The sequence below is a fragment of the Panicum virgatum genome, chromosome 3N, assembly GCF_016808335.1.
Source record: "Panicum virgatum strain AP13 chromosome 3N, P.virgatum_v5, whole genome shotgun sequence".
Taxonomy (NCBI): Eukaryota; Viridiplantae; Streptophyta; class Magnoliopsida; order Poales; family Poaceae; genus Panicum; species Panicum virgatum.
In genome coordinates, this window is record NC_053147.1 from 44,721,961 (window position 1) to 44,794,049 (window position 72,089).

General features: G+C 45.5%; 2 protein-coding genes across 2 annotated transcripts; both read right to left on the reverse strand.

The window, feature by feature from the left end:
- Positions 1-16,401: 16,401 nt before the first annotated feature.
- LOC120665987 (isoflavone reductase homolog) lies at positions 16,402-18,432 on the reverse strand. Its single transcript, XM_039945753.1, has 4 exons — positions 17,985-18,432; positions 17,644-17,884; positions 17,215-17,418; positions 16,402-16,763 (listed from the first exon to the last, which is right to left on the reverse strand). Exons 1-4 carry the CDS (start codon positions 18,297-18,299, stop codon positions 16,600-16,602), a joined length of 924 nt encoding a protein of 307 aa, XP_039801687.1. The 5' UTR covers positions 18,300-18,432; the 3' UTR covers positions 16,402-16,599.
- Positions 18,433-21,217: 2,785 nt separating this feature from the next.
- Positions 21,218-27,982, reverse strand: LOC120665988 (isoflavone reductase homolog). Its single transcript, XM_039945754.1, has 4 exons — positions 27,602-27,982; positions 22,642-22,882; positions 21,989-22,192; positions 21,218-21,554 (listed from the first exon to the last, which is right to left on the reverse strand). Exons 1-4 carry the CDS (start codon positions 27,929-27,931, stop codon positions 21,391-21,393), a joined length of 939 nt encoding a protein of 312 aa, XP_039801688.1. The 5' UTR covers positions 27,932-27,982; the 3' UTR covers positions 21,218-21,390.
- Positions 27,983-72,089: the final 44,107 nt, after the last annotated feature.

Sequence of the window (72,089 nt, forward strand, 5' to 3'; positions counted from 1 at the left end):
CACTAGAACAACCTAGTTGCACATCTAGATAGCTTGTTTTAGTTTAAGCTTTGTGCAAACTAGTTGGAGCCATAGGTCTAAGTTTTTATTAGTGCCTAATTCACCCCCTCCCCCTCTTAGGCTAGAGCACCCGATCACTTTCACAGCCATAACCTTCGACGTGGTAGACATCAGCTACCTGTACAATGCCATCTTCAGCCGCAACACAATCATCATGTTCAGGGCTGTCATTCACCAAACATACCTCTGCATGAAGCTGCCAACCGTCGGAGGAGTCATCACGATCTTTGGAAACCAAGAGGAGGCATGCAGGTGCAAAGCCAACACGGCGTATGCCACAAAGAATGTCCATACCATTGACACCGCAGAAGCCAAAGAGGAGGACGATCTGAAGCCGGCGAAGCCCAACGAAGCTTACCAGCCAGAGGGTGTCACACCCGCAGAACACACGAAGAAGGTCCCGCTTTGCGAAGATGTTCCAGACCGAACGGTCATCATTGGCAAGGGGCTAGAAGCAGCCGAGGAAGCCAGATTAGTTCAATTCCTCAGGAACAACTAGGACGTCTTCGCTTGGTCCTCTTCAGACCTATGAGGTGTCAGCCAAAGCGTCATGGAGCACTCGCTATGAGTTGACCCGAAGATCAGGCCGTAGAAGCAGCGTCTCTGGACAATGTCCGACGAGTGGAAGAAAGTAGCTCAAACTGAAGTGCAGAAGCTACTCAAAGCGGGAGTCATCCACGAGGTGCAATTCCCGGAGTGGCTGGCAAATGTAGTCATGGTCCCAAAGAAGAATGGCAAGTGGAGGATGTGCATTGATTTCACCAACCTCAACAAAGCTTGCTTGAAGGATGATTACCCCTACCCTGCATTGACTCTCTAGTGGACGCGGCAGCGGGGTCAGAGATGTTGAGCATGCTGGATTGCTTCTCGGGATATCACTAGATCTTCATGAAGAAATCCAACGAAGAGAAAACTAGCTTCACAACACCCTTCGGCACATATTGCTACGTCAGAATGCCGGAGGGGCTCCGCAACGCGAGTAGTAACTGTCAAGGCAGTCCTGGGCACTCAGCAGGACAGGAACATCTCCACTTACATCGACGATGTCATCATTCGGAGCAAGAAGAGCAAAGACCATATTGAATACCTTCACGAGACCTTCGCAAACCTCGGCCAGCACAGGCTCAACTAAACTCGAAAAAATGCATCTTCAGTGTAAGGCACAGGAAGTTGTTGGGATTCATGATCACTGAGAGAGGGATCAAAGGCAACCACGAAAAGATCGAAGCCACAAGGAGGATGAAGCCTCCAATGACAAAGAGGGGGGGGTGCAAAAGTTGACAGGTAGGCTAGTCTCGCTAAAAGGCTCTGAAAATTTTCAATGGGACCAGAACAAGACAAGGACTTCGAAGACCTAAAAGTTTATTTGGAGAACCTGGCCGTAATGACCAGCCCATCGCCGAAGGCAGAATTACTACTGTACATCGCGTCTTTGGGGTCGGCAGTTAGCGCCGCGCTCATGGAAGAAAGATTTCTCTAAGGGCCACCCAAGTAGGTCCCAATTTATTTCATATCCGTAGCCCTTAGCAAATCAAAGTTGCTCTACTCAGAAATGGCGAAGATGGCCTACGCAGTGGTGATGGCAGCCCGGAAGCTTCGGCATTTTATCCAAAGCTTCAAGATAAAAGTCTCGACCTCTTATCCCCTTCAAGACATGTTTGAGAACAAGGAGGCCTCCGGCAGGATTTGGAAATATGCAACTCAGCTGGCAGCATACACAATAGACTTCATCTTGCAAAGTGCCATCAAGTCCCAGGTCCTTGCGGACTTCATCACTGATTGGACACCAGCAGTACCTTCGCAGGAGCCACCAAAGATCCAAGCTATCTGGAAGTTAGAGTGCGATGGGGCTTACTGCAAGTATGGTTCGGGGGCTTCGGCAGTTCTAACAGTGCCTTCGATCACCCATCTCAAATACAAGGCTGTCTCAACTTCGAGGGGTGCACCAACAACATGGCAAAATATGAGGGCTTGCTACTAGGTCTTCGCAAGGCATGAGCACTCGGGACTCGAAGGTTGTCCATCCGATCTGACTCGGAGCTCATTGCGAATCACATTGGCAAATCCTAAAGAGCGCTCAAGCCGGAGCTCTCATAGTACTTGGCAGCGATCAAAAGCATGGAGAAGTACTTCCTGGGCTTCAGCGTCTGAAGTTTCCCAAGAGCACAGAACAAGGAGGCTGACATCCTTGCGAAGGCAGCAGCAGAAACAGCCTCTGCTGCCTGACGTCTTCTTCGAGATACTCAAGCACGATTCTGTCAACTGTGCCGAAGAGACAGCTAAATTTGTCAACGCGATCACCGATGAAGATTGGAGAGCTACCATCATGGCATACCTTCGGGGGGCACTTCGTCTCGGAGGACGAGAAAGAAGAGAAGAAAATGCCTCCCCCGGGCGCGCAATTACACAATAATCAATGAAGAGTTGTATTGCGGGGGCGTCTACGTGCCGCTACTGAAATGCATATCGCAGGACGAAGGCAAACAACTGCTGCAAGAAATCCACGCCGGAATGTGCTCTTCGCACATCGGCACAAGGGCCCTAGTCGGCAAAGCTTTCCGTGAAGGCTTTTGCTGACCTTCGGTGGTGGCGGATACGCACAAAGTCGTCCGCACGTGCTCCAACTGTTAAAAGTACGCCCCCTATAGCAAGTTCCCCTGGACGAAGTCTAGCCCATACCTCCGGTGTGGCCACTCGCCCTATGGGGCATCGACATTCTTGGCACCCTTCCCACGACCCCGGGGAATTACAAGTACGCAGCCGTAGCGGTGGAGTATTTCTCGAAGTTGATCGAAGCAAAGACCCTCCAAGACATCACAACCGGAGCCTTGCAGAAGTATTTTTGGCAAAACATTGTGTGCCGCTTCAGCGTCCCAAAGAAATTCACGGTGGATAATGGCAAGCAGTTTGATTGCACCACTTTTAGAGAATTTTGCTCCTAGATGGGAACTCATCTATGCTTTGCCTTGGTCTATCATCCGCAATCCAACGACACCGTTGAAAGAGCCAACAGTATCATATTCGTGGGCATCAAGAAAACCATCACTGAATAGCCGAAGGTTAAATGGGTGAACGAGCTGCCGAAGGTGGTCTAGTCACACAATATGTCTGAGTCCAAGCCACAAAGTTCACTCCACTCAAGCTACTATACGGTGAAGAGGCCATGACACTGGAAGAGCTCAAGCACGGGTCATGCAGGGTGCACAGTCCAGAAGAGCTACACGAAGACATGAAAACAACCATTGATAGCATCAAAGTTGTCAAAATCCAGGCCGCCATCAACCTCGGAAAATATCAGGATGAAACCCGTAGATGGCGCAACAAGAAGGTTGTTGACGCTCACTAACGACCATTTCCAGGCGTCAACTTGATCAGAAAATCATGAGAGTTTGCATTTCTTACACGCATCCTTATCCAACAAAGTTCCTAAATCACACTTTACCTTTTAGAATATGCAAGTTTTGTTTTCAAGCTAATATGCAGGTTACAAGTACACTTTGGCCCGACACAAAATCACAGAAAATATCAGAGTACCAATTCAGGCTCAAATGGACCAAGTGAAGCCGAAGAACTGAAGCAAACCCAGCTGGGGCAGGCCGTGCCTCAACTTTAGGACAAGGGGAGACCAAGACAAGCCCACTCCAGGAAGTTGGGGGCGGTTGGCGGCCCGGGCAGGCCGACCGACCTACCTAGTCGGCCGGCCAGGCCCGTGGGCCCCACCGCCTCAACCAAGGCACGTGGCGCTTCCCTGTTGGCTCACAACATCGATTTGGAGTGCTGCGGCTGGTGGCTCCCTGCTATAAATAGAAGGGGGGAGGTAGAGAATAGAACACATGCACACACACACACACACACGCACACACACACACACACACACACACACACACACACACACACCTCTTCCCCTCTTGCATTCCTTGGATAGTCTTTAGGCTTAGTGGAGTTTAGGAGAAGTCTAGGAGTCTTCGAGTTGCCGGAGTTGCTCGAGAGTTTGGTATGGGTTCATCTCTAGCTCTCTCTTGTAATATTCGGTCGTTTGTAATAGAATTAGACTATGGTTACCGATATCTACTTGAAGTATATTCTGAGTTATCGAGTATATGCTTCTTGTCATGGTTGCGTTATTATTCAATGCTGGCATTGCATGATCGCCCTGTGCTGGAGATGGTTAGTCTTTTGTTCGTAGAACTCTATCAACTGCTCCAATATTCGTATGATTGCTCTAGTGTGATGTCTGTCCATCTGGAGGGTGTGGGCTCCGCGCGGGACACTAGAGTATCCCTTACTAGAGTAGACATGGTGTCTAGATTAGCTAAGAGTTGCTGGATGTCAACTATACCCACGAGTTGTAGAGGTAGCCGGCAGGTGGTGACAGCCCTGTCCGTGCCTTTTAGTAATCCTCCACGTACGGTATGGGGGGTAGGAGGTACATAAAGTCGCCAGGGTGTACGGGCTCCTCCCGTTACTTCGCTAGCGAACTCCCTACTGTGTAGTTTAATCTCTGACGAGCTAACTAATGAGAAAGTGTAGATATAGCTAGCCTAGCACAGCTGACTCGAGCTCTGACTTTTACCTTGCTCCCGGCCTAAAGTAACCTTTATTATTTTATCCAAGAGAGTAGTTTGTGTGTGTGTCACACTACCTCCTACCATGTTATTATCTTACCCTTATTTATGCATGAGAATATCCAATCTAGATAGAGCTCACCAACGGATCTATATATTCTCTCACTCATCGCCTTCCCTGCGGAAATATAAATGACACCTCGGTATACTCCCAGGTAAAATGCTACAGCAGTATTCCGTGCGCTTGCGGATCTATTCGTGGTTCATGAAATACTGCCGTCCCAAATTGGCGTCTGCGGGCGTCATCGCTAGGTGACGTTGGTAGTCGCCAACAAGCATTTTTGGCGCCGTTGCCGGGGAAGACACAGTGTGAAATATATAGACAGAGTTGTGAACAAAATTGAAATTGGTATTCGCTTGCTAAACAAGCTAACTTAGGTTTGTTTTCTTGTCTTCGTTGATATGAAAACAGGGTAGTGTATGACCGGTTTCGACTTGCCGCAAAACTTTCATTCCGATCCAAAGTCACTTTCGAGGAGGACACGAGCTCGTCTCGTATCACCTCGGAGATCACTCTCGGCAGTTGATCTAGTCATCGCATCGTCGTCAACTCCTAGAGCTATGACCCATAAGACACTCCGTGATTACTCTGCTCCATCTGCTAGCAAGGTCCCGACCAGACCCGAGGTTGACACCGGAGGAGAAAATTTCGAGATCAAGACAGGTCTCATTACGATGGTGCAGGCCAGCCCATTTTGTGGCAGGGCCAATGAGGATGCCAGCGCTCATCTCCAGCAGTTCCTAGAGCTCTGCAGTACTTTTGTTATCAAGGGTGTATCGTAAGATGCAATCCGGCTCTGTCTGTTTCCATTTTCTCTCTTGGGGAGAGCGAAGCAATGGTTTTATGCTAACAAGGCTGCTGTGGATACTTGGGATAAATGTGCCAAGGCGTTCTTCTTGAAGTTCTTCCCGACGGGCAAAACCAATGCTCTTCGTGGTCGGATTTTGAACTTCCAGCAGGCATCAAATGAGTCAATTCCAGAAGCTTGGGAGAGGCTTCAGGAGTACATTCTGGCGTGTCCGCACCATGGAATGGATAATTGGCTCATTCTACAGAACTTCTACAATGGGTTGACACAGTCATCCCATGATCATGTGGATGCCGCTGTGAGTGGAGCTTTCTTCTCGCTGGCCATTGAAAGAGCTACATCATTGATCGAGAAGATGGTTTCCAACCAAGAGTGGAGCGATGATCGCCTCCAACCGTGCCAGTGAGGTATGCACTCCGTCAAGGAGGCCGACATGCTCGCTATGAAGATTGATCTCCTCCTCAAGAAATTTGAGGATTATTCCCAAGATAAGACTCAGATGCAAACACTTCAAGCCTTGGAAACTCGCATGACGTGCGAGGTCTGCGGGAATGTTGGACATTTGGGCGACAATTGCCCAGAAACCCAAGAAGATGCTCTATTCCTCAATGGCAGCAATGGGTTTCGTCCACAAGGAGGTCAGGGATGGAATCAACCATGCCCATATTACCAAGGAGGTAATGGGAATTCGAATTCTTTTGGTCCTAACCAGCCTACCTTGAGAGATCTTGTCTATGGCCAAGCGAAGATCAATGAGTCCCTTCAGAAGAAGTTGGCTGCTACAGACAAATCTATGGAGACCATCCATGTCAAGATGGATGGATTCTCCACTGCTATGAAGAACCAGCTGAGTTTCAATAAGGCGCTAGAAACTCAATTGGCTTAACTAGCTGCTGCTACGCCTGCTGCTGAACTAGGGAAGATTCCAGGGCAAACCGAATCAACTCTAGAAAGCGTGAATGTCATCAATGCTATGTGGAAAGAGCCCCTTAGCAGGACATCCCTCAGCTATGCAAAGTAGCTCACACGCCCAAGAAGAGGTGCGTGGGGTGAGTTGGCAGCCACAATAAGAGAATATCTCGGAACCCCAGTGATCAGCTGCTCATTTTATTATTATGAATTTGATCACACTCTTTGTGACCTTGGAGCCAGCGTTAACATCATGCCCAAGGTGACTTTCGAGAAGCTAGGCTATCCATCAATTTCCCCTACCACTATGTGTGTTCAGCTGGCAGATTCCATAATAAGATATTCAGAAGGAGTTGTGGAAAGGTTAATGGTAAAAGTCAAGAATACCTACATATTGGTGGACTTCGTAGTCCTTGATATGGAAGGAGATCTTGGAATTCCGCTCAAACTTGGGCGACCATTCCTCAAGGATGCAAATGCCAGAATTGATGTGGGGAAAGGAAGAATCAGCCTATGTATCAGGGGAAGGACCATGAAATTCAAATTCCAAAACAAGAAAGAGGTATTCCTGATTCATGAGGATAGTGAGAAACAAGGGCTATGGGCAGAGCCCGGTTGGGATGATCAAGACTATCACCCCTCTTCCAAGCCAGCTTGGGAGGATTGGGAAATTCATACTCCACCAACCGAGCCAGTGGAAGATGATCAGAAGATCCCTGATTTCATCACCAATACAGTATGGGAAGATCTGGAAATCGTCTATCCAACATCCGAGGATCCTGTTCCTGCGCCGCCTATGCCACCAAAGAAGACCAAGAAGGTGTGGCACAAGAAGAACAAGACGTCATCGACCGCTACTACTTCTCCAGGTACGGACGAAACGACCTCAACCTGATTAGGTATGGAGAAAGGTCCTGCTTTTTGACCCTAAACTAAGAGCTAGCTTGGGGGAGGTTCCCTCCCCTAAGTCAACTGTATCCCTTTATTTGCTTTCAACAAAAAATTGATAAAAACTTCCAAAAACAAAATAAAAATTTACTGCTTTATTTCCCTTTTTCATGATGCGTGGTAAGAATGTTTTAACTCCCTTTTGATAAGTTGAAAGGATGAGTTTTGCTTTGCTCTATCATGTCTGTTGTGCCTAGTTTGAAAATAAGAGTTCTCTTGAGTTTATATTCGTTGGTTATACAAATATGTTGCCAATAAACCTGAAAGTTCCGTGGGTTGCATATGCTTGATCCGAGTCTAAGTTGTTGTGAGTTTAGATATGGTAAATAAGGTTATGCAAGCTTGTTCTAGTGATGCTTGAAGTCTGGAGTTGTTTACGAAAAAAAAGAAATTTGTTTTAAAAAAATTAAAGGCAAGTTTCCCAGCGATATGCAATGTCCTACCAGAGCCATATGTCATATTCCATGAAAAAACCCTTATACATATGCTGCTTGATATTTTGTTGAGTTTTGTAAAATTGGGTGACCCTAGTAAGATGCTCTTTATGCTTTCTCGATCATAAGCACGTACACGTCCCATCCATTTGTTATATTCCTACACTGGGAATTAGCACCACCATCCACTTCACATCTATAAATGCTCCATGTCTTGGTGATCTCTCTCGTAGAACATGCCTGAAATAAAATAAAGTTAGATTATGGTTGCCCTAAAAAGAAGAGAAAAGATGGCATGCCAAAGAAGCATGACCAAAAAAAAAGAGAGAAAAAGGGGGTAACCATGTCTAAAAAAAAGAAAGAAAAAGTGAGAGAGACAGGGATGATTCGAGAGAGAAAAGCCATTACCTCAAGGAGTAAGCCATATTCATCCATCTATCCATCCATTCATACACTTGCACCTTTTGATCGAGATTGCATGACTTGTTTCTCTATGGATCATCCCTTTGACTTTACAATAAATAGAATACAAGTGTGATCTGTTCTTATCCTACCTTGAGCTCCACAAAGGCTTGTAGTATTAGGGAAGATCAAAGGCAATCATTGCCCTAGTAAGGAAATACAAGATGAGTGCCTCGAGAGAGTTATCCTGGAGCTTTGCCATATTTTCAAAAATCTTTCAAAAAGGTGTCTCCAGATGGATTGAGGATCTATGAACAAGTAAGTACTGCTTTATGCACAATTCTAACTCTCAACAGCCCAAGACAAGGAGACAGCTAAAAAGCCCCATAAGGGAGTAAGGTAATTGAACAAAGGTATGCTGACCAACTTATTTAAGCTTATAGATGAATCTCTTTGCTTCAGACTATGACATGACAGGTAAGGTACGAGTCAAAGTGATTTTCTGATCAATAACCTGATTTGTCCTACTTTGCTCGGGACGAGCAAAGGACAGCTTGGGGGATCTTGTTGACGTGCACTAACGACCATTTCCAGGCGTCAACTTGATCAGAAAATCATGAGAGTTTGCATTTCTTATGCGCATCCTTATCCAATAAAGTTTCTAAATCACACTTTACCTTTTAGAATATGCAAGTTGTGTTTTCAAGCTAATATGCAGGTTACAAGTACACATTGGCCCGACACAAAATCACAGAAAATATCAGAGTACCGATTCAGGCTCAAATGGACCAAGTGAAGCCGAAGAACTGAAGCAAACTCAGCTGGGGCAGGCCGTGCCTCAACTTTAGGACAAGGGGAGACCAAGACAAGCCCACTCCAAGAAGTTTGGGGCGGTTGGCGGCCCGGGCAGGCCGACCGACCTACCTGGTCGGCCGGCCAGGCCCGTGGGCCCCACTGCCTCAACCAAGGCATGTGGCGCTTCCCTGTTGGCTCACAATGTTGGTTTGGGGTGCTACGGTTGGTGGCTCCCTGCTATAAATAGAAGGCGGGGTAGAGAATAGAACACACACAGACCACACACCTCTTCCTCTCTTGCATTCCTTGCATAGTCTTTAGGCTTAGTGGAGTTTCGGAGAAGTCTAGGAGTCATCGAGTCGTCGGAGTTGCTCGAGAGTCTGGTATAGGTTCATCTCTAGCTCTCTCTTGTAATATTCGGTCGTTTATAATAGAATTAGACTATGGTTACCGATATCTGCTTGAAGTATATTATGAGTTATTGAGTATATGATTCTTGTCATGGTTGCGTTATTATTCAATGCTCGCATTGCATGATTGCCCTATGCTGGAGATGATTAGTCTTTTGTTCTTAGAACTCTATCAACTACTCTAGTATTCATATGATTGCTCTAGTGTGATGTCTGTCGATCCGGAGGGTGGGGGCTCCGTACGGGAGACTAGAGTATCCCTTACTAGTGTAGACATGGTGTCTAGATTAGCTAAGAGTTGCTGGATGTCAACTATACCCACGGTTTGTAGAGGTAGCTAGTAGGTGGTGACAGCCCTGTCCGTGCCATTTAGTAATCCTCCACGTTCGGTATAGGGAGTAGGTGGTACATAAAGTCGCCGGGGTGTACGACTCCTCCCGTTACTTCGATAGTGATCTCCCTATTGTGTAGTTTAATCTCTGACGAGCTAACTAATGAGAAAGTGTAGATATAGCTAGCCTAGCACAGCTGACTCGAGCTCTGACTTTTACCTTGCTCCCAGCCTAAAGTAACCTTTATTCTTTTATCCAAGAGAGTAGTTTGTGTGTGCGTCGCACTACCTCCTACCATGTTATTATCTTACCCCTGTTTATGCATGAGAATATCCAATCTAGATAGATCTCACCAACTGATCTATATATTCTCTCACTCATCGCCTTCCCTGCAAAAATATAAATGACACCCCGGTATACTCCCGGGTAAAATGCTACAGCGGTATTCCGTGCGCTTGCGGATCTATTCGTGGTTCATGAAATACTATCGTCCCAAATTAGCGTCTGCGGGCGTCATCGCTAGGTGACGTTGGTAGGCGCCAACAAAGGTAAAGCCCAGACTAATCAGCGAAGGGGACCTAGTGCTTCGCCGAATCCTGGAGGGCAAACTAAAAGGAAAAATGCATAGCAAATGGGAAGGACCATTCCTGGTCACATCAATGGCAAGGCCCGAAGCATGTCGGCTTCACACTCTAGACGGCGTTGAAGACCCATACTCTTGGAACAAAGACATGCTCTAGTGTTGCTATGTATAAGACCTTGTAAGGGCCACCAGAGGAATGATAACCGAAGGTGCTTGTAGACCTTGTAATATTTTGTAAACATTTGTTTTTTCTACACGACAAAATCACACAATGTACAGAAGGGCCCGTACTCTTTTCCTCACGGGAGAAGCCTCGGCGTAGCCACTCTGGCGGCCGAAGGTGTGTGGTTTTTAATCCATGCTCCATATTTGAAGCAGGTTGACCAGAGACGAAGACCCAATGTAATTCTGAAACATAAACAAGGCCCCGAAAAATGAATATGTCCCAGGGCGAGGAGGCACCGAAGCGTCTAACCCTCTTCATTGCAGCGAAGAGGGGAGTCATCGGTGCACGGTAAGTGGTCAGCATTTAGAGAACCAAGCCCGGAGCGCGCAAGCTGAATGGCTCACTTGCCCCTTCGGCTTCACTTCAGATTTTTTTATAAGAAAAGTCCTTTCGTGCGAAATGCCGAAGGCATGAAAAGTCCTATTGTACGAAAGCCGAAGGCTAGGGCTTAACCTATGCGTGCTAAAGAGCCGAAGGTCCCCTAAGAGAAGTCCTTTCGTGCAAAGTGCCGAAGGCACAGAAAGTCCTATCATGCAAAAGCCGAAGGCTAGGGCTTAACCTGTTTGAGCTAAAGAGCCAAAGGTCCCCTAAGAAAACTCTTTCCGCATAATGCGTCGAAAGCACGAAGGCCCTACCATTTTAAAGCCAAAGGCAATAATGCGGTGGCTCCGGCTTCGGCTCAAAAAGCCCCTCGGTCGTCTTATACGGAACATTGGTATTCAAAATACATTTGATTTCGAGTCGAAGCATGCGATCAACTAGTATGTTCGCATGTTTCTCTAGGTCGTGCTGAAATTCTACAAAGAATTGCTTCGTCTGCGCGAAGATTATAAGCATGCTCCCTACGTGACCAGATGTCCTCGAAGGACGCCCAAGGATAGGCAAAATGAAACTTATACCACGAGTCACCAGAGACAAAGAAATTTTCGTGTTTCATCTGCAAAGGCACGGTACCTTCGATGAACCGTGCAGGTTCCAACGCAGGGCCCAGCACAGACATCGAAGGTGTTAGTTCTTACAAAAAATTTTCTGCTAAGTTGCAATACAAACAAAACCCTACTAACATCTCACACCTCGATATCTACATCTCCGCCATCCCCTCCAGCATCCGGGTTTCCGCAGTCGCCGCCCGGCCTCTCCCCTTCACTAGCAGCCTCGCCCTGAAGATTGCCTGCATCTGCTTGGCCAAGGAAGGCACGAACCCAAGCTTCAGCCTTGGCTTGTAGATGCACGAAACCAAAGTCAGCAACCGAAGAAGTAAAAAAAAGATTGATCAACCGCAACAACACACATGCTCCTTCAAGCGTTCTGCTTCGGTGCGAATGAGTTCTCGACCTTTCTCCCGGAAGAATGTCTCTATAAAATTCTTTGCAATGTTCTTCGGGAGAGGAGGCAGGGCATCAGGATGGACCACTTCCAGTGAAGGCCACTGAAATGACACCTTGCGCAGTGATCAGAGTTGGGCCTTCATTACAGCCACGTCCGCCCCAGTGCCAGAGGGAAGAAGCTTGCAAATTGTGGCACTCAGCGTCCGGGCAGCCACGACAACACTCAAATCGCTGAAGGGGCTATCGGAGTCTGCCATGGACACACATGCCCGAAGCCACTGAAACATCTCCGACACGCTAATGTTATCGGAGGACGGGGACAGCTCCGGAGCCTCCATGCCCAGCTTCGCCAGTAGCTTGGGGACATCCTCTTGGAGCGGCTCGGCCCCAGCGCAGATGGCTTCACGGTAGGTGGTGATGGTCTGGCGTGCTGCCTGCCGTTGGGCTTTGCTCTCCCGCATCTCCTCGTCATTCGCATTGGCTAGGCGGCGAGCCTCAACGGCCTTTGCCTTGGCTGGATCGGCTTCAGCGTGAGCAGATGAGAGGGTGGCCTTCGCACATTCGAGTTGGGTGACCCTCTCCCCCATCTCCACCACCCACGAGGCTTCGCCCCGCTCGATCTTCATCTGGCAGCGTGCGCACCACGCAGCGACGAAGGACTTCAGGGCGAGGTCCTCGGCGCACCGGAGAGCGTGGCCAGCCCTATCCTCATCAGCCTCCACTCCATCAGCGGGAAGCAAAAGACATCGCCAGCCTCGATTAAGAAGCACCGCTCATACTCCCTGCTCACGAAGCGAACAGTTCCGATGACCTGGCCACCGATCAATCTCGCCTTGGACACACCAAGAGTAGCCGCGACCTCCACGGGGTTCGAGGTGCTCACCAGGAAGCTACTGCTCTCCTCTAAAGAGCTCGAGCTGTTGCTGCTGGCTTCACCACCGGCACCGACGTCCGTCCGCGCCCCCGCTGCCGCACCGCCGGAAGGAGGCGGAGCTCTCCTAGGCCTCCCTCCCTCGTCATCACCTTCCTCCTCCGCCGATGACAAACCGGCAGACGAGGATCCAGCCCTCTTCGCAGCAGCCACCGCGTTGACCGGGGCCTTCGCCTATGGTGCCACCGACGTCGCAGCGGCATGAGGCTGCTTCCCCATTTCGTCGCTGCTCACCACCTCCATCTCGCTGAACTCCATCGAGAAGGCATGCTTCGCAGGAGTAGGAGCTGCGAATATGGGAACCACCAAAATTGGTGCAGCGGAGGTGGTCTTGGGGGTGGTGGGACCGTCGCTGGAATCGCCGACCTCTTCAGAGTCCTCCTTGCTATGAAGGTGGGAGCCGGTGATGAGCTTCTCCAGCATGCGGGGGCACTTCGTCGCACCCGCGCCACCACTGCCGCTGTTCCTCTTCTTCTTCTCGAGGGTGCTGGTGGTTCTAGCACCCCGACGTGCCGTGGAAACCTTGGCCTTGGTCTTGGCCTTCTTCTTCTTCTCGTCGGCCACGATGAGCCAAGCCTCGGAACCGTGATGGAGATCCTTAATATCAAAAAACGTGGACACCCTATTGTTCCGGGTGCCTCCCAGCTTCGCCACTAGGAGTTGGTCTTTGGTGTTGGCTTCGACGCCGATGACCTCGTCGGCCAGGCTCTCATCCTCCATTGGGTCCACATCTGTGAAGCCAAGACCCAGTCAGTAACAAAAACAACAACGAAGATCATACCTTCTCTCTTGATGCCAAAGGAGGTGCTAAAGTTGGGCATGGGGATGCCACCCACCCACTTCTCCTTGGCTGCCCACGAGGAGATGGACCACCCTTCATAGACGGGGAAGCATTGACACACCACGTACTCCTCGACTATGTCTCGGGTTCGGAAGACCTTCGACACTTCACGGAGCATCGCGATGAGGGCTTAGTGCTTCGGCTTTTCGTCCACCTCCAATCAGGCGTCTCCCCGAGGATGCCGATCTCCTTCAACACCAGCGGGTGGCACTTTGTCGAGGGGTCGAGGGGGGCCTTGCGGTAAAACCAGTACGAGGCCCAGTCCCCTGGCCACTTGTTCTTGTACGCGACGATGGGGCTCGGCATGGTGATGTAGAAGGCGAAGGTGTACACGCCGAATTGGGGCTCCACCTCCAAGCCTTGGCCATCGTCTGTCCACACGGACATAGTCTTCGTCTGGAAGTGGCAGAGGAAGGCGTGTGCAAACCCTTCAGCGCTGGGCATTAGGCGGCATGTCTTTGCGAGCCACATATAAAGGTTTAACTGAAGAAATGACGTCAGCATCATTTGATGGAGGAAGACATTGTACAATTTGAAGATCTCCACTACCACCGGGTCGAGGGAGAACCGAAGGCCGGTGGCAAAGAAGTCACGGAAGACGACCACCTCATCGGAATGCGGCCTCATCGTGGTCTAGCCCGCCGAAGGCGCGCGTGCGAAGCCCGCCTCGAGGACACCGCGGATCTCCATGTCGTGTATCATCACGTCCGTCATGCTGCTCTTCCCAAGCGAACAAGTCGGTGGAGTACGAGTACATTCGCACGGAGCCATATCTTTGAAGGACGCCATGAGGGAAGTGAAGCGGAGGCCAAAGCAAAGCAGAAGAAGAAGCAGGGCAAAGGTTGACAAAAGGCAAGGAGCTTGGAAGAAAGGCAGCTAGGCGGGGAGCCAAGTGAGCCTAAGGCTCAGGGGGCCTCCCTCCCCCAGCTTATATAGTGTCCCAGCGCGGCGATGCGAAGTGAAAAGTCCCGTGTGCCCCGGACCCGGCGCCCGAGCAAGCGCGGGGCTGCAGGGGCATAAATGTCCTTTTGGTCAGCAGTTGGAACGCCTCGTCCTCTTTAACTCTTTTGTTAAATTCTTCCCTCGACATTTAAAACAATATTGACAACGAAGAAGGCCACACAATACTTCCCTCATCTTCGAATGCAGGTGTTTTCAGACGGCCATGCGCGCGCGTCAATCCGAAGGGTGGTGCTTCGGGTAGCGTATCATGCACCATAATGTCGAGGCTCCGGATCCTCCAAGGAGCAACCGCAGCCTCGAGGGGCTACTGTTGGCGGAGCCACCTTCGGGCATGACAAAGGCCCGATGCCCGATGAACCACTTCGAGAGGGCAGGCTTTGGAAGGGTAGGCCCGGATGTAGACTGGGGACGATGACTTGGGCCGAAGTCTTCTTCCCGAAGACTTGGGAGTCCAAGGCTTCTTCCCGAAGACCAAGACCGAGAAGCGGACTCTCAGAGGGAGAGTGTGGGCCCAGACGAGAGAAGGTCTGGCGCCAAAGGCCCGAAGCCGAAGGCCTTCAAGGGACGGGTCAAGGGACAGTGCGAAGAGGGGCGACATTGAGCTAACGAAGGGCGTCTGGGCCTGCTATCGGCCCACCTGCAAACACTAGCTGTAACCCACTATCGTTGTAATATTACTTGTTTGCCCGCGAAATATTATGAGAATCTAGCAGTTGAGGGATATTACGGGGATTACAGGCTAAGAAATAGGTGAACCGCCACCTGTAAATACCCCTGCAATGGTTGTTGATAGAACATTGAATACAAGTGAGCAGTTATGCTTGCATTGGGCTCTGTGTTCTTATTTTCCGAGCCATATGCGAAGGGGGCTTCGACCTCCAATTCCAGGGCTGTTGTGATACCCCTTCGCTCCGAAGGGTATCTTCCACCAACAGTTAGGATATTAAATTTTTACATATTAAGTTTTGATACTTGAAAATGATTTTTTAATTAATTCCAAGAGTAGTTTTGTAAAATTATATGACATTATGTAAGAAAAATAACAAGTTAAAATTTGTATTGACCATCATAGTGATACCTCAACCTCATAGAAACAAGCATAAGGTCATTTAATAACTTGATTAAGTCCAAAAATGGTGCCTAAGACCACAAATTTCTTTGAAAAATAAGAAGATAAAATTTGGCCCATTATCATAATGTACTACAAATGAAGAGAAATAAAATAATGTTTTTGTACAAATTTTGAGAGAACAAAATAAAAATAAAAAATCCTTCAAATATAAAGTTCATTAAGTGTAAAAAAAAATCCTTCAGACAAGGGGTTGAAATGTTTCACAAAGTCCGACTAATAATAAGCTCCCTTATCATCAATATCAATGTTTGTAATAGTGTTACATCCCAAATATTTAAATTTGGGATTTGAGATACAATGTTTTTCTCTTAATTTTAAAAATTCCATCATTTACATAATTATTTGATATTTTGTGGGAACAATAAATATTTTTAAATGTAAATTAATATGCTAAGGTATATTAATGTGTGTGTTGCATTCATGTTGAATTGCATCTTCTGTTTCATGTGTCTTATAGCTTTTAAAATGTGTTAGATATCAATTACTTTTTTAGAACATCTATAACTTATCTCCATTTTCTAGAGATAAATTCATTTATTGGAACATTCTAGAAATATTTTCACTAGTTTCAAATACTTATAGGCAAGGTCCAAATCCGAACTTCTCTGTGCCAAATGTATTTTAATTTTTGGGAACGCATTTCATCATAAAAAGTTTTTGGAATGCAGTATAATGGACAAGAAACCATATTTTTGATTGTTGACATCCCCTATGCACGTTCTTTATGATAGCTTGATTACAGATCAAAGTAGTATCATGCCATTGTGCGACGTAACACCTTATATTTCCGGACACAGTGTCTACAGATTCTGATATGATAAGATAGGTCACCAAAAGCATTACAAATTATTCCATAAAAAAGCATTACAAATTACAGATATCTTTTCATATAGTCATCCATGCGGGTGTACTCAACATCCGGGTACAGAAGAGTTGCTTCTGCTCCGTCCTCCCCAATGTCAAAATTTGTCAGGCAACCTTCATAGAAGAAATGGTAGAAGTGTCCCATTATGATTTGACCGCCAAAATCCATATCTGCATCAACATGTAAACAAAAGCACAAAAATGTAAATTTAAATAGGAAATAAGAAAAGCGGTAAGAATGACAGTTTCTTGCAATTCTTACGTGACGGATAGAAAACCAACACACACTTTTTTTATAGTATGAAACGAGAGTTTCATAGGAGCCTTATGTAGTGGCCAGCTGTTCTAGACATATACCAAGCTCGGTCTTGTAAAGTTATAGGGATATCTGGGCACCAATCTAAAGTTTGGGCCGTAACCAGGCTACGTAACTATGTTTCGAGGGTATTATAGATTCTTTTAAACCACATTATTTTGAATCTGGAATAAAATACCCTTATACCTTTATTTTCCTCTAAATTATTATTTCATTGTGACCCTTTTAATTACCATTTTTGTTGTTATCGCACAGAAGATGCTTCATCCTCGACAATGACTCGAAACACATACATTTGATTATTACCTTTCATTGAAGCCAAGAACTCATCAACCGGAATGTAGATTTTCTCAAGAACATTTCCAGAGAGTTTTTCCCATTTCACGATCAGGTCCCACTGAGAAAGGATGTTCTCCGGTGGCCTTAGGTATATTGTCTTATTCAAGGCGCGAGGATCATCTATGGTCTTCATTGTATATGTTGCCACATCATCTTCATCCACAAAAATCGCTACACAGTAATTAGGATCAAAGAGTTAGAAGTGGGCAACTAAAAACAGGATTCAAACACAATTGGTACTGCTGTATATATAAACACTTCGAGAGTAAAACAAAATCTTCCCTCCAACTTCTGATTTTTCATCAGTCAAGTAAACTCAACTAGACCAACATCAGTGAACGTGGAAATCAATGTTAGATTCAAACGGAAGGAACTAGATGGGGAGTGAAGAATTACCTTTGACATTGCCATCTCCATACACACGAACCTTCTCTTTGGGAGGCAGAAGAGTGCCGATTTGGGCGAGGTTCGGACCAAAGTAGGCGGCGAAGCAATTGGCAGAAATGTAAGTGTGGGGAATGCTCGCCGCCTCTATCGCCCTCCGTACCTCCATCTTCTCGTCGAAGGTAATTCTTCCTGGTTCAAGAGCATGCTCCATCCTCGACGGGTCCGTGCCGAATTCCGATGGTAGGAAACGCTGCATCCATGGCCATCATCAGGTTTCCTCTGTTTCTATGACGTTAGGACGACTCAACTACAGGGGGCAGCTCTTAGCTGGGAGTATAGCGGTGACCGACCTTGACGTTCCCAGCCTCCTTGATCGCCTCGACGAGCTTGTGCTGGCTGGGGAGGTGCGTCCCGGACAAGGCCGACAGGACCACGTCGACCTGCCTCACGGCTGCGACGAGCCCCGCGTGGTCGTCGAGCGACGCCTCCACCAGGCGCGCCCCTTTGGCCTTGAAGGACAGCAGCGTCTGGAGCTTGTCGACGTCGACGCCGATCTCCGGCCGCATCAGGACGAACGTCGGGTGGCCCTGCGCCAGGCTCGCCGCGACGAGCCGACGGCCGATGAAGCCCGTGCCGCCCACGACAAGAGCCTTGCTCTTCTCCATGCCGTGGCTGGAAGGTGCCCTTCGTTCCTGTACTGGCTCTGATTGATTGGCTTCTAGTTTGTGTGGATGGCAGCATCCGAGATGTTCAATTAATCAATGTGTTGACTGTTGAGTGTTCGACACTTTTGCGTGGCTGACGTAGACAGAAAGCATATTTATTGGATCGTACTAGCAAATAATGGAGCGGTGGTTGGCCTAGAGATTCTTATTGTGAGAGTACCCTTACACGTTTTTACTCTATCACACTTTTTTAGTCTGATATGGTAAGATAATAAACTGAGTAAATTGTCAACTTTCTTTTTTTATCTTGGCAGGGGCTGCTGGGTCATTGTTCCTTTTAAGTAAAAAAATGCATTCTAGGTCCCCAAACTTATCCAGCTATATCGGTTAGGTCCCAAACTCTCAAACATGTAATTGGATCCTAAACCTCGTTAAGTATCCATCCAAGGTCCCACACTCAAGCCTTCAAAGGTGACGTAGCGCCATGGTGGCAAATATGTGCAAAAATAACATTTTAAATTTGTGTCATCCTTCAATCTATGCCCTCGATCCTTTCCTCCGATCCTCACAGTCTTCTATGCCTCGGCGTCTGACGAACAGGCTGTATGGGAGGCAGCGCCGATAGTATGGGATCGGCAGCATTGAGGAGCGCTTCAATGCGCTCGCACACGATACCCTCCTCTCCCGTGATGACATTAGACTGGCTGCAGACAGATGACCGAGGGAAGAGAGGAGAGATATAGGGGGATGGGGGTGGACGTGAGGTTAGCTGTGGGCGGTGGACCGTGGGGAGGTGAGGTCCGCTCCTAGTGGTGGGGACTCCATGTCCCGATCCCCCCCCCTCCCCCCCCCCCGATCGCACACAAGCCCATGGCGGTGGTGGCGACAATGACAACGAGGACTCCTCGCTCTGTGGAGAGCGTCAGTCTCCTTCCCCATGGCTGACATCAACCAGTCCCCCTCCAACGAGGCCAACTAGGTTAAGGCCAAGCTGCCCAAGGCCAGGCCACGGCCGGCGGTGGTTTGCCCAGTCATGGGATGCTGGTGTCAGGACGAACAGTGGTGGGGCGGAGCGGCAGCTTGGCCAACGCAGCCGCGGCACAGTGGCCAGCTATCGACGATTGCTATAAACCATTTTCAGACATCAATTTGAGGGGGGCTTAAATGAAGAAACACACCAAGTTTCTCATTCTCTCATTTATTTCTTGCTTAGTCCATAAGGTAGTGGAGTTTACGCTGAAGTAGCTCATTTTTGGGTCACGGAGGTTGCTTAGGAGTTTCGATATGGGTTTAGCTCTTACTTTTCTTTGTAATTTTGGGATATTTGTAATATATTTGTATGATTTATACTCTATGGTATCAGATATGTACTTCATGATTTGTTTATATTCACACTTTATACCTTGCATTATTAGAACACTATATCTAGTACCACGTCACCGGTTCCAGTATTTGTATGTTCGCTCTAGTATGATGTCCGTCCATTGCTTATTAACGTGGACATGGTTTATGAGTTAAGTGTTGCTGGATGTCACCATTTCCCACAACTTGTAGAGGCAGCAGGTGGTGACAGCCCTATATGATCACTGTAATCCTTCATGTTCGGTTAGGGGGGTAGAAGGTCCATAAAGTAACTGAGTCAGCTGGCAGCTCCTGTGCCAGGCCTATGCGGTTCTCCTGGTAGTTTCTGGGAGCGTAGAGATGAGCATAATAACGTGTATGGTGTAAATATAAAATATGAAATGTACAATTAACAACAAGTACATAAAAACTCGGATAGCTTTCTTCTTCCTTTCTTCCTACATTAGCCTTTTGATGAGTTTGAGCTTCATTGACTTGTGTGTCACACTACCTCTTTATCCATATATTATCTTACCCCTATTTATACTATTGAATATCCAATCAAGAATTCATCAACTTACCCATTCATTAACCGCCGCCTTCCCTATGGAAATATAAATCGACAACGCTAAAATACTCCTAGGTAAAATGAAATACTCCTAGGTAAAATGCGGTATTTCGTGCGTTTGCGGATTCATTCGTAACGTATGAAATACCCACACAATTTTTTGGCGCTTTTACCAGGACAGACAATCCTAGTGATGATGCTACAAAATGTCAACACCAGCACCTCTAGGAGGTAGCCCGTGTTGGATAGAGCCACGGAGGGTCGGCCGTGGTGGCATGAGGGGCGGCGGGGAAAAATGACAGAGAGGATGCGGGAGGCGGCTCGACTTAGGCGGAGAAAGGCTGAGGGAGGTTTGTTGGCGTGTTACGGCTAGTGGTAGAGAGAGCTCAGCTCAGCCTGAGCTAGGAAAGAGAAAGAGAAAGACGAAGGGGAACGACCCTGGTGAGGAGGGGATAAAGCCACGTAGTGAGGGGCGTGGACTAGGTCAAGCTTGGCAAGCATACAGGCCAATTTGGTTGAGGGGTAGAGAGAGATTGGAGAGAGTGGGTGTGGCTGATGGCGGAGGGACCTCGGCTCGGCCTGAGCTAGGAGTAGAAAGGGGGAGAGGGAGAGAGAAAGGAGTAAATGAGAGAAGACGCATATATGGCGAGGAACTTTTTACATATGTGTTGGCACAAAATGGATCAGACATAACCAAGACAATGCTAACAATATGAGCGATAAATTAATAAAACTTGTGGATGAATCTAACTATAATGGACTTTATTTTTGGGTTAATTGGATTCTTGCCATTACAATTATCTAAGTTTAGATCTGAGATCTGCCATTACTATTCGTCATATTGCAAACATAACATTATAGTTTCACAATTCTTTGAAAAGCCCATTTGAAACAGAAGCAAACGCCAAAATAGTAATGCCTAGTACCAGCATTTAAATATGAAACTATAGTTATGAAGATTTCCCAACAAATTACTATTTTTTTACAAAAAAAATTAAGAACAAGGAACTTTGGCCTCTGATCTTTATTGATCCATATATTATTATTATGGAGGGAAGGGCTTAATAAAGGAAGTAGTATTGGATGTCAATACATAATGCAATACAAAATAATTCAAACACATGGTGTCCATTGATATGGATATGTTTAGATAGATCCACAACAAATTTTCAAATTTTTCCATTACAAATCTGTCTTCATGTACTCGTCCATGCGGGTGTACCAAACCTCTGGGTACAGCAGAGTAGCCTCTGCTCCATCCTCCCCGATTTCAAAGTTTGTCAAGCAACCTTCGTAGAAAAAGTGGTAGAAGTGGGTCACTCCGACTTGATTGGCAAGGTCAGTACCTGCACCAATATGGTGTAAAAATCATATTGCACACGTTCATTAACTTGGAGATATGTGCCAACAAAAGAAAGGACAATACATATGCAAGTGCCATTATTTCAATGTCGGGTGAGTTCAAAGACCTATACCGTACCCGTCTACATATCAGGTTGCCTATTTGAACCAAGCTTGCATAAATAAATGAAAAATATTCTCGTGCTACAAACAAAGAAAATACCAATGATACATTGTTTACGTGTCCTATACATAAGCCCATTTATCTATTATGTGTACAACTATACACTTATTAGCCCTTTTATCATTCTAACATCTAGTTTCTCTAATATCTGAATGTGACCTGGCCTTCTACCAATTTTTGTGCCATTAGTTACACAAAGTGTATTCTTAATCAGATATACATTATAATCAGATATAATGCAATTTTTGCAGTTACCTTTCATGGAAGCCAAGAATTCATCTGCAGGAATATGAACTTTCTCTAGAACTTTTCCAGAGAGCTTTTCCCATTTCGAAATCACTTCATTTTGAGTGAGGGTATTTTCTTGCGGTCTTATGTATATTGTCTTGTTCAAGGTGCGGGGATCATCAATGGACTTAATTGTATATGTTGCGATATCATCTTCATCCACAAATATCACTGCATGGTAATTAATATGTCAGAACTATGTACTCCATCCAGTCATCAGAACATGACATTAGGATATATAAGATGTAATGCAATTTGTGCACTAGTCATCTTTTCCTAACATCATCATGTTCTCAAAACAGGATGCAGTAGTAAAAAGAGGGACATGTTGTTACTTCCTACTTTTTGTTTCCTCTGTTTAATATGTCCATGTTGGATAGGGCATGGTTATTACAAGAGACAAGCTTGGCATCATTCATGTTCGATAGAAGGAAAAAGAATCATGTATGGTATTCAAATTTTTCTAGAAGACTTGGAATAGGCCTTTATGTAAAGGCAGTTTGAGAATCAAAATATGTATTTATTGTTAATTAAAGAAAATATTGATGATATTCGAGCTAAATGTATGACCTGAGAAAAAAGTTAAATATGATAGGAACGTGAAATAGTTTGACGTTTACCTTTGACGTTGCCGTCTCCGTATACATGAACTTTCTCTTTGGGTGGAACAAGGGTGCGCATTTGACAGAGGTTAGGACAAAAGTAAGCAGCAAAGAAATTAGCAGAAACATAGGTGTGGGGAATGTTCGCCTCTTCTATTGCTCTTCTTATCTCCATCTTATCATCAAATGTAACCCTTCCTGGTTCAAGAGCATGCCTCATCCTCGATGGGTCCATGCCAAATTCCGATGGTATGAAACGCTGCATTTACAATTATGTATTTTGATTATGATTCCACCACTGCACTGTTTTGTTTAATATTTCCACTGACAGAATGAGAGGGAGCAGGCCATATATACAAAAGATATAAACAAGCAAAAATGCATTTATTGTTGTTTCAACCAGTTTTCCAAACACAGGTGCCACCGCAAAGTTGTTGATACAACTTAGTTTGTTGCTTCTATGGAAAGTCCTAAACAATTGACAAATGGAAAAAATCGAAACCATCATTCCGCCTTAGGAGAAATATCCTCTATATTTGTTTCAGAAATGGAAGTTCATTCCCCAAGCGCGTCCTTGCCTAATATGTGCATGCTTGTAGCCACATCAGTTTCATGGTTATATTATTGATTGTTAGAGCATCTTCAGTAGTTTGGCAAATCGAGTTGCCATCTTTGATTTTTGGCAAAAATGTTAAAAATACTCCTCCAACAGTTTGGCAAAAGACTTGGCAATTTTTGGCAACTTGGGAAAAACCAGCCTCTAGCGCGTAAATATACGCGCGCGGCGCACGGTTGGCATCGTGGTTTCTAGTTAGGTGGGAGGGTGAAAAAAGAAATAAATAACAAAGAAGGGTTCCTGATTTAAGTTTTCAAGAGGTGGAAGGGCATAAATATAATTTTGTTTCTCTCTCAAGGTTCCTGATGTAAGTTAGATCTGGATTTGGCAAGTGAATTATGCCAAACTGTTGGAGATAAGCTCTTTTTTTACTTGACATATTTTTTTAGAAGTTGGCAAAACACAAGATATGCCAAGTAAAATATGCCAAACTCTTGGAGATGCTCTTAATAATTATTCACATGGATATGATATTTTTCCAACATATTAGGTTTCTTATATATAGTAGTTAGATAGATGGGTTGTGCTAATCGATATTATGACAATATCTGGCTTATTGGTAGGGTTGGTGATTTGTAAAGTAGCAATTATTTCAACTCTTATCATGTTCATTAATTTCTCCATTAACTAATGTTGCCATGTTAATTAATTTCTCTATCATTGAAAATGATTTGATATTCCTCCTATTACACAAGAGCGCTGTTTGGATACTGAAACAATCATAAGACATTACTTCGACCACAGATTACTAGTTTTTTCTTGTGACCAAATAAAATACTAGTATAAAATGCATAGAAAAAGCTATATACTATTTCAAAAATGATTTTCAATCAAAATATACCATTTCAATTTTTTTCTATCAAAAAATTTAGTGGTATATTGGTGGTCAAAATAGAAATATTTTGGATGCATGCAATTAACCAGAACAAAACTTTTATTTGAGATATGAAGGAATGTCAAATGGTACACATAAATCTATTATTTTCTCACATTGAACCTTAACAAACACCTTCATTGATTATTACAAAAATTTGCTAGTTTTTTTTATGAAAGATAAATCGGATCATGAAAGTGCTTGGACAAAACATTATATCATGGGAAATTGCATTTGCAACACATATACATTTTGACTTCCACCTAACTACCTGTTGACGCAAATTTTTTTGCAATTATAACTTTGCAAGGAGAAAATTGAGCCGATGGGGAATTTTCAAGAAGGGTGATGGCCCGTTCAGCCCAGGATTACTTGGAGACCTGGTCAAGGCTGGAGCTAGCATGGTCAAGCCGTTGTCAAAGAATGGTCAAATGTGGCCCAACAGTAGGTCACGACTCGGGCGAGAGGGTGACATCATCGGAAAATCCAGGAGTCCGATTCTTTTGGGAGTTATCTTGTAAATATAGTAGGTTTTGTTATTTTCTTATAGAATAAGTTTGTTATGTTGTGTCAAGTTACGAATCTTAGCTTAGGGTATAAATAGTAGGCCTTAGGGTTATGCAAGGCAATCAACGTATCAATACAACTTCTTTAAAGCACACACCAAACCCTTAGAGTGGGAGTAGAGTAGAACTCAGCGTATTCTTCGGTAAATAAGGCTGCATCGGTTAGGTTCGTCCTCTGGTTTGCTTGTGTCTTTACCATATTTGCTAAGCTTTAAATACGGATGCATCGTTGTAATTTCATTTAGTTACCAGTTCACGATCTCTTTTAATTACACATAAGACTGTCTCAGTTAGGTCCTATCTTTTATGTGCTTTTATTAGATTTAATAATTTATCTAACATTGATTAAGGATATATTGGCTGGTACTGAATCCCTGGTTCTGTTGTGGAAGAGATGATGATGCTTCTAGATTGGCTATTTTCTATTCCACTTCTTTGACTTTGGTTCGGTCAGCCTCCCTTTGACTATGACGGGCCGCACGATCAGCCAGCCACTGCTTCGCTCCCAAGACTTGAAGATGGTATATGTCAATATAGGCGGCTGGGTTTAGGACCAATGCAAGGTCAAGAGGGAGCCAATATGTGAGATCCCTAAAGATGGATTGAATTAGCTCTACATGTCTTGTAGCAAAATGTCAATGTCGGTCTTGGTCCAAAATGTGAAGCATATCATGAAGTTTGGTCTTGGCATTGTCTGGGAGTCTTGCTTGCTGAGAACAGGTTTCTTCATTATCGACTATGTCCTTTAGATCATAAGAGAAAAGGCTGTTGGAAGGTTGTGCTTGTATAGTAAAAAGAAGTAGAAGGTTTCAGTAAAGTTAAGTAAAAGCAAGAAGAATGGCCGATGATGCGAGTGTGGACGTTGACGGTATTGGGTATTTTAATGACTTTGAATAAATCCACAAGCACACAAATACCATTGTAGCTTTCACCCCAGAGTATTCAAGGGTATCGAATCCATAGGGAATGTGTGTTCACTAAATTCTAACTTAATCGGTCTAAGGACACACCAAGATATGTGGCAAGGATGGAGATAATTCCGGAGGTGCTGCTAGAGATGAGATAAAGGTCAATCTCCTAGGCAGAAATACTCGCTTCGGGCAACGGCTTACCCTTGAAATGGTTAGGAGACATTGGCCAATAGTTTTATGATATATCCAAATGGGAGGGATTATGAAAGACCAATAGGGCTATCATCACCTGTGGACTATCTCACAAATCGTGGGATATAAGGCAGACTATCTCACAAATCGTGGGATATAAAGCAAACGAAAGTAATTCTTAACCTAGATACCACATCTATTATACTGATTACTACCACAGTCTAACTATGTCTGGTACCTGTAGCAAACTATGACACTCTGTATAAATACAGAGAGATGAAGCCGCGAGTAAGAGAACTGATCTCACTCGAATATAAGTACTATGCAAGATAGGAATCACAAATACTAACTTACTTTAATCTGAAAGAAGCTAGAATCTGCAGAGGTACAAGCTTGGAGAAGACTACTGAATGGTCTAACGCTTCCCCGAACAGATCCTCACTCTCCTTCTAGCTAGGCAGTGCTTCACCTTTGCAATGGGGCACTAATCCTACTCTTGGTTGGTGTGTGAAATGAAAGGTGCTCTCCTCCTCATATACAAGTCTAAGGTTGTTTCTAAGTGAGCTTCACATGGAAATATTAATAACCGACTTCAGGAGAATAGGATCAATCTCCCCGTCAAGATGCACCTAGACGGAGGCCAGGCCAGGTTTGGTCGACCCAGGGAGGCGGCCGATCCCCTAATAGGCCCCCTTGGCCACCGCCTTCGCACGCCTGGTGGGTCCTTGACTTGTTCCTTGGGTGTTGGAGCCTTATTATGTCGGTTTGGTCTATACGGTGGACCTTTCGATCTCATGTGATGCAAAGGAAGATCTTCTATGTATTTCTTCTATGGTTTGCACTTTTTTCCCATATGTAGACTTGTGTCCTGAAATAAATGACTCAACAACACTTGTGGAATTCGTTAGCAATAACTACACCACTACTGTTGATGTTCATTTTTATGTGCTTATGTAGGAGTTGACAGAATAGAATTTTGTGCTTAAGAGCCGTCGAGCCATAAAGAGATGATATTTCAAGCAGAATTTCTGCGATCATTGGCAGCCCAAGCGTCCTATCCTTTTTCTATGACGTCAATAGAGTGTTTCTTGTTGGGGAGAGAGTAGGAGACAATCCAAAGTTCTTGATACCATCTTCGAAGATATGCGAGCAAAAATCAAAGCAAAAGGAGTAATTCTGGGGAGCATGAACCATAGTGGAGACAGGAAATTTGGTAACAGAGTTCAGCCGTAGCCTACATCTTGGGGCCCTGCTTACAGGCGCTCAAACCCCAACAACAATGAAATTTTATATAATTTGAAATATAAAGAGTTATGATGTAAAAATAATTTTCATCGTAAGAGTAGTAAGATCATTTTGTATTATTGTTAGTGCATACCATTTTTACTTGCCGAATATCAAGCTAAAAGATGGACTTAGAACAAATCTACATAGACTATGTTTGGGGATCGGGATGACACCTGAAGCTAATTAAGTTTAGGAAGCTAAATTTGTATTTGATGAGTTTGGGAACCAGGATGATACAACATGACAAGTTTGAGGACTGCTGGTATATTGTACTCTTTAGAATATTTTGCTGTTCTATGAGAAGTAGCAACTGGGTGGATATACATTTTGCTGTTAAGTAGAAAAATAAAACATGAAGAAAAACAATTGGTTGCATGTAAAAGAATATTTAAAACGAAACGTGAACCTCATGTCTGATTTTACCCCCCAGATAAGGAAAAAGTACGTATTTATAAAACTCAGTAAAAAGGAAACGCTTCTGAACAGGGCATGAATAAGCGCACAAGTTGCTACAAGCTTATTCAAGACTGACCTTGACGTTACCGGCCTCCTTGATAGCCTCGACGAGCTTGTGCTGCAAGTGTATGTTATGGCTCCGGTTGTGCGCCCCGGACATGGCCGAGATCACCACGTCGGCCTGCGCCACGGCGGCGACGAGCCCGGCGTGGTCGTCCAGCGACGCCTGCACGAGGCGCGCGCCCTGGGCCTTGAAGGACAGCAGCATCTGGAGTTTGTCGATGTCGAGGCCGACCTCCGGCCGCATCAGGACGAGCGTGGGGTGACCCTGCGCCAGGCTCGCCCGCACGATCCGGCGGCCGATGTAGCCCGTGCCGCCCACGACGAGCACGCGGCTCTTCTCCATGTGGAAAGCGAGGATGGGGACGAGACGAAGCCTGGCGTGGCGTGGAGTACGTAGAAACTCCGTCGGGGATATGTAAATGGTTTTGGTGGGATACCAACTTGCGCTATAAAAAAATCTTATATGTATAAAGTATTAAATAAAATTTATTTATAAAATTTTTTACATATGGATGTAATTTTTTGAGACAAATCTAATGAACTTAGTTTTACCATGATTGGCTACATTAATGCTACAATAATGCTAAAGTGGTTGGAGAGTTAGTTTGGTAAACTGCCTTTACTTAATACGTCTAATTAATGATTAAAGTTGTCTACCGTAGCTTGTGCTACTAAACTAAACAGCACCATTGATCGATCAGTAGGGCGGGGCATAGATTTCAAACAAGTGGTTGCAGAGTTAGTCAACTTTGCTGTACTGATGTTTTTGCTGTCGGCATGGGGTCAGATTTTCATTAATGGCGGCTGATGTGATGCCTTCCAAGTTCCAAATATAGGTGGCAGCTATTCATCGCTTGCTTTATCTCTCTCACAGTTACTAGCAAATATGTGCTTGGCAGAAACGATCCAACAGCTTCACCGTGGAGTCCAGCGTAAATCAAAAAGGCGAATGAGAAGCTACAAGCGTCTTTTGAGGGTACTGCAATATCAAGGATCAAACGCAGAAAAAAAAAGTCAAACAGGGTGATCGGTCTCTTCTGGGTTCGGATGTCTCGTCGTCCTCCTCCTCCTGGACGCTCACTTGGCCACAACATCTCCTTCCCCATCGATGTCTCCTCCCGTGCTTTCCGGCGAGCACGCTCGGATTCGCGCTTCCCTCTCACTCAAATTGACGAGCGCTCGGTATGTATCATGGATCTTCCGGTTAATCTTTGCTGGAAAGTAGGTGGAGAAGAAGCGTGCCAAAAGGGCAACAACTCCGTCTCTGGGATTGCCTCCGCGGATGACACGATCCATGGCGGGCCATCCCGGTCAGCGAGGGTTGTAGAAGGATTCCATGACCCACATCGAACTGGCTATGGACGGATTCCGTCTAAAGCAGTTAGGGTTCGAGTACCGCCCCCTTGTCCCTACGACAGAGGAATTCTGGGCGTTGATCCGTGGCGCAGGACACGTGGCGAGATCAGTGGGGGGGGGGGGGGGGGGTTGATTCCAAGGGAACAGCCTGGTGCAGTGATGGAACCCATCCCTCATCTGGTTTTCACAGCTCTGGGGCTCGAGATCGAGACGGAAACCGGCTCGATCTAGGGTTTCCAAATCCTCCCCCAACAAAAGCTCCGCCGCACTTCGCTGCCATTGATGACTTCGTGAGTTACTTTCTGCCGGTGGAAGTAAGATCCTAAGCACAAGTTGTGCGCTCGCCCAGTAATCGTCCTGAGATGGCGGATAGAGGCGGTAGCAGGCGCGACGGTTTTGGATCCAGCCGCGATGGACGAGGCTCAGGAAGGACTTCAGCACGTACCAACGTTTGGCAGAGAATTGATGGTCGTGACTCCCAGAGGGGGCATGCCAGACCTGAAGGAGCTACTCAGTCGGATGGCGATGGTTTTGGGGGAGGGGATGACAGCTGAATTCTGCGGAAGAAGCTTTGCCTCCTGGTGGAAACTCCACTGGCCACGACGGCAACTCCTCTAATGCCTGGGATCAAGCAGCAGGTACACACTCTCATTCTGGAAAATCTGAGTCCATGGGTAGGGATTTGAAATGGGATAAGGCTCCTAACCAGGGGAGGTTTGACACAAAGGGTGTGCATGAGAACTTTTCTTCTCAGAATGCTTCTAATAGGAATGAGTCCATCCCTGGTAACAAACCTGAATTTGGTGAAAACAAACCTAGAGAGTCTGGTGATTTCAGATCTTTTGGAGGGTGAGCTGCTTGTAGGGTTTGTGGTAAAAAAAACCATTCCACTGATGAATGTAGAAGGAAATTGTTTTGTGAACTCTGTGGATATGCCAATCATGTTACTCTAGATTGCAAAAGAGAACCCTTATGGAACTATGGTCCAGAGCTCCGTGCTGCTCAAGTCACCAGACAAAGCTTCTTTCATATTGAGGAGAATATAGACCCTAAGAGTACCAAAGAGAAAGCAAGTATTGCTGTTATCACTGTGGTTAGGGGAGAGTTATCTGCCAAAATGATCGAGAATGAATTCAAGAGGTTAGTGAGTAGTGCTCAGTGGAAGTGGTCTGCCAAACAAATTGCTGATAACAAGTATACTATGAGGTTCCCTACTGCCAAGATGCTTCTAGACTATAGCAACTTCAACTTGGGTATCAAAGGTGTTGATGTTCAGTTTACAATTGAACCTTGGACTTCTACCATCAGAGCCAAGGGTCAGCTACAAATGGCTTGGTTCAGAGTGAAGGGAATTCCTTTAGATCAGAGAGGTTTGAGGACAATTACTAAGATTGGAGGGCTTGTGGGAAAAACTATGGTGATTGATGAGAGTACCAGATTTAATAGGGACTTTGTCAGGATTAAGCTTGCATGTAGGGATGTTGAGTTAGTACCACCTTCTGCAGAATGTGCTTTGGGCATGTACTTATATGACTTCTTCTTTGAGAGAGAAAGTCCAGTGGAAAATGACCAGGATCAGCTTTAGACCAAGATCCCTGTGGATGTTTCAGATGGTGGTCAACCAAATACCAAGAAACAGAGAACTGATCAAACTGCTGGTGGTCAGAATCTGAATACCAATGTAGCAACACCTATCACCAAAGAGAACTTGACATCTGATGACAACAGATTTGGGAACAAAACTGCTAAGTGGGGAGGATTGTTGATGGCCATTATTTCCCATTTTGACCGTTAACTTCTCGGGAATAACATGAGCTTTACATCATGTTCCATACATATTTTGCTTATTTCTAACAAGTGCAACAAGTTTTGGATGAGTTGTGGTTGCAAGAACTAATATACCAAAAATGAGGCAAAAAAGGGACAAACCCAGGCCGGCCGGCCTCACCTAGGCCGGCCGGCCTAGCACCTCCACTATGTGTGCCCCGTCTTCGGTATAATTGCGAAGAGATATGTGTACAGAGCCTCTAAACCAAGGATTGCAAGTTAGTTTGATCAAATGGACCGAAATGCCTAGCATATGGATTAAAAGACCCACTTGCAGCACTTACCGAAATCTTTTGGGCCGGAACACCACTATGGACTTCATACACATGTGGATCAAGATGTCGGTGAAACGGGAGGCCGAGATGTGCCAGACCCAGGCCGGCCGGCATAGGAGAGGCCGGCCGGCCTACAATTTTCAGCTTTGAAACCACGCAACACACACCGTCATCTAGAAAGATCAGGAGCGTCCACAAGAAGGTCGGCGCCAAACGGAGGGAATCCTAGGCCGGCCGGCCTCGGGGAGGCCGGCCGGCCCCACTTTGCAGCCTCTCGGCCTCAGTTTTGGCGTGGAAGTTAAGCACACTGACTACAACTGCTTACCACCGATGCTACTTGCTATACCGGCCAAGAACCGACATTGGAGTGCTATAAATAGGACCCTCATCCCTCACTGGACACTCGCATACCAAAAGTTTCAATAGGAAGGAATCCGTGAAAGAGCTGGAGAAGCCGTATTCCCTCATCGAATTCGTGGAGAATCTTCGAACTCGAGAGGAGATTAAGGTGTATAACCAACGGAACGCGAAGCGAAATATCCAACGTAGGAATTTTCTAGAATTTGGAAAGAAGGAGATCGAAGTACCTCTGCCTACACGGAAGGTGTAGCAGAAGAAAGCGTCGCCACCAATGTCTCCATTAGGTGACGACGACCAAACTCAAAGTATGGATAGTCTTGCTCAGGATGAGAAACTCGAGCCCTTGCCATAGGTAGTTATCCATTCTTGCATTTGCATATAGGATAGTTGTCTTCTTGCATAGTCTTGCCTTTCTCATCATGGCATATTTAAATTCTCGTAAATGCATTCTTTTCACTTTACATTGCATACAAAAAAAATAAAAAAAAATCGACCAAGATGGCAGACCTACTGAGCTTCATTCAAGCTTGGGGGGTGCCCATGTGTCCAGGTAAGTCATCCGACCTATCATTTCGTCTTGTGTCGAAAAAAAAAGAAAAAAAGTTAGTTAATCATTCAAAAACTCAAAAAAAGGGTAAAAGTGTAAAATAAAATAAAAACAAAAAAAATAAAATAAATAAATTAAAGCACAGCAAAAAAGAAAAAAAATGTTTCATGCTTTGAATAAAACTCCCAACTCATATTTGTGGAAATCCGTGTAAGCTCTTATCATGGAGATGATGAATAGTTGCTCTGTCCATGCTTTGCAAGTGCCTTGTATACAACTGTTTACTCTCCTAGTACTTGAACTAGCTGGCACATAAGTAGTTCCACTAAAATCTGGTTTGAGTGGGAGCATGAGCTTGATTTCCAAGTCTAAGTTGTGAGATTTGAGATGGCCCGAATCGGAATAAAACTGCATGCTCTAGTAGGGAACCTCTCGGAATTTCTTTAAAATAAAACATGGTAAATAATTCCCCTTTGGTTTGCATGTCCCAACCAGAGCCATAATGTTTTATCATATTAACCTATATAAGCTATCTTGACTTATTTTGAGCTTTGCCAAATGGTGAGTTTGTTCAAGGAAGGTACTTGTCATCTACCGATCTTTTTTCTTTGCGTACCCATCGTTTTGCTAGCCTCAAAATGTCTGGCATGTCAATTACCTACTCCGGGTATTGATATCCACCTTCGCCAGAAAATTCCTTCACAACAAAATCCAAAATCCCCACAGTGAACCAATCCATCTCGAATGCTCTATCCAAGCAATGCTCCCTTCCAAAAACTCTATCCTCATGGAGTATGGGTCATCTTCTCTAAAAAGAACCTAGAGCAGAAGCAATGAAAAAAGAGAGAGAGAGAGAGAGACAAGACCCATACCTCCACTCAAAAGAGTTGAAATAAGGGGCTCAAATAAAAAGACCAAAAATTTTCTAAGTGTGAGTCCATTTCCTCCCTCTCCCCTGAACATTTTACCTTCCATAAGATCGGGATTTGATCAAGTACCAACCTCTTGCGAAACACTCTTCGGCTCGGCAACACAGGTAACCAAGGTATGCTACACTCTTCCTACCCAAAACTCCACAAATCAGCCTTAGAGTAGGAAGAAGATGATCAAATTATCTGACCATGGTGAGGATCATACATCTTGAGCGACTTGAGAGTACCATCGGGAAATCTTAAATCACTATTGAAAAACTTGCAAAACTCTGAGATAGGAACCTGAACAGGAAGCAAGAAATATTTCGGTAAAGGTTGTTCAGTCTTTCAACCGCCCAAGACAAGGGATGAAATGCGAGTAAACCCCATCTCCAGAAACCAAGGTATGAGCCAACTTATTCAAAGTACATATGGGTTAGAGTATTATGTTGTGCATAAGGTTTCTGCAGGGTATGAGCATTGATGCAACTCCTGATCCACTGAGCCTCAGGTTTAGCTTTTGCTCGAGGACGAGCAAAAGTTTAAGCTTGGGGGAGGTGTTGATGGCCATTATTTCCCATTTTGACCGTCAACTTCTCGGGAATAACATGAGCTTTACACCATGATCCATACATATTTTGCTTATTTCTAACAAGTGCAACAAATTTTGAAAGAGTTGTGGTTGCAGGAACTAATATACCAAAAATGAGGAAAAACTGGGACAAACCCAGGCCGGCCGGCCTCACCTAGGCCGGCCGGCCTAGCACCTCCACTATGTGTGCCCCGTCTTCGGTACAGGAGCGAAGAGACATGTGTACAAAGCCTCTAAAGCAAGGATTGCAAGTTGATTTGATCAAATGGACCGAATGGCATAGCACATGGATTAAAAGACCCACTTGCAGCACTTAACAAAATCATTTGGGCCGGAACACCACTATGGACTTCATACACATGTGGATCAAGATGTCGGTGAAACGGGAGGCCGAGATGTGCCAGACCCAGGCCGGCCAGCCTAGGAGAGGCCGGCCGGCCTACAATTTTCAGCTTTGAAGCCACGCGACACACACCATCATCTAGAGAAGATCAGGAGCGGCCACGAGAAGGTTGGCACCAAACGGAGGGAATCCCAGGCCGGCTGGCCTAGGGGAGGCCGGCTGGCCCCACTTTGCAGCCTCTCGGCCTCAGCTTTGGCATGGAAATTAAGCACACCGACTACAACTGCTTACCACCGACGCTATCTGCTATATCGGCCAAGAACCGACCTTGGAGTGCTATAAATTGGACCCTCATCCCTCACTGGACACACACCAAAAGGAGTTCTCTCTTCTCACTTTCACTTTCTAGAGTAGGTTAGGTAGTCTGGAGTTAGAGTCGAGTTGAGCTTGTCTCGGGATTCCGGAGTCGTCATCGGAAGTCGGGTATAAGCTCTTGTATCTTTTTCTTTGACATTTATCAATATAAGTTATCTTCTTTATCTTTTCGAGTCAGCTTTAATTCCTGCATTTATTTACCGTTCCAAGTTGTCTCACTTGTGTGCGGAAGTAATTCTCTAGCTTAGGCTTTGCACCTAGCTTGTTTATCGAGATCTTATCTTACGGGTTTTCTTGCCCGGACTAGAGTAACTCAAGTTAGTTCTCTAGGTTGAGGGGGATTTCTCTTGAGCACGTTAAGAGAAATCCTCGCACCGAGTGCAGACGTGGTGTCTGACCATAGTGTTAGCTAGAAAGTGTGTTCCACCCCCACGGAACCGTTGTGGTAGTCGGTAGGTGGTGACAGCCCTATCCATCCTTTGTAGTCCACCACGTTCGGGTGTTTTCATAGCAGTAGTGCAGGTTGCCGTTGGACTCCCCTCTCATCCCTTTCTGAAGTCCTTCCTCTTCCAGCCGCCGAAGTAAGCTCTAGGTTCCCGATAACTAGTTAGAAGCAAAGGTTTAGTCTAGAGAGGCTAGCTCGATAGTTTAGAAGTGTTTTAGGAATCTTTCTCGCTCGTTGTCCTCCCAGCTGCTTACCTCTCTAAGGATTAGAGTCTCCTGTGTCAGACAGTCATCGTTGGCCATTATGTTATCTATCATATCAGGCTTACCCCCACTAAGTTAGTCGGTTGATATCTCTAGTAAAGTTTGTCAATCGATTCTTCGATACTCTTTAACCATAGTGCTTCCCTGAGGAAATATACGATACCCTAGATTACTCCAAGGTGAGGTGCTATAGCGGTGATTCTGTGCACTTGCAGAATCCATATTCTATTGAGCATAAGAAACGCCAACAAGGATCACTAGTCAAACTCTCAAATTCTGCCCCCTGGGAAGTTCAATGTTGCTATGAACAATGTTATGGACAAGCTAAAAGGCAAAAAGGCCAAGGAATATGAAGTATCACAGCAGGAAATTAATCCCACAGATCCTCCTTACCAAGCTGAAGCTATCCCAGCTGCCACATATGATCCTAGTGGGGAGGTTGCAGCTGAAGAATCTAAAGAAAATAGTGATGCTAGCTGTGATTACGTAACTGAAGTCTTGAAGGTTATAGGATCTACTGCTGAATCTTCCAAAAGCAAGGAAAATCTCTTTATGGCCAGATGCATACAACTGGAACATGTTGATCATCCAAAAATGACTCAGGATTATGTTGATTTCTCTGACAAAACTACTTCTACTGAAGAAAAAGAATTTGATCTAACAAAGCTAGTCAACCCCTGTGATGCTATCAAGGCCCAAAGAATAGAGAGGAGAACTTCTGAAAGAATCCAGCAAGCCATGGTGATGGATAACTTATCTCAAGGACAATCATCCAAGAAAAGAACTCTGGAAGGTACCAGCTCTCCATCTTCTAATTCATTTTCCATTTTAAATAATGCTGAAATACTTGCTAAATCTGTTGCTATGGGTGTGGATATGAAAACTGATGATTTTGACTCTATTAATATTCTTAGAAATACGGAAAATGCTAGAAATGCAATTCACAATAAGCAAAGTCAACAAAATGTCTGCAGTCCTATTATTGAATCCACAATGGGGATTACTACCAATTTAAACTCTGATGAGGAGGCTACTGATTCTGATATTGACTCCTTTACAATAGTCACTTTTAAAAGAAATAGGAAACCTGTTGTATGACTCAGTCTATCTGGGAGGAAACCTCCCAATCACAGGCACAAGGAAAATCCTTGTGGTGGGAAAAAAATCCCAAAAGCATTCCAAATCTAAAACATGAAAGGTCTGTTGTGGAACTGTAGGGGCATCAAAAAAAAGGGTGTCCCTTCCTTCCTTAAAGACCTTAGTCTTGAACACTACTTCCATTTCATTGGGTTACAAGAAACTATGACAGAAAATTTGGATGACAAAACTCTTAGGAAAATTGATCCCAATGGGACCTATCTATGGAAATGGACCCTAGCCAGGGGTAAATCTGGAGGGCTTCTTAGTGGCATTCATATTGATTTCATGGAAGTAGGGAGTTTTACTGAAGGAAAATATATCCTACAAATGGATCTTTGGGACAAATAGCTGAAAACAAAGTGGAATTTCATGAATGTATATGGTGCTGCACAGGAAGAGAATAAAAGAGAATTCCTAGCTGAATTGGCAGGATTTTGCAGTAAAAACAAATCCCCTTTTCTGGTTGGTGGAGACTTTAACATTATTAGATTTTCTTCTAAAAAAAGTAGACCCACTGGGCTGAGTAAGCATACTCATATCTTCAATAATATCATCTCCATATATGAACTAATTGACATTCCTATGATTGGGAGCAAGTTTACCTGGTCTAACAACCATGAAGACCCCACCTTGGAAAGATTAGATTGATATCTAATTTCCAAGGATTGGGAAGATCAATTCCCAGATGTCTTTGTTTTTAAACTACCAAGGGAATTATATGATCACAATCCTTTGATGCTATCAACTCAAAGAGCTACACAGCCAAAGAAACTCTCCTTCAAATTTGAGCTTTCATGGATCAAAGATCTAGATTTTCTACCTACTATCAAGATTATCTGGGACAAACCATGTCATGCTACATCTGCTCTGGATAGGATACAATCTAAGCTTAAACATTTTAAACAATATTTTAAGGGTTGGGGCTATAACAGACAAGGAGCTCAGAAAAAAGAGGAAGAAGGCTTTACAAAAGGAATTACTATCTTTAGAAACTCTGGAAGAAAGTTGTTCCCTAACCATGGAACAAGCTACAAGAAAAACTATAGTACTCACTGAGATTTTCAAAATCAATGAACAAGAAGAAATTTATTGGCAGCAAAGATCTCATGATAAACTCTTGCATGAGGGTGATACCAACACAGAGTACTTCCATAGGATGGCAAATGGGAGAAGGAGGAAAAACTTAATCATCTCAATGGAAGATGGAGATAAGACAATAGAAGGAGATGATAAACTGCTCCAACATGCAACTACTTATTACAAAAACCTTTTTGGACCTGAAAATGGAAATGCCTTTCCTCTGGATCCTTCCTTATGGACTACAGAAGAAAAAGTGGATGAAGAGGAAAATGCCATCTTGACACAACCCTTTATTGAAGATGAAATCAAGGGTGCTCTTTTCCTTATGAAAAAAAACAAAGCAGCTGGTCCTGACAAAATTCCAATAGAATTTTACCAAGTGTGTTGGGATATCATCAAGGGAGACATTGTTGAACTTTTTGCTGACTTCCATAAAAGAAATCTGGATGTTCATAGACTAAACTATGGGGTAATTACCCTGTTACCCAAAGTGAAAGATGCCATTAGGATTCAACAATTCAGGCCTATATGTTTGCTCAATTGTCTGTACAAATGGATCACCAAAACTCTGACTTTAAGATTGGAAAACCTAGCTGACAAACTGATACTCAAAACACAATCAGCCTTTCTAAAAGGCAAGAACATAATGAATGGAGTTCTTTCTCTTCATGTGATCCTCCATGAAACCAAGAGAAACAAAAAAACTGGTGTGGTTCTTAAGCTAGACTTTGAAAAAGCTTATGACAAAGTGAATTGGAATTTCCTTTTCGATTGTCTTAAGCTTTGGGATTTCTGTGACCTTTGGTGCAATTGGATCAAAAGTGTAGTTTAGGGGGGCACTGTCTGTGTCAAATTAAACAACCTAGAGGGTCCATATTTTGTGAGCTACAAAGGAGTGAGGCAGGGAGATCCTCTATCCCCAATTCTTTTTAATTTTGTGGCTGACTGCCTTGCCAGGATGGTTAGGCAGGCACAAACCAATGGCCTTATTTGTGGATTGGCTGACAATTTGATTGATAAGGGAGTTGCAATTCTACAATATGCAGATGATACTATCATTTGCATCAAAGATGACTTAGAAATGGCTACAAATCTCAAACTGCTGTTATATTTATATGAATTGACGTCAGGATTGAAAATCAATTTTGACAAGAGTGAGGTGATTCTAATTCGTGGAGATGATTCAAGACACTTGTTGTTTGCAGAAATCTTTAACTACCAGATTGGTACCTTCCCAATTAAATATCTTGGGGTCCCTGTAAGCCCAAGTAGGTTACATGTGAAAGACTGGGTACCTCTTGAAGAAAAAAACTCAAAGAAGCTATCTGCATGGAAAGGTAGTTCCTTGTCTATGGCTGGGAGGATCACTTTGATCAACTCAAGCTTATCCAGTACATTTATATATCACATGTCAATGTACTTGTTACCTAAAACAACTACTAAAATCTTGGATAAGCAGAGAAGAAAATTTCTTTGGCAAGGCAACAGTCTGAAAAAGAAGTACCATTTGGTTAAATGGTCAAAAGTATGTCAAAGCAAGAAAGCTGGAAGACTGGGCACCAAGGATATTAGGAAAATGAACTTAAGCTTGCTTTGCAAATGGTGGTGGAAGCTGGAGACTGAGGAGGGTCTCTGGCAAACAATTATCAGAGCAAAATATATGAGGAGAGGTAGACTGATTGGGGCAATAAAACATAAGATTGATGACTCCCCAGTATGGTCTGATCTCCCTAAAGTTAAACACTTGTACATGTCGAATAGAAAAATCAAAGTTAATAATGGTCTATCAACACTGTTCTGGGAAGATCCCTGGATAAGTGATAAACCTCTCTACTTACTATATCCTGTCCTTTATGAGCTCTGTACAGATAAGCTTGTCTCTGTTCATTCCTTCCGGTCAAGAAATGCATAGCTAGTTTTTTCAAGATGGCTTTCTCCTATCTTGTTTAACTCCTGGGTGGATCTAGTGAATAAAGTCTACAGCTTTTCCTTTGCCAACTCAAGGGATGTGATCACCTGGAAGAGAATTAAAAATGGCTCCTTCTCTTCTAGATCTGTCTATGACTTCCTGACCTCAAGTGATCGGGGTCAACCGTTTCTTCATATCTGGAAGGCCAAAATCCCTCATAGAATTAAAGTATTCATGTGGCTCCTTGAGAATGATGCTGTCCTCACTAAGGATAATCTGATCAGGAGGAACTGGTTGGGATCCCCAACTTGTTACTTCTGCACTGACAATGAAAATATGGATAATCTTTTCTTTCGTTGCCCCATAGCTAAAGTTTTGTGGGGACTAATCGGTATTTGCATTGGTGCATCGAACATTCCATCCGGTTTGGCTTATTACATGCATTGGATGTCAATCTGGTTGCCAGGAGGGCAACAAATCTACACTTTCTGTGTAGCAGCTATCTGTTGGGCTATTTGGAAAAGAAGAAACTCAGTGTGTTTCGAAAACAAAAAGCTGAAAATCCAGCTGAAATTCTTTCTTATGCTTGTGCTCTTATGACATATTGGTCAGGTTTATATGGGACAGAGATGCAAGGTAAAATCATGGATGGAGTCAAACTTCTGCTATCTTGTGCTAGTCGGATGATGGCTCAACAACAACGTTCTACACCTCCTCTGTTACTGGCGCTGTCTCAATCCCAGGATGAAGATGCTGTGGAAGACTCGTCTGAAGAAGAGATGTGATGCTTTATGGCTCTGCCTGTTCTTTCTTAGTTATCTTGTCTGAGAAAAGCTGTAATCTGTCTTCTTGTCACTCGGAATGTTTAGCCCTCCTCTGTTGGTGTGGATACTTCCTAGGAATCCTAGGCTTTCTAGTTTGTTAGTCGGTAGTCGCTGGGCTGAACTTCAGCTCTCTTTGTATGCCTGCCTTTCCGTCTGCTCCTCTTTCGTCGATCATCTAGGTCTTTGCTACTTTGTGAACTGTGGTATTTCCGTTCTATAATGGAAATGGGGTTTTTCCTCGTGTAAAAAAAACAAGAGAAAAATTAACAGAATCAAAACAAATTTTCAAATAACATTATTTAAAAATCTATATGCTTAAAAGCTAAGTAACCCTGGATCGTCCACTTAGTTAGATTTTAACTGATGTGATTGGAAAAGACAATAACTGTGGTTGCCCTTGTGTTGATATTGTGGAATAATAATAGTTTTTGAAACAATTGTTTATCATCCATTTAGCAATTTGAATCGGTATGATTGGAAAAGGTGACCTATGGTTGCAATCGCGTTGATGTTTTAAAATAATAATAGCGCTACGTCAAATATTGAGAAACCAAAGGCTTTATTATGAATTTTTTCTAAATTGCACAAGAGGCAGTGTCGTCAATGCATTTTAGTAGTAAGTACAGGGCTTACACGTAAAATTGACAAGCCTAGATTCTTCATTCAACAAGTTGGATTTATTGGCTGTTACAGTAGAAGGGTTCCTATTGCACTGCTTTTTTTTATACATATATTATTATGACTGAAACGAGAGTACAGGCAAAGGGAAAAAGAGATGAAGAGCAGTCAGCCCGCTTCCGTAGGTGAAGGCAGCAAGCCATACGCCGGCGAAAAGACCGGTCACTGCAACGACGATCGAGCTGCTCGAAGCACGGGGCATCGGCATCCATGCCGCACTCAGCGTCCAACCTATCGAGCAAATTGTTATCAAGTACTACAGTAAACTTGGTAATAACCTACTGAGGAAAAGAAAGGGGCCGTCCCCAATCCCTCCGACCGGCCAGGATGCCGGAGCTGGGGAGGAAAGTGGCCGGATCTGAGCGGCGCCGTGAAAACTGAAAACAAGGAACAAAAAGCCAAGTTCGTCACTCCCCAGCGGAGCACGCCGGCGAAGCCGTGGTTGACCGCCCTTGTTCGCCGCTCTACCCGCCCGGAGCAGCGCTGAGGTGTGGTGGTGTGGCCACCTTGTGCACGAAAGCGTTGGGTCACAACTCGCAAGTGTCTCGCATGCGACACATCACGCAAGGATGCCGTACGTGGTTAGCTGGATTCGTTTCACAATGGCGCCGCGTTGATGCATCCTGATGAAGGGCGCGATTGGTTTGCTTCCAAACTATTGGTATGTTAAAACGAAAAATCTAGTTTACACTCTTAAACTATCACAAAGATTCGATTTTCAACTTTAAACTATAAAATCGGATTAGATAGACCATCCAACTATCGAAACCGGATAAATTTAATCCTTTAGGTGGTTTTGAAGGTGATTTTTTATTTTATAAAAATTAAAAATATTCAAATTTAACATAAAAAATTCATAAGTAATTTATTTTAAAACAAAAAAATAAAATCAGTATCAAAATTTTTCTAAAAATGTAACCTATCTATTGGCACCTGATCATTTATTCGATTCTATTTTTTATGTTCATAGTATTTGTTTGATTGTAGTTATGCCTATTATTTTTGAATAAATAAGATTCAAATAGAGCAATAATAGATATATTATATTTTTAGAAAAATTTGGATACTAGTTTCATATTTTTTTATTTAAAATTAATTAATTTTAATTTTATAGATCTCATTAGAATTTTCTAATTTTTCTTAAAAATACAAAATCACCTTCCAAATCACTCTAAGGGTCAAATTTGTCCGGTTTTGATAGTTGAACGATTTATCTTATGCGGTTTTGTAGTTTAAAGTTGAAAATCAGACTTTTGCGATAATTCAAGAGTGAAAATCAGAGAAGGACCTGCTAAATGGGGGCATAAACTTCGTCCTATAGCAAAGGTCGACAGCTCAAGATCAAGACGCGGACTATGGACCAAAGGAATTTTTTTTCTTATTTACTTTGTTTATAAATTGCAAATATTGCGCACGGTAGCATCCACCCCACGTTCCCAATAATTGTTCAACGTATAAAGCACGCCTATCGAACATGTTCCTAACAAGTGTTTAACGTATAAAGCAAGCCTCTATTGAAATCCATGGGATACAATGAAATAGAGAGCCGACATTTCCAGCAAGCCATCACCTCGTGTGACGAGGCTACTTGTCCTACTAGTCCATCGTCTTTAGGTATTTGGAACATTTATACCCGACAAATAGATAGAACAACTTAAGCATAATGCTACCTCATCCTTCTCTTAGTGAAAATTAAAGTCAAATTAAATATAAGGACCCATTGCTAGTGTGGAATATTTGGAGTTCAATTGAATTTATGCTCTACCTTGTTTAAATTTATTGGTTTGATTTTGCTTTGATTTGTGTGGTGTTTATTCAAATTAACCATTCAAATAAAACACAAAAAAACTGAACCTAACCTCGCCTAAATCCGCCTAACTACCTGACCCAAACACCTACCGGGCCTACTAACCTCGCTGACTGGCTCAACTCACCCCGCGCACGCATGCGCACGCGCAGCGAACCGACCGGCCCAAACAAGCCCAGCACCACCGCTCGCCTCACCCGCTCGCTCGACCGGACCCGCTGACAAGCTGGCCCCGCCTGTCAGCCAAACACCACCCAGGGGCCTAGTTCCCCTCTCTCTTTCCCCTCACTGCGTCGCTCGCCTGCGTTTTTCGTCGACGACGCCTGCACACTGATGCCACCGCCTGCCCGCTGTTGGCCACAACTCCCCTTGACCCCAAGCTCGAGTCGAAGATAGCCTGGATGAGCGCCACGTAGCGCCGCCCAAGAACCGACCCCCGCCGGGCAATCTTCAGCGTCTGTGTCGCCTGGAGCACGAGAAGCAGCTCAATTGGCCACGCACGCCCCCCTATAAGAACCTCAGTGCCACACAAGCAAACCCTAGCCCAAACCCTAGGGGAATTCCCCTTACGTTGCCGCAACTAGAGTCGGAGTAGAGGAGGAAGAAGAAGGAGAAGAAGGGGGAAGAAGGGAGCCGCCACTTCCGGGCCTGCCCCGAGCCAGCGACCTGAACGGCTTCAATGGCATAGCAGCTCTGCACAGCACAACACCGCCCCGTCTCTGCTCCGCCTCTCTGCTGCACCACGTGCATCGACCTCGAGCCCGCTGATGAGTCTTGACGAGCCACTTCCTTGCCCCTGTCTCGTTGCCAGCGAGCCCTTGGCCATTGATGAACCCCGCTAGCAAGGCCTAGGATCTCCCTAGCCATTGTGTGCGCGCCTGTAGGTACCTCAACACTGCTCCACCACCCAAGCCACGTCGGCGCTGTGCATGGCCATGCCACGGCCGGAGATTGAGCACCGACCTTCGCCGTCGTCGCCACGCCATGCGTGTACTACGCATGGACGCGCGCACGGGTGCCCAAGGAGGGCCCTTTTGGCCACCTTGGCACCGGCACTGCTGCCGGCTACCCTGCCACATCTTCGTCGTGGTCTCGCCGGCGAGCACACACAACCACCAACCAGCGGTAGTGCCCCGAGTCTTTCCCGTGCACGCGCGTGCCCAAAGTTGGCCTTTTCCCCGCTTTGCTGTCGGAACCAAGCTACCACCGCTGCTGCAGACCTGCCTTGTCAGGCTCGCGCGCTTGCACTGAACCGTGCGGAGAGGCCAAAGGCTGTGCCTTTGGGCCTGGGCAGGCGAACCTATCTTGTCGCCGCCTCCGCTGTCGCGCCGTGGCCACGCCCATGTTGCAATATCGCGGGTGTTGGCACTCCTTAGCCTATACGAAAATATCTGCAAGTGCACAGAGACCGATGTAGCTTTCACCTTGAAGTATTCCAGGGTATCGAATCCACGAGGAATCATAAACGTGACCAGACTTAGAACCAGTTCAACCGGACCCACCAGGGGAAGAGAGGTTAGTGGATATAGGGTCTAACGTCGGCTGGACAACTCATTATCCAGAAGACTTGTAATGAAACAATCTTAATATGCTTCAGCGGCCTTAGAGAATGACTCAGACTGGGATGAGAAGCGAGTCCAACGATAGTTGGCAACTATTGCTATGAAAACACCTAAACATGGAGGACTACGAGGGATGGACAGGGTTGTCACCACCTGCCACCTACCACTGCGGTACCGTGGGGTGGAACACATCCCGAGATAACTAACCAAGCCTAGGCACCATGTCTACAACTATTGAGTTACGTACTCCTACCTACCGGTAAGGCAGAGGGCACTCTCAAATAAGTAGAATTTGCTACTTATGCAGGATAGGGATCCTGCAAATCAATTACAGAAAGTAAATAAGTAACTAAAGTAAAGAGAAAGACTAGCGAGATACCGACGAGAGACGAGGAACTTCACTCCAAAGATACTTCATTCCTCTGAGGTGGCTTACAATAGTGGAGTAAGGACGAGAGCTCGGCACCGCTCCTTTAGCTTGGCTTTCATCAAAGCTCTCACCTCACACTCTCCCTATTTTACTAAGATGGACTACATCTTGCTTGGGACTCTTCTTCTCTCCAAATGGTGTGTCTTGAATGAGGGGTAGAGGCTCCCTTTTATAGACCTTCAAGGTGGGTTGCTTAGCTTGTAAGCAAGGCTAAGGTTGCTTAGCTTGAAAGCAAAGCTATCCACGCATGCATGGCGGTTGTGTAACTTCCACTTGAAGGTTGCACACATGGCGCGGAAAGTCAGGCCGGCCGGCCCCCCTTAGGCCGGCTAGCCTGGGGTTTCCATCCACGTGCCAATGACTTCCTTGATGATGGTTTTGATCTTCTGTAGATGTAGGTTGCATTGGCATTGATCTGAAGCGGGGTAGTTGGGGGCCGGGCGGCTTGGTCTAGGCCGGTTGACCTGGGGTTGTCCCCCCTCAGCCCTCCATTCCACCGACGTGTCAGTCAATGCTTGTATTTTCCTCCTCAAGTCGGTTTGGGACTTGGTTCTAAGTTTGGTCACTGTAGGTGGACCCAACTTGTCAGGGCTCAAGCCTTTCTGTCAGTGTTCCGTATCACCAGCTAGTAAATTTGCAAGCGCGTCGCTACTCCAGATGGTAATGCAAGGATTCAACATGACGATTTATACTGGTTTGGGCAGAATGTCCCTATGTCTAGTTCAAGCTCTCGCGCTCTTGCACTCAAAGTTTGCAGTTGGGGTTACAAACGGGCGAGAGAGGGAACGGGGCTCCCAAGTCTCTGGTGGAAAATGAGCGGGAACATGTGTGTGTGTGTGTGTGCATGTGTGTTGATCGATCGGTCGGGTCCGGTCCCCTTTGAATGGGGTACCCCCCATCCCTTTTATAGCCCAAGGGAGACTGGGGGACCGGATAGAAAAAGGATGGAAAAGTGAGAAAGGGAAAGTCTAGGGGGTCACATGCGTCTTAGTCATCCCTTCTTCTGGTTGGTCGGCCTTGGTACAGCTCCTTGTCGCCTATTCCTTCGGTGGCAATCTCCCTCCCCTGTCTTCCGCTCCTTGTGATCATGACGGGTGAAGGAAAGTCATGGCGTGCTGTAGCCATCGTCCCATCGCAGGGACACGTGTTGATGATCGCTTTGCTAGCGGTACTGGCATTATCAGGAGGGGACGTTCTCCCCCCTATCCCTGAGGATGGTCTCCCATCTTTAGAGCTGACTTTGGGGCGACGGAGGGCATGCTCTGTCCCATCGGTGAGGCGTTGTCACATCGGACTGCTGCCGCCCCTGCCCGAGCTCGTGTTGTGGCAGGGGCGAGTGGTCTTGTCGGCCCATGCGGGCCTTTCCCAGGCTAATGACGGTCTTCCGGTTTGTGGCATAGTCAAACTGTCTCGTGGGCCCCCTTTTACCCCTTCCGCAGGGGTCGGAGAGATATTTTTCCGTAGGAGTTCAGTACGGCGGGAGTCCCTTCATAAGGGTCGGGCGAGGCGGAGGCACCCTCGCAAGGGTCGGTCTGAGGGCGGTGCTCCCCTTAGGGGTCGACTCCTAGGGGTCCAGTTGTGCCCACCTTGGGCCGTGCTTATCTGATCCTTATTGGGCCTTTGTTGCTTAATCGTGGGTTTTGGGGGTACCCGTTACCTTTACCCCATCAGGTGCCCCCAACCCCCGTCACGCTTAACTGCGTCAGCGTGTCAGGGGTCTGATAGTTCTTCGCGCAGGAATTGCTTCGTGGCTAATGCCGTTTTCTTCCTGTGGGTGCGCGCGAGTGCACTCACTGGGTGTAGCCCCTGAGCCTCTGATCGAATCAGAGATTCGCTCAGAGGGTGATCCTGCTGTAATAAATCACCCAGTGACGGAACATGCCATCCTGACCAGTGGGTGTATCCCCCGAGCCTCTAAGCGACACAGAAACTCGTTCAGAGGCTGAAAGCCATCGATTACCCGAGTTAGGCGGCGTTACGCGTCGGCCTGGTCAACCTGTCCCATCCAGTCTTGGACTGCACTTGGATCGGAGCAGGGCTCGCTGCTCGGGGCCTGCCCTTGTGCAGTCCCTGCGCTGCGCGCGGCTCGGGGGCGGCCACTATTCTCCTCGTGAGGCGCCATGCCCCTTGTAGTGGAGCCTAGGCCCTTTCCCCGCTATAAATAGCGGTCTGTGGGGAGCCTTCTTCTTCATCGAACTCGTCTTGCTTCCCTCATTGCTCTCTTATAGAATGGCTAGATTTCCCTCCCTGGTTCGTCCTCCTGAGAGGGATTCCAAGTCCCCTGCGCCTTGGTGTCAGGAGAATGCTTTGTTGGCATTTTTTATGCTCAATAGAATATGGATTCCGCAAGCGCACAGAACTGCTATAGCACTTCACCTTGGAGTATTTCAGGGTATCGTATATTTCCTCAGGGAAGCACTATGGATAAAGAGTATCGAAGAATCGATTGACAAACTTTACTTAAGATATCAACCGACTAACTTAGTGGGAGTAAGCCTGATATGATAAGATAAGATAATGGCCAACGATGACCGTCTGACACAAGAAACTCTAATCCTTAGAGAGGTTGTAGGGTCGAGATGACGGACTAGAGGGGGGGTGAATAGTCCTTTTCTAAAACTAATTGCGCTGGCTAACCGAAACTTATGCGGAATTAAAACTATTCACTTAGCCAAGACTTCACCCCTCTAACTATGACTCTAAGGCACCTCCAAAAAGATTCTACACAAAGCAAATGGAGTGCCAAGCTAGTAAGAGCTCTCCTAACAATTCTAATGCCAAGTCATACAAGCCTAAGCACTAGTACTTCACAAACCGGGGGAGCTCCTACACAATTCTAATGAGCAAAAGCACAAAACCAAACCTAAGCTCACTAGATGCTCAAGGACAAGGATACACAATCCAAATCCAAGAGCTCAACTTGCTTAGCTACACAATCTAAGCATGAGCAACTAATTAAGCTATACAAGCTAACTAGTTACACTAGGATCTCTACTTCTAGCTACACAAGCAAGAATATGATTAGCAAGCTACACAAGCTAACTAATCACTAGAGAGCAACTACACAAGCACAAGATATAGCTGAATGTAAATACAAGGCTTATGATTTGGAGAATGCAAACCACCGAGAAGAGTAGATAAGATTGACACGGTGATTTTTATCCCGAGATTCACTTGGTTGCCACCAAGCTAATCCCCGTTGAGACAAGCTCCAAGGTTGCCGCCGATCCTCTTGCTGGTGGTGACTCTTAAGTCACACTCTCCCATGTGGAGTGCTCACACCGAGCTCTAGCACATGATCCGGCCGGACCGCTTGTTGCTCTTCACGTCTCGCTCAACTAGAGTTGCTCTTCGCGGCTCCCGCGGGGTGAGCACAATACCCCTCACAATCTCTTCTCCGGAGCACTGCACAATCTTCTTGTGGGCTTCAATGGAGCCTCTTGCCACCAAGCCGTCTAGGAGGTGGCAACCTCCAAGAGTAATAAGCACACCGGCTTGCAACACGATCACCTAGTGCCACTCGATGCAATCTCTCAAAGCAATCGCACTAGAATCGCTCTCTCACTCGATCGGATGATTACTATCAAGTTAGAGTGAGTAGAGGGCTCTCAAGCACTCTCACACATGGACACCAAGTCCCCAAGGTGCTCAGCAACCTCAAATGGCCGGCCATACCCTCTATTTATAGAGGGAGGCCCCAAACTAGCTGTTACACTCAAATCCCGGGAAAACAGAGTTTTCGCGGACTGTCCGCCTCACAGAGACCGGACCGTTCGCCATTCAAAACCAACGGCTAGAACTGCAATGATTATGCGTCAGAGTCGACCGTTAGAGCCCCGGGCGGACTGTCCGCACCCCTGGGGCGGACCGTCCGCGGTTCAAAACTTCGAACCAACCGATTTGCAAACGTCTCTGACTAAATCTGGAAGTGACCGACGGACTGTCCGCTCCCCAGATGTGGACAGTCCGCCGTTCAAAAAGTGAGCACACATAGAAACCGCAGTGTTTCTGTCCCAGAATTTTCAGTAGGAGGCGGACCGTCCGCGCCCAAGGGCCGGACCGTCCGCAGTACAATTTGGACACCCAAGACATAACTACCAAGTTTCTGTGCCCGTTTCAGCTTTTAAAGGCGGACCGTCTGCCCCCATGGACCGGACGGTCTGCAGTTCATTTTGGACCACCAACAGAGACAAAAATGGTTCTGTTCGAGCTCATCCGAGATAACGGCAGACCGTCCACCCCAAAGGAGCGGACCGTCCGCAGGTCTATTTCCAGCAGAAATGTACCTCGGTAAAACAGCCATAACTCTTAGCTCCAATGTCCAAATTTGGTGATCTTGGACTCTATGGAAAGCTTATTCAGAGGGCTACACAACCCAACTGAATATTTGATACAAAACACAATGGATCAAAGCAGTATTTCACTCCAAGAGCCAACCTAATCTCCGAAGAACACCGAAAAGCCTTTCTTGCTTCCCCAAGTTAATAAACATCAACTCCAACTCTTTCTCCTTTGCAAATGTGCCAACACCACCACGTGAACAAAACCATGTGCATGTGTGTTATCATTTCACAATCATTTTCAAAGAACTTTCACTTGATCTCACCACGCCACTCGATCCTAGCAACATCGCAATGTTAGATCGCTCAAGTAGCACTAGATGACCGATATGCAAACAAGTTTACCCCTCTTGATAGTACGGCCATCTATCCTAAATCCGGTCATGCACTTCTCTACACAACCTTTGACCGGTGAAATGAAATGCCCTACAAGTCATACCTTTGCCTTGCGCATTCCATTTCATCTTCCCAAATGTTGATGCCACACAAGCACCAAACTCCATCAAGCCTTTTGATCATCATCATGAGTCAACACTTGGCTTGATCTTCCTTGAATGATATGATCCACTCCATATCATCACATGACCTCTTTGGTCCATCGATCTTGACCTTGCTCGCTCTTCACCGTTGCCTCAGTCCATCGGCGCCAAATCTTGCCCAAGCTTCACCGCCTCGTGGTCCCTCGCTTCAAAGGCTTTACTTGTCCTTCTCCATTGCAACTGGTCCATCAAGCAAAGCCTTGTCTTGATCTTCTCCACTTTGGTCACATAACTCCATGTCATGTCTCATATGCAATGAGTTCCTCCATCACACTATATGAGCATAGCATCAACCCTTAGCCATTTCTTCTCCATGGCACATGTCGCTCATACTAGTGTCTTTGCGTGGACTAATCTCCTGTGTATCTCGACATAAACACTTATTAGTCCACCTAAGTTGTCACTCAATTACCAAAACCAAACAAGGGCCTTTCAGAGGTAAGCAGCTGGGAGGACAACGAGCGAGAAAGACTCCTAAAACACTTCTAAACTATCGAGCTAGCCTCTCTAGACTAAACCTTGCTTCTAACTAGTTATCGGGAACCTAGAGCTTACTTCGGCGGCTGGAAGAGGAAGGACTTCAGAAAGGGATGGGAGGGGAGTCCAACGGCAACCTGCAACTAGTACTATGAAAAGACCCGAACGTGGTGGACTACAAAGGACGGACAGGGCTGCCACCACCTGCCGCCTACCACAATGGTTCCGTGGGGTGGAACACACTTTCTAGCTAACACTAAGCTCAGACACCACGTCCGCACTCGGTGTTAGGATTTCACTTGTCACGAACAAGAGAAATGCCCCTCAACCTAGGGATCTAACTTGAGCCCCCCTAGTCCGGGCGAGAAAACCCATAAGCTAAGATCCCGATAAACAAGATAGGTACAAAGCCTAAGCTAGAGAATTACTTCTGCACACAAGTGAGATAACTTGGAAAGATAAATAAATGCGGAAAGTAAAGCTAACTCGAAAAGATAAATAAGATAACTTATATTGATAACTGTCAAAGGAAAAGATACAAGAGCTATACCCGACTTCCGATGACGACTCCGGAATCCCGAGACAAGCTTGACTCGACTCTAACTCCCAGACTACCTAACCTACTCTAGAAACTAAGAATGAGAAGAGAGAACTCCTTTTGGTGTGTGTGTGTCAAGTGAGGGATGAGGGTCCTATTTATAGCACTCCAAGGTCAATTCTTGGCTGGTATAGCAGGTAGCATGGGTGGTAAGCTGTTGTAGTCGGTGTGCTTAACTTCCACGCCAAAGCTAAGGCTGAGAGGCTGTAAAGTGGGGCCATCCGGCCTCTCCTAGGCCGGCTAGCCTGGGATTCTTGCCGTTTGTCGCTGACCTTTTTGTGGACGCTCCTGATCTTGTCTAGATGGCGGTGGAGGGTTGCGTCGGTTTGAAGCTGACGTTGGTAGGCCGGCCGGCCTCCCCTAGGCAGATCGGCCTGGGTTTGGCACATCTCGGCCTCCCGTTTCACCGACATCTTGATCCAAGGGTGCATGAAGTCCATAGTGGTGTTCCGGCCCAAAAGATCTCGGTAAGTGCTGCAGGTGGGCCTTTCAATCCATGTGCTAGAGCTTTCGGTCCATTTGATCAAACCAACTTGCAATCCATGGTTTAGAGGCAATGTGAGGATGTCACTTCACTCCTGGATCAAATACATAGCACAGTATGTAGAGGTGCCAGGCCGGCCGGCTTCATCTAGGCTGGCCGGCCTGGGTTTTTCCCAGTTTCGTCTCATTTTTAGTATATTATCTCCTGAAAGCACAACTCATCCAAAACTTGTGGAACTTGTTAGAAGTAAATATAATATGTATGGAACATGGTGTAAAGCTCATTTTATTCCCGAGAAGTTGACGGTCAAAATGGGAAATAATGGCCCTCAACATGCTTGCGAGTGGCGGAGGATTCTCCTCAGGAGGGGGCACATCACTGTGTTCCCCCCTCCAACCACTGGCCAGAGCCGAGGAGTGCGAAGGCTTCTTGCTCTAGTTAGGCAAGCTAGGCCACTGTTCTGCCTGCTCTCTTGTAGCTGCAACTGTTGCTGCTCCATGTTATGGATCCTCTAGCCTGTGTGTCGCTACCAGTCCTGGGTGGACTGAAAATGCTGGCCCAGTGACACATCAATGTTGCTAGTGCGGACGTTCAGCTCACCCAGCTACTGAGTAAGAGAGCTGAACCTCACTGGACGAAGCTGAACGTCGGGCGGTGGGTGGAATCCCACTAGAGCTGGAACTGGTGGACCGGCGACCTGAGGCCTGCTATGCCCAATCACTGGAGCTTGCACTTTGCCACGTCGAACCACCAGCCTCATGTTGACGTGAAGGCTGTGGTTGTGGCTGCTGCATTTCTTCCCTTTTGACCCTACTTCTCGTAATCCTGCCAGGTAAACCAGAAACACTATGCCAACGGGCTACCTCTTGTGGAATGAGAGGTATGGTTAGCGAACGGCAGTTATACAAATGATATCCCGCGTTTGGCAACGGAATTTCATTTGAATAACCTAAGGAAAAGAAAACCAAGGAATCATTCGGGCCTTTCTTGAGTATGTGGCCTTGAACCAAATAAGATTCATCGATCAAGACACGGTGATCCTCAATGAAAGGAACGGGGTTCCCCTCCAAGACATGCATGTTCGATACGATGCGTGTAATCAAAGAAGTGCACTCAATAGAACCCGTCATCTTGAAATTTGTAAGCCATTGCTTAACCATTGCTCTTGCGTGAGAGACACGGATCTTGTTGATCATGGCGTATAATATTTTCAACTCATCATTCCGCATTGGTCGTGGATCATCTCTTGGAAAGAGAGTGATGGCCACCCACTTGTGCATTAAACAAAGAGTCAGATTCTGAATGTCATTGCACCGAGGTGCAAACTTGCCATGAATAATTTGACCCGAAATTAATCCCCAAAACTCGTGTCAATCAAAACCGCGGCAAGCTTGTTGACGCTCCTTAGAGCGCCAATTTACGTACCACAAGCGCACGGATCGTGTAGCTTTTCCCTTAGAGTATTCCCCCAAGGTTTATCAATCCACGGAACAAGTGTATTACTATGCTTAACTAAGCACTAATGATGTTGGTAAAAGATCTATATTGAGTGATTGAGTGTGAAATAGATCTAATCTAACCAATCTAATCCAATCTAGACTAGTGAGCAATGATAGGTTTGTGCACAAGATATGAAGAGCATTTGTCCATAGGGTCTAGGATCACTAGAGATGTAATCGCCAAGCAACGAAGAACGGATCTAATCTACCAAAGGTGTGTTCCAAGATCAAAACCTTTCCCTCCCGCATACTGTCACTACACGAGGATAATCGGTAACGAATCAACAAGAACACGATAGTTGATGTAATCTAAGTAAACCATGCAAGAGCAAAGCAAACCCAAAGCTAAGTCGCGAACTATTAAGCATCAAAGCATCATCAACAAGAATCGTGATAGATCAATCTCATAAAGGATTCGGCAATTACAACTCAAGATCTCCTTACAACCCCATTTACAAACGAGGACTTTACCCAATGAAGCTAAGCGTAGCGTAGTCGATCATGGTGACGAAATCTCCGGCAAGGGATGGATCCCTTGCTGTCCTCCAACTTGCTGCGGCGCCGAGGGACGATGAGGCCTCCGGTGTCGCCTTTCTCTTATGTCTAACTCGAATGGATCTCTGAAACTCGTCTCTGGATGCTCTCTTCCGAATCTCTCTGCGATCCCCCCTCTTTGACGGCGGCTTCGGGGTATATATAGGCGGTTCTGGTCGGTGGTTTTGGTAAAACACAGGCTAGGGTTAACGAATACTTCGCGCTGAAGAAAACTGAGGCCGATTGGGCCTAGAAATGGGCTAGGCCGGCCGGCCTAGGCCCTTTCTGGCCCCTTTCGGTTCCATATTTCGCGCGCGGCCTCTTCTCCTTATTCTTCATCTTAGCCCAGTTGTGACCATGCGTCAAAACATCTCCGAAAATGTCTAATTTCCTGCCAAAATACAACATGCTCCAAAATCCAGGACAAAATCGAAAACGGTCAAGTTCGGGTGCCAAGTGGTGGGTTAGTACATGAATCATCCCGAAGAATTTTCCAAAACCACTCCTAATCATATAATAAAATGGGTACTTAAGGAGCGCCAACATTCCCCCCATGCTTAGCTTTTGCTCGTCCTCGAGCAAATCAAATCATCAAGTCCTTCCATGGGTTGCTCGAGAGTTCTCAAACTGCAAAATTTACTTATGCAAACAAGTCTAACAATATTTCTTCAAACAAAGGTCAGAGGAGCAGCAAGGATAATCATATCATGGGCGTTTAAAAACTCATCCAATATTACTCCACGACTCTTACCTTTAACCGGCAACTCGAATATCGACAACACTTGCTTTTCTTGCCATCCTTGGAGGTTTTTTTTAGTTTTTAGAAGCAAAATACCCTGCAACAAAGGTTAGACCAAAAATTCTTGCACAATTCCTTTCATGTCTCTCGATATAGGTGGCTATCCTATTATTATTTGCAAACTCTCATCTCCCAAAAGTCTCTCAAGTATAAAGTGGGGCTATAGGTGAGGCTAGCAAAGTATATACATATATTGTCAAGTTAAGAAAACCTTCTAATGATTGCTTACCTTCCGAGCCAATGATCATGAGAGTTTCTCCATAATGTAAGGGGTTTAAGGGTAAGAAGATTTAGAATGGTGGACATGTGCAAAGGCATACAAAAAGATTGACTTCAAGGCACAAGCGTCATCCTCGTTGTCGGATTGCACATGGTTGGAATTGAGGATATTGTTCAAACAACGAGGTGATATCTCTTTGCACTTCTCTAACCATAGAATCCCTTCATTTATTCTTTTCTTTTCTTCTTCTTATTATTTTTTTCTTTTCCTTCTTTCTCCCAAATTTTCCTTCTCTTTTCCGAACCTTTTCATAGGACACTTTCTATAAAACATAGATAGGCAATTCTCCAAAGTGGCTCCCTGAATTTTTGGAGCCCGAGCCAAGGCCAGAGGGGCCTAGGCCGGCCGGCCCAAGGGGCATAGGCTGGCCGGCCTGGGGTTTTCCCAGGTCGGATTCGGTCCGTCTTTCCAGTACTCCTTCCTTTCTTCATCCCAAAATTATGTTTTATACAACTCATGCGCAGGAACAGAACGTATCCTCATAATTGGGTTGTGGTCAAGGAAGAGGATAATAAACAAGATAATCTCAGGTTCGGGTTTTGGAATCCGGTAGATTTCATGAGTTGTTCCAATGAGGAATTCTCATTACCGAATATTGACGGGGCTAGCAATTCAGAGATGAAAAATACGGACATGATCATTGCTCGAAATTAAAACTCCCAAGAGAAAGAAATCCTAACTCAACTCAATGTACATCCAATACATATGGTGGAACGAATATAGCTTGTGGATGATAGGATTTTTACTCTCAACTTGCCAAGAACTTGATCAACCTTATGTTTGTAGGGGTTTTATTATTTTTATGAAATTAAAGTCCTCCAAATCATGCCTTACACGCAAGCGTAATCAAAACCAAGCGCTAGATCAAAGCTCAAGTGTGGGTATTAACATGGACGAATAATTTATTAAGCTCCACAGATACGAATTAATTTTCATGACAACACTCGTGAACAATTGCTTTAAAGAAAATAAAGTAAAACTGAATGCATAAATAAAATTGCACGATCCAACAAAAAACAAAGACTCTTTTTATTTTGTTTTCATGACTCAACACTAATTTAAGACTCACTCTCACACATGCGAAAAATAAAGCACACAACTAGACTATGACTCTCACAATCGAAATTAAAGACATGCACATGACGAACTTTCGACTAAACAAAGACTAACAAAATTCAATCTACGAGCCGTCACACCTTTCCCCCCATGCTTAGATTATGCGGCGTCCTCGTCGCAATGATATAAAAGACGGGTGTGACGCTCGTCGGCATTCTCAACGGCACCTAGGGCAATTGCTTCTAGGGCGCCCTCCTCCTTGCTTTTGTAGATCTCCGACCATCCCGAATAACTTCCTTATGTTGCGGAGAAGGAAGTTGTAATCTCCTTCGACCAAGCGCTCGATGTCGTCCATCCTTCAATCCATTGCCACGATTCGAAACAGCACCCGGAGTGATGCCCGCCGCGGTTGGGGCTGTCGTCCTCGGGCCTGTCGTCGTCCTTCTTCTTCTCTTTGCCGTTGTCACCTCCGGAGGGGTCGTCTTCCTCCCTTCTCTCCTCTTCGGCCCACCCCAGCCAATCATCATCATAGTCACGATCGGTGGCGCCCCATGAACCGGGGCTCATGTAGCTCTCCCAATCGCTATCCCCCGCACAGTCCTTCGGCTCCGGGGTGTGGTTGATGTAGTTTTTCATTTTAACTCCAAGAACACGCAAGGAACGCCTAGGTGCGGGTGACTCTTTGTCTTGTCTCTTCTCGCCCTCATCTTCGTCGCTGATGACGACGATCTCCCTTTGGGCTTGAGCTAGCTTCTTCTTGCACCACAGAAGGCCCTTCCCTCCGATGCTCATCCGTGCTTGGGTGTTAAATTTCTTCGGAGGGGCCTTCGCGTCACATCGCTTTGCTTCAACAAGGAGGGGCGGCACACCGGTCGCCGAGATGGGGCTAGGCGTCTACTGGTTTGGCGTGGGGGTGTCGGGTGCCATGTCCCTCTCCTTGATCTCCATTGCTGCAATCATGGGTCTTGCGCTCGCTGGAACGGCCATTGTTGATGTCTCTCACGAGGTGGTGGTGTAGATTGAAAAGTACGAGAGAATAGATCTAAACTGCGCCTCTATTTAAGTCCTGAAAAGGATTGGACGAGAAGTCCAATATCTCTGCGTATTTGGCATGCGAAATCTATAAGACACGGGTTCAAAATTTCCTTATCTCGTACCTACCAAAAATTGAGACCGAAACGCGTACGAGGAGGCTCAGGCCGGCCGGCCTAGGGGTGTTGGGCCGGCCGGCCCAGGGGGTTTTTCGGCCCCCTGGACTCCAACTTTTTCCGAGGTGCCCACCAACAAATTATGAGCCTATGTTTTACTCAAAGTTCGTCCAGAATAAAAATAAAACTACGAAAATAAAATTTAAAAGAGAATATTTACAAACTTATCTTGCTTAACGTCGTTAGGCTTGACGTTCCGGTTCCTCATCCATGGTATATATGTCGATGTCGGGCTCCAAGAATACCTTTAGTCATTGTCCGTTCACCACATATTGATCGCCTTTCACATCCATGATTGTCACCGCTCCTGGGTGAAACCGAGTGTACGACATATGGTCCATCCCATTTGCTTTGCAATTTTCCTTTGCCAAAGAGTTTGAATCTTGAATTGTAGAGTACGACCTTGTCTCCTTCTTTGAATTCCTTGTTTTGTAATCGCTTGTCGTACCATCTCTTCATCCTTTCTTTGTAAATTGCTGCACTATTGTACGCTTTCAATCTTAACACCTCCAATTCGCTTATTTGGATTCTCCTTTTAATTCCAGCGGCTTCCGCATCAAAGTTCATTTCCTTCATCGCCCAATACGCCTTATGTTCTAGCTCAACTGGCAAGTGGCATGTTTTCCCATAAACAAATTGATAAGGAGTCATACAAATCGGGTTTTGTGTGCCGTACGATATGCCCATAGTGCATCATCTAGTCTCTTCGACCAATCTTTTCCTCCTTTATCACGGTCTTCTTTAAAATGTCCTTCAATTGCTTGTTCAAAGTTTCCGCTTGTCCGTTTGTTTGGGGGTGATAAGCCATGGACACTCTATGTTCAATTCCCAATTTCTTCAAGCATTTACCAAAGTCTTTGCCCGTGAAGTGTTTTCCTCCGTCGCTTATCAAGATTCTCGGAATGTCATATCGAGGGAAGATAACCGATTTAATCATGTGTATGGACTCCTCCGTTGATGCCTTCCGACATGGCATAGCTTCAACCCACTTAGAAACATAGTCCACCATCACCAATATATGCTTAAACCCATGTGAGTTCACGAATGGTCCCATGAAATCGATTCCCTAGACATCAAATAGATCTATTTGCAAGTTGTAGTTCAACAGCATGACATTCCTTTGCGAGATATTCCCCGTCCTTTGGCATTCCGGACAAGTCGAAACAAATCTTTTCGCGTCTTCATGCATCTCGGGCCAATAGAATCCACTAGCCCATACCTTAGCATGAGTTTTAAAGTGCCCATAATGCCCTCCATATCTCGACGAGTGACACTTTCTCAGAACTTCTTCACGTTCCTCCCTCGGTATGCATCTTCATAGGACTCCATCTTCTCCATATCTATATAAGTATGGTGGATCCCAATAGTATTTTCTTCTTTCCGCGATCTCTCTTTTCCTTGCATTCTTGTCCAAATGATCCAAGGGCATCCCTTTTATTGCCCTTATTATATCATTCATCGAACTATCTTGGTCGAGAATACTATATAGGTGATCATCTCCCATTTGATCCTCGATAGGTTCTTTTCCATCATCTCCATGGTTCATCCTTGAAAGGTGGTCGGCCACAACATTTTCTGCCCCTTTCTTGTCCCATATCTCCACATTGAATTCTTGTAGCAATAGGATCCATTGAATCAAGCGTGGCTTAGCATCTTTCTTGGACAAGAGATACTTGATTGCCGCATGGTCGGTATAAACTATCACCTTAGAGTTTACTATGTATGATCTCAATTTTTCGAAGGCGAATACCACGGCAAGCAATTCTTTCTCCGTTGTTGCATAATTAACTTGGGCTTCATTGAGAGTCTTGCTTGCGTAGTAGATAGCATTTACCTTCCCCTCTTTCCTTTGTCTAAGAACGGCTCCTACGGCATAGTCGCTTGCATCACACATGATTTCAAAAGGTAGATTCCAATCCGGAGGTTGCATGATAGGAGCACTTATGAGAGATTGCTTGAGTGTTCGAAAGGCGTGAAGACAATCACTATCGAAGGTGTATTCCGCATCTTTTTGAAGAAGTTGTGTCAATGGCTTGGTGATTTTTGATAAATCCTTTATGAACCTCCTATAGAATCCGGCATGACCGAGGAAGCTCCTCAAAGATTTGATGTCCGTAGGTGGTGGCAATTTCTCCACGGTTTCTATCTTTGCTTTGTCCACCTCTATCCCTCTCTCGGAGATAACATGACCGAGAACAATTCCTTCTTTCACCATGAAATGACACTTCTCCCAGTTGAGCACAAGATCAACCTCTCCACATCTTTTAAGAACTTTCTCCAAATTTGCCAAGCAATTATCAAAGCTAGTACCATGCACCGAGAAATCATCCATGAATACCTCCATAATCTCTTCTATGAAATCTGAAAATATAGCCATCATGCACCTTTGAAAAGAAGCGGGCGCATTGCACAATCCAAAAGGCATCCTCCGATATGCAAAAGTTCCATACGAGCAAGTAAATGTGGTCTTATGTTGATCATCAGGATGAATAGGTATTTGGAAGAATCCTGAGTATCCATCAAGGTAACAAAAGTGTGAATGCTTTGCCAACCTTTCTAGCATCTCGTCAATGAATGGTAGTGGAAAATGATCCTTCCTCATTGCCTTATTCCATTTTCTATAATCGATGTACATCCTCCATCCCGTGATGGTTCTTTACGGTATCAATTGCTCCTTCTCATTTTTCACAACCATGAGTCCTCCTTTCTTCGGAACGCAATGCACGGGGCTTACCCATTCACTATATGGCACGGGGTATATTATTCCGGCATTCAACAATTTGATAACCTCCTTCTTCACCACATCACGCATAGCATGACTCAACCTTCTTTGATGCTCTACGACCGGCTTGTATTGCTCCTCGAGTTGTATACGATGTGTGCAAAAAGCGGGGCTAATACCTTTCAAATCATTAATCGAGTAGCCAATCACCTTTTTGTGCTTCTTTAATACATTCAGCAACTTCTTCATCTCTTCCGGGCTCAATTCGTCGCTAACAATCACCGGAAAAGTCTTGCCATCTCCCAAAAATTCATATTTCAATCCCTTGGGGAGCGGCTTCATCTCAACATCGGGCGCACCATCCTCTTCTTGATCTAATTCAACAATGTCTTCAAATTTTTCTTCCTCCAAATTCCTGTGTTGCGGCTTCAACTCTTCCATTGTTTCCACTAGTTCTCCATCTTGATCGTCTTGAGCGTCCCCATTCTCCAAAGCGTGTTGGAGAGGATCCCTGAAAGAATCAATGAAACAAATGCTCTCTACCCCTTCGTTATCAAGAGGTAGAATGAAATTTGAAAGTGTGCTTCTCTCCATCTAGATGAAAAGTGACAATCCCTTTTCCAACATCTAGAATAGCATTTACTAACTTGAGAAAGGGTTTTCCAAGAATTATGCTTTCATGTTCATCATCACTAGCATTAATCACAAAAAAGTCAGCAGGAATTTCTTTACCCGCTATGGCAACATTTAGATTTCTAAGCACTCCTAGCGGTTTGATTAATCTACCATCTCCCATGATCAATTTAATGATTGTAGCATCTAGGTTCAGTTTTTCGTTAAAAAGCTCAACATAAACCTTGGAACTCATCACACTAACATGGGCGCCAACGTCACACAAAACATTGCAACATTTTATTCCGTCTATCTTACAATCAACACGAGGTGTGGGTGATGGATTACCTTCGCCTTGATCGCTTCCAATCGCATATACTTGGGCTATGTGCGCGTAGGGTGATGATTCCGATTTTACTCCCATGATCCTTTTGACCTCCAGCACTTCGTCCAGGTCAATCTCTTCCTCTTTTTCTTCAAAAAGTTTTCGAATAATATCACCGGCCGATTCCTTGCCAAATGTATATCCCGTGTGATTATCCGGTGGGAAGTCTTCCGCTATCACCTTCGCCATTCCCTCGCTGATTTGGATGCGGTCTTGCTTTGTCGAACAATCTTCCGAAGTTAATTGGTATCCAATTCATTTGCTCGAATTCCCTTAGCGATTTGGCGGTGCCCAAGGTTCTTCCTTTCTTTTCCGGGTCGTCTTTTGTTGCACTCCGGATCGATGCTCCTTCATCATGGTTTGTCTCTATAACTTTCCCATGGTTCGGTTGTTCTTCCCTCACTTCCGATGTCTCTTTTCTGAAAATTCCAGCAATCACCCGCACTTGAGATTCTTCCTCGGAGCTTGCCGAACATTGTTTTTCCCAATCTCTTCGCATGGCCGCACCCTTGCTGATTTTTTGTAGGAGTTGGGCCAATGGAAAAATAAAAAGTATGCAATAGTACTTCACCGGAAAATCCGAGCTTCGGTCCTTGTTCAATCAATCCATTGAATCTATCCCATGCTTGATCTATCCCTTCTTCTCCTTGCGCAAAGTTGATCACTTGCTTCCGAATATGTTGAACCTTGCTTAACGGAAAGAACCACTCGCAAAATTTCTTCATCAAGTCATCCCAATTTCCTTTTACCTCGAAGGATGCAAGTGCAAACCATCTTCTCGCTTCTTCCGCAAGTGAGTATGGGAAAAGATTCCATCTAAACCAAGCTAGCGGAACTCCGTCTTGTTGTACCGTGTTGCATAGCATTGTGAACCACTTGATATGTCTATATGGGTTGTCCGTCTCATCTCCTCTAAAGGGATTTGCCGCCGCCATCTTGATGATTTGAGGCTTGATCTCGTACTCGGTGGCTCGCAACACCGAACATGATTTTTGCATGTCCAAGTCCTCCGATCGCGGGCTTGCATAATCCCTTAGTGATTTTTCTCCTTCCTCCACGTGTTGAATGAGATGGGCCATCTAGACAATCAAAACAAAAACAAAAAACAAAATTTTCTAGGGAAAAGGTTAGGTGTTAGTAACCAATAAAATTAATACAAAGTTAAACGTAGCAAAATCGCTTGTTCCCCGGCAACGGGGCCAGAAAAGCTTGTTGACGCTCCTTAGAGCACCAATTTACGTACCACAAGCGCACGGATCGTGTAGCTTTTCCCTTAGAGTATTCCCCCAAGGTTTATCAATCCACGGAACAAGTGTATTACTATGCTTAACTAAGCACTAATGATGTTGGTAAAAGATCTATATTGAGTGATTAAGTGTGAAATAGATCTAATCTAACCAATCTAATCCAATCTAGACTAGTGAGCAATGATAGGTTTGTGCACAAGATATGAAGAGCATTTGTGCATAGGGTCTAGGATCACTAGAGATGTAATCGCCAAGCAACGAAGAACGGATCTAATCTACCAAAGGTATGTTCCAAGATCAAAACCTTTCCGTCCCGCATACTGTCACTACACGAGGATAATCGGTAACAAATCAACAAGAACACGATAGTTGATGTAATATAAGTAAACCATGCAAGAGCAAAGCAAATCCAAAGCCAAGTCGCGAACTATTAAGCATCAAAGCATCATCAACAAGAATCGTGATAGATCAATCTCATAAAGGATTCGCAAATTACAACTCCAGATCTCCTTACAACCCCATGAACAAACGAGGACTTTACCCCATGAAGCTAAGCGAAGCGTAGTTGATCATGGTGACGAAATCTCTGGCAAGGGATGGATCCCTTGCTGTCCTCCAACTTGCAGCGGCGCCAAGGGACGATGAGGACTCCGGTGTCGCCTTTCTCTTGTGTCTAACTCGAATGGATCTATGAAACTCGTCTCTGGATGTTCTCTTCCGAATCTCTCTGCGATCCCCCCACTTTGACGGCGGCTTCGGGGTATATATAGGCGGTTCTGGTCGGTGGTTTTGGTAAAACACAGGCTAGGGTTGACGAATACTTCACGCTGAAGAAAACTGAGGCCGATTGGGCCTGGAAATGGGCTAGGCCGGCCGGCTCAGAGGGCCCCAGGCCGGTCGGCCTGGGCCCTTTCTGGCCCCCTTTCGGTTCCATCTTTCGTGTGCGGCCTCTTCTCCTTATTCCTCATCTTAGCCCAGTTGTGACCATGCGTCAAAACATCTCCGAAAATGTCCAATTTCCTGCCAAAATACAACATGCTCCAAAATCCAGGGCAAAATCGAAAACGGTCAAGTTCGGGTGCCAAGTGGCGGGTTAGTACATGAATCATCCCAAAGAATTTACCATAACCACTCCTAATCATATAATAAAATGGGTACTTAAGGAGCGCCAACAAACAACATTAGCCTCCTCCCATATTGTGTAAAGACACTGGATGGTGAGGAGACGAGAACCATTCTCCTCAACGGGCAAAAAGTCATCCCATCCAATCGCATGCCAAACATTAGCGAAGTCAATGTCCATGCCTGTTTTCTCGAGGAGGTCCGGGTTGAAGGCTCTAGTATGACCAAAGCTTTGACACTTGATCATGTCGTAGGCTTGACATTCGTGATCGCTCTGCAAGTCGTGGTACGGTGCGTCTTCATCATCAATCTCCATGTCCTCGGCTTGCGCTTCTGCAGCTTGCTCCTCCATTGATTCGTCTTGTTCGTCTTGCTCATAGTCCATCGTTGTTGGTGTTGGTGTAGGTTCAGGAGAATGACGGGAGCTCGACCCACCCTGTGAACGGGATGAGCTTGACCCCGTCATCTTCTTGAAGGCTCCAGAAATCTTCCATCCTACACCCTTCATGCTTGCAACAAGAATGAATGAGAACAAACCAAGAACAATTTGGTTCGGGTTTTGTTAGCACAACGAAAATGAAATCCTTACCTGAAAGTTGTTCCTCCAAATGTGTGGTTGTTCTTGCAGCAAAGAAATGAGAGGGAGAGATTTCTTGAAATCAAACTTGAGCCAAAATCTAATGAAAATCCGAGCAAGAATTGTGAGAGGGAGTGAGAGTGAGAGAGTGAGCATGAGAGCTTCACACCCCCTTCTCGGCCACTATTTAAAGGAAACCTGAAGCATGCACATAAGGAGTAGCCAGCCACAACGGTCATGTAGCCGTTGGGGAAGGTGGGGCCCAGGAGCTGTTGGCCCTGGGTCGTCCGACCTGTGGGGTCGGCCGGCCCCAGGGTGGACCCCCTGGTGCCCCCCTTGGGCCAGGTTCCTTTGTAACGGTCACAAATTTTGAAAATCTAGTGCATGTTCAGAACTTGCTCGAAAAGATATTCAAAATAATTTTCCAAAGGATTTTGAAACTCAGGGTATATTTTTTTTTGTAAAAAGAGAAAGGTGCTAGAAAAAATCTAGCATACATAAAAATATTTTTGTACTTTTGTTTTTAAATCATGAAGTGGAGAAAATTCAAAAAGGTGGAAAAACCAAATGGCAGAAAAATAAATATGAGATAAGTACCATTTACTTGTGGTGAGGACACGATGTTTAGAGTCCGACGTGCAAGACTTTTCTCCGGCGTTACTTACCAATGTTCGGACTGTCCTGGAGAATTGGACGAAGCCGTACTCTCGACCTTCCGCCACACCTTCTTCTTTGACCTTCTTCTTCTTCTGGATGTGGTCGGCTGTGGCTCCGTCTGGAGGAGTGGTTCACCCCAGAGTGCTTGCCCTTCGCTATCCTAGTGAAATGGTACTTAAAGAGGCTGCTGAAACCCGAGCTAGGGCAGAGGACCTAAGGAGGGATCTCTCCGCGGCTCATCGCGAAGCTGTGGACGCGGGTCACCGCTTCAACGACCTGGAGAGTCGCTGTGATGCCCTCCAGCACGTGGCATTTCATGCCGTGAACCTGGCGCTCATTCCGGGTGGCGAGCTGGTTTTCCGCCTCCACAGCCTCCCATTTCAGGTGTGGGGGGCGGTGAGCCTGGGCACCCATCGCGGCGCCGCCCTGGCTGTTGCCACAGCACAACATAGAATCGGCCGCGACCTCCGTCAGCTGAGGCCCAGATTTCCGGCGTCTTCGACCACGGTGGGACGCGAATAACTTGCCGGCGATTTTGGGTGTGCCGCCACTCACATTGTCTCTGAGATTGACGTCGCCGAGGTCCTCCGGCAGGCGAACGGTGACCAGTAGTGGTGCGCCCATCCGGCCGGCAGGCGGAGCTCGAAGAGGGTGCTGGGTCGGCCGACTTTGTGTGAAAGGGAACTGCTGCCCTAAGGTTCGTGGTGCGGCCATGAACCCTGGGCCGGGCCTTCTTCCGTTGACTAGTGGTGGTGTGCTCTGCCGATCCCGGAGAAGGATAAAAAAATTTCTTCTTTTTCTGAAGTTCCTGTATGACCTAGCACGGCTGTCGACAATCGTTAAGTGTGAAATATGACCATCAACTATACTCATAAAAGAAGGAAAACCATACCTCTTACTCACATATTTGTATCATTAATCTAGCTCCACAGTTGTTTTCGAAGATATATGTTTTCAGGAGCACAAGTCCGGAATAAGAAGAAAACACAACGAATATGCAGACAAAGTTGCAAACAATCGCATCCTACGTAACACATGCAAAGGAGGCCCACAAACTTGTGCCTACAGCTTGCGATCGCAAAAGAAATTGTGCTTCGCTTTGACTGTGCTCAGGATAGTAGAATTCTTGCACCTCATGAGCTAGCTCTATGTCGCAAAGCAAAGCTGTGTTCCTTGGGTTTGGCATCTTTACAAAGATTTATAGTAAGGCAATGATCTCGCATCACCTATCTTGCTGAAGGAGATGCAAATACAAAGTTTTTTCACTTGCAAGCATGCCACCGAAGTCAGAAAAGTTATATTGCTAAGATCAGATCACAGGAGGTCAAGCACACTCATGATAATGATAAAGCCGAGGCTTTTTTCAACATTTTGATGGGTTATTGGGCACACCTAGCTGTCATGGTTTAAGGCTTGATTTGGCTCATCTGGGCCTCTCGACGCTAGGTGACACCCAAATTGATCACTGCTTCAGTGAGGAGGAAGTGTGGAAAACCATTCTTGAAATTCCGGTGGATAAGGCGCCAGGGACGGATGGTTTTACGGGTGCTTTCTACTGACACGCCTGGCAGATCATTAAGCAGGATGTTATGAATGCTTTCCACGCTCTCTGGTCCCTAGATGGCAGGAGTCTTTACTTACTCAATCAAGCTTATATTTTCCTGCTGAGAAAAAAGCCAGATGCATGTTTGGTGAGTGATTTTCGGCCCATCAGCCTCGTACCCTGTTTCATTAAACTTTTTATAAAAGTTTTGGCTGGTCGCTTAGCGCCACAAATGGATAAGCTAGTGAGTCTTAATCAGAGTGCCTTCATTCGTGTCGAGTGCTGCATGACAATTTCAAAGCGGCACAGCTCAGCTAAACTTTTGCATCAAAAAAAGAAGTCTAGTGCTTTGTTCAAGCTGGACATTTCAAAGGCATTTGATTCGGTAAATTGGAGTTTCCTAATAGATTTGCTTAGTCACATGGGTTTCTCCAGAAGATGGATCAACCGGATCTCCATGATCTTATCCCCGGCTAGTACAAAGATCATTTGCAATGGTTCCCCAGGTCGTCGTATTTGTCACGCTCGTGGCCTCAGACAGGGATCCTCTGTCTCCTTTGATCTTTGTGCTAGTGATGGAGGCCTTGAACACACTTTTCAAGCTAGCCGATGAGAGGGGATCTTTGTGCTAGTGATGGAGGCCTTGAACACACTTTTCAAGCTAGCCGATGAGAGGGGACTGTTATTTGGACTTGATCAGTCAGTGACAGAGAGAGTTCTCCTTTATGCTGATGATGTCATACTATTCCTTTCCCCACAACAGTAAGATCTGGTCCTGGCAAGAGGTATACTGGAAATTTTCGCCATGGACTCTGGGCTGCACACCAATATTGATAAAAGTAACATTGCTCCAATACATTGCAACCTGGAGGATACAGTGACATTGCTGCAGCATTTTCCGGCAAAGCTGAGCCCCTTGCCAATGTGCTATCTGGGTATCCCTTTAGCAGTTGGTAAACTACGTAAATGTGATTTACAGCCCTTGGTCGATAAGGTGAATGATTCCTTGCCCACCTGGAAAGCTAAATGGCTATCTAAAGCTGGTCGCACGGTCCTTGTTAAAACAAAATTGTCGGCCATTCCTGTGCATACTGCAATGGTAATTACTTTGTCTCCTTGAGTAATCCAATGCATTGATAAGCGTCGCAGAGCCTTTCTGTGGGCAGGTTCTGACTCCGTGAGTGGAGGTAAATGTAGCTTGGCTTGGCCAAAGGTCTGCAGACCACCTGAACTGGGTGGTCTAGGCTTGTTGGACCTGTAGACTTTCGGATATGCTCTGAGAATGAGATAATTGTGGTTCAAAAAAACTGATTCCAGCAGGCTGTGGGCTCGATTGCCTGATCAAACTGAACCTTTGGTTGCTGCGATGTTTCATGCTTCAGTCCAAGTTCAAGTGGGAAATGGGCGATCAACTTTATTTTGGTCAGATCGTTGGTTGTGGGGAAAGCGCATCCAGGAGCTTGCCCCTTGCTTGTTCAATGCGGTCGGGAGCCGAACAGTAAAAACTAGATTGGTGGCGCAAGGTCTACGCAATGACAGTTGGGTTCGAGATATCAAGGGTGCATTAACTGTCCAGGTTATTTTGGATTTCTTCTTGGTTTGGGATGCAACACGTAACTTAGTGCTTCAAAATGAAGTCCAGGACATGTTTATTTGGAAATGGACGAATGACCATCGTTTCTCCACTGCCTCAGCCTATGGAGCCTTCTTCATCGGTTAGATAGAAATACCTGGCGCCAAGCTTTTGAAAAAGGCACGCGCCCCGAGCAAGTGCAAATTCTTCATGTGGTTGGCCCTCCACGACCAATGTTGGACTGCTGAAAGAAGAAAGCAGCACAATCTCCAGGACAATGACTCTTGCATCCTCTGTGCTCAGGAATCAGAGTCCATTGCTCACATGTTAGTGGGTTGTTCCTTCACCAGAGAAGTCTGGTACCATATCCTGCTTCGGCTGCGCTGGCATGCTCTCACGCCGAATAGACAGTGCTTTGACTTGACTGATTGGTGGACCTCTGTTCGCAAGAGACTTCAGAAAACTGATCATTGTTGCTTTGACTCCTTGGTCATTCTCACTTCCTGGTTCATTTGGAATGAATGTAACCGGATGACCTTTTGACAATGGGGTCAAAACGGTTGTTGAGCTGATTTTGGCCGTGCAAGAAGAAGCACTGAACTGGGTTCAAGCAACTTGAGGTTTTCACAGCTGCTATTGGTAGTGTCACTGGTCGCCAAATTATTCCTTTTGTAATTTAAGTTTTGTTTTCAGTGGGGTGAGACAAGCATTGGAACTCTCCTCCAATATGCTCGGTTTGTATTGAATTTTTTTCTTCTCCCATTTAATGAAATACGTGCTCAGGCACGGTCGCGAAAAAAGCTAGACAAACCGACCAACCAAGCCCCGACACCGACCATCTGACATCACGACCCACCAGGCAGTGTACCAGAGAAAGTCGGTGGCCAGAGGTGGCACAAGGGGGTCGGCCGACCCCACCTGGCAGCCAAACACGATGAATTTTGGCGGGAAGGCTGATCTTATCCTCCCAATGGTGGTTTGGCATGTTTCCATGTATAGAGATAGCGGGAACCGACCTCTCAAGCTATAAAAGGGGCCTCCCACCACTCTCACCACACACCACTTGAAGGCCTCTCTCTCACACTCTCTTGTGACTTGTACTCCTTAGGGTAGTGGAGCTAGGCTAGTACTTCATCTCCTTAGCGAATCCAGTCGTCCTCTGTCTCCTTTGATCTTTGTGCTAGTGATGGAGGCCTTGAACACACTTTTCAAGCTAGCCGATGAGAGGGGATCTTTGTGCTAGTGATGGAGGCCTTGAACACACTTTTCAAGCTAGCCGATGAGAGGGGACTGTTATTTGGACTTGATCAGTCAGTGACAGAGAGAGTTCTCCTTTATGCTGATGATGTCATACTATTCCTTTCCCCACAATAGTAAGATCTGGTCCTGGCAAGAGGTATACTGGAAATTTTCGCCATGGACTCTGGGCTGCACACCAATATTGATAAAAGTAACATTGCTCCAATACATTGCAACCTGGAGGATACAGTGACATTGCTGCAGCATTTTCCGGCAAAGCTGAGCCCCTTGCCAATGTGCTATCTGGGTATCCCTTTAGCAGTTGGTAAACTACGTAAATGTGATTTACAGCCCTTGGTCGATAAGGTGAATGATTCCTTGCCCACCTGGAAAGCTAAATGGCTATCTAAAGCTGGTCGCACGGTCCTTGTTAAAACAAAACGTCCGCCGAGGTACAAGACGAAGAGAGGCCGACACGTCCGGCTCTTCTCCGATCCTTCTCCCGCTCACTCCCTCTACTCTACTAATACAAGTGGAGACCTACTACTACTTCTCCAACTAGTGAATGGAGTGATGGATGATGATGGAATGGTGAGAGGGAGTGTGGGGCTCCTTTTATAGCTCTAAAGGTCGGTTCCCGCCATCAACAGATATGGGAACATGGATAACCGCCTTTTGGAGGATAGGAACGAGCTTCCCACCAAATCTCAGCCCGAGTGCCTGCCATGTGGGGTCGGCCGAACCCCCTTGGCCGCCTCTAGCCACCGCCTTCGTCTGGGTCTCTGCTTAGTGGGTCCTGATGTTAGATAGGTCGGTGCCGGGGTTGGATTGGTCGGTTTGGTTTGGTTTGTGGGCCCTCTTTGTTGGTATGATGCAGTGTCAGATATTCTGTACATCTGTGTTGCGTCTTTCGTCTGTTTTGGCCCTATTCCGGGTGTGGGTGCCTGCAATCCAAGAATCACCAAAACTCGTGGAAATGATTAGCAATAAGCCCTATAACTACTTTTGGTGCTTTAAAGCTAGGAAAAGATGCAGGAGTTGACGGCTTTATTTCTGACTTAAGGGCCATCAACACTACACCAAGCACGATGAATCCGCAAGCGCACAGATACCGCTGTAGCTTTCACCCGGAGTATTCCAAGGTATCGATTTTCGCGGGGAACGAGAAGTGAACTAGAGAGGAGCCAAAGTCAACAAAAGAGAAGGTAGAAAGGATGTTTTTATAGGAAGATAGGGTCTCCTAAGGTATTCCTGGGATTACCAGATGCTAAAGGGTCAGGTTCACTAAACTTCACTTACTTCGGAGCGGCGGAACCTTTCCGATCCTCGAAAAGACTAGGAAACAGTGATCGGGGTCAGGCCGCCAACAGCCCTACGAAAACACCAACCCGAACGTGGTGGAATACAAAGGCTTGGTCGGAGCTGTCACCTTCGGGGCAACCACAACTATCCGTGGGGTTGGGCGCAAACTCAAGTAAACACAAGCCTAGACACCACATCTATGCTAATGATTACTACTCTAACCCGGTACCTGGACTAGAGCACTCGGTCGAGCGGAATTCCCGTAAGTGAAATAAAGCAAGAACTAAATTTATATAAATAATAATTTTAGAAATATCGAAAGATAACCTGGATGCAACTCGAGTTGAAGCAGATTCGTAGAGGTACAAAAGCTGACGAGATTCCGACAAGCCCGGCTCCTCCTCCTCTCTTCTACTCTCACTCTCCTCCTCTTTTCTAAAATATACAACTAGGTGGAGAACACCTAGAGGGACACTACTACAAGTATATGATGGAGAAAATGAAGCTCAAGTGTGCAGGTGTGTGTTGTGGGAGGAAGGAATGGCCTCTATTTATAGTGGAGAGGGAGACAGGGCATCCCTATAGATGGAAACAATCTTCCACCGTCATACACGCATGCAACCGACCTCCTGGCGTCGGTATCTTCCCCTTCCACCGACCTTTAGCGAAAACTGGAAGAAAACCGGCCTGGAAGGCGCCGAACTAGAGCAAAACCTGGGCCAGATGCGCTGTAGGGTATTTCTAGAGGGAAAACCGAAGTCTCGGGCGCCTGGACCGGCCAAAACCGCGGCCGAACCGCGCCTCCCCGTGCCTGGGCCGGTAACCGCCTCCAGCACCCCAGTCGGAGGCCACCACATGCCCCCTGCTAGCCAGTCGGGCGGGGCAGCGCGCGCACACCAGCGCCTTCCCGTGCGGGAGCGCCCGCCACCGGGCCCGCCTGGCCAGCGAGCTAGCGGCACGCCTGCCCGCGCGCGCACGCGTTTTGACTTGTAGCGCCACCCGTCGCGCGGGGGCTGGCTAGTTTGGTTTTGCGTGGGCGCACGCCTGCGGCACTGAGGCTGACACTAGGCCCGCGTGCGCAGTATTGCTGGCATTGACCCGGGGAGCTGACGTCAGCGGTGATGTCAGCACTCCTTTTTAATTTGCGAAATTCATATCTTTTTATTGGGAGCTCGAAAAATAGCAAATTATATATCCACTTTGATCAGCGCGACGATATCTTCGCAATGGTGAACTTTGTTTCCTCATTTGAGATAGGTTTTACTTGTGAAAATTAGAAGTTCCTGCAAAACACATGGGAGCATCGAAATTCATGGAACTCGTTAGATAATTAATATTTTTGTTATGATGTGACATTGAATGTTGTTATTTTTAGCTCACTTTGGCGGTCAAAATTTATGTGATAACGACCGTCAACAAGTTCCCCCACACTTGAATCTTTGCTCGTCTCGAGTAAAGGTTGAAGATAAAGTAAACATAAACATTGCAAATCAAGATATGGAACTGTCATAAAGATTATCCCAAAACATACCTCGTATCTGCGGGATATGTGGAGTGGCTAACATTTCGTCTTGAGCGTTTGAGAAATGGAACAGCTCTGAAACATAGCCATCTCACTCCATTTTCACATCTTAGTAACTTGGAGATTTTTTTTCGAAATAAAGCATAGTTCACATGCACTCCTCAAATGGTACTCTCAAATCACTCAAGTGTTTGTTTCCTGACCAAGGCATTTCGAGTTTTGCCCTTCCTTTTCTTCCTACTTCTAAAAAGCTTATGTGGAGCTCAGGTAGGGAAACTTTGAAGGCATACTTGCATTGCATATTTTGCTAAGTCAAACAATGGATCCATGGAGAAAAATATCATACAATCAAACCAAGATGTGCAAGTGTGTGGATATAAAGTGGCTATCCTAATTCTATTATGCTCTTTGAAACACTTCTATGTTTTTATGGAGATTTTAAAGAAACCTTTTTGTGAGAACATGGGCTATCTTTTCTTCCTTTCTTCTCTTTTTTTTCATGTCTCACTTTGCATTCATCACTTTTTTTTTATGATAGCCTCATGTCTCTTTTCACTACAAAACTTTTGAGAGAGAGATCAAACATATTTGGAGCATTTATTTTGGTAGAGCCTAACCAAGACATTTTTTGTCCACTCCCAATGTAGGAGTAGAACACTTTTTTTTTGGTGGATCCTAAGTGGAATGTATGTCTTGCGCCTACTCCCAGTGTAGGAGTAGTGCAAAATTTTGGTGGTGTGTACGTGATCTTAGTTTTAAAAGCATGACAAATTTCTTGACATGGGTCAACAAAGCTTGAAAAAGCTCAATGTAATAACAAGCAGCAAAAGTAGAAGGGTTTCAAGATGTAACATGATACTTGGCCTTGGTAGGAATTTCTGTTACCATTGAGGAGTATGGGAGACTATGGATTTTTTTTAGCAAAAGAAAACTCTCCAAGTACTTTGAATAGAAAAGGATGGATTTCCAAGCCAAAGCCATATCTCACTTCACAACAACTTAGGCAATATGTTTTTCCTATATGTTTTACCCACAAGCATTAAGGATATGAAAGGAACAATATTTATGCAATCCATACTTAAAGAGCTATATTCAAATTTTACTTTCAAATTTTAAACCGAAGTGTGGACTTTGGTTCTTTTTAAATTTTTGTAGAGCAAGTATAGAACCAGGAGCATGCATATGAAAAGGTGGGAAGGAAATTATCAAACAAGTTGTGTCCATGCTCCTCCACCAGTTCATGATGTGCTTCAGTGCCTCTTGTTCTTCGATGGAGGTGTTGCACACCCCCACACTTCTTTGGAGCCATATCTGCTTTTTATTCAAAGACAAAAACAAGTGAAAATAACAGGGACTCTTCTGGTGGGAAACACCAGAGAGTTAAATTTATTCTACTCGAATTTTACAAGTTTTTTTTAATTTGTTTTTTTTGACAAGATTGAATGTTTTAAATTGAATCATT

Coding starts and splice junctions, on each gene's coding strand:
- LOC120665987 (XM_039945753.1), bottom strand. CDS start 18,299: ATGGAGAAGAGCAAGGCTCTTGTCGTGGGCGGCACGGGCTTCATCGGC. Junction 17,885..17,984: donor AGGAGGCTGGGAACGTCAAG/GTCGGTCACCGC, acceptor CCATGGATGCAG/CGTTTCCTACCATCGGAATT. Junction 16,764..17,214: donor GTTCTTGGCTTCAATGAAAG/GTAATAATCAAA, acceptor ATGTTGATGCAG/ATATGGATTTTGGCGGTCAA.
- LOC120665988 (XM_039945754.1), bottom strand. CDS start 27,931: ATGGAGAAGAGCCGCGTGCTCGTCGTGGGCGGCACGGGCTACATCGGC. Junction 22,883..27,601: donor AGGAGGCCGGTAACGTCAAG/GTCAGTCTTGAA, acceptor TTGTAAATGCAG/CGTTTCATACCATCGGAATT. Junction 22,193..22,641: donor CGGAGACGGCAACGTCAAAG/GTAAACGTCAAA, acceptor ATTACCATGCAG/TGATATTTGTGGATGAAGAT.